The sequence below is a fragment of the Saccostrea cucullata genome, unplaced genomic scaffold (assembly GCF_032062105.1).
Source record: "Saccostrea cucullata isolate Sc308-1 unplaced genomic scaffold, CSIRO_AGI_Scuc_v1 ctg1095, whole genome shotgun sequence".
Classification (NCBI taxonomy): domain Eukaryota; kingdom Metazoa; phylum Mollusca; class Bivalvia; order Ostreida; family Ostreidae; genus Saccostrea; species Saccostrea cuccullata.
In genome coordinates, this window is record NW_026941581.1 from 37769 (window position 1) to 109857 (window position 72089).

The following is a 72089-nucleotide window of genomic DNA, read 5'->3' on the forward strand; positions in this document are numbered from 1 at the left end:
TTTAAGACATCCCCTTGGATGAAAAGAATGGACATGCTACATACCGTTGGATAAGGAAGCTGGGCCATATATTAGATTCCCGTAAGTGTCAAGATAGCAGTCTATGGATCCTTTATTTTGGAGACTTTGTTGTTCTTATCATGAGAGTAATAACTTCCTCTCCACCGAATTTCTGGAACATAATCAAGGGGGAGCATGAATTTTGGTGTTTTGATGCTATTTCCTTGAAAGCCTCATCTCTCTCGGAAAGAAAAATCGTTATAAACATTTAAAAGACACTTACAAATGATAAAATATTTAGATCTATGGAACTGCATATTTTTTACATAGATAATAAACACAATTTGAGGTAATTTTATCTATGGAGCTGCATGATATTTTTTACATTGATAATAAACACAACAAGCAAATTCAAAGAATTGTGGTCCCCCGCTTTCGGTGTCTTTGTGGGTGAGATGTTATCTTTATGACATATTGTGTGTAATATGAACATCCTATCATATGTCATTTATTTAGAAAGTAACATTGAAGTTGATATTTTTTAATGATGACCCTAATCCTGACCATTAAAAAGTTATGGCCAAAGAAAAAAGATTTTTAAAAGTAGGTCAACTCCAAGGTCAAGATCAAAGGGTCAAAATTGTTGATATCCAATGAAAGGTTTTCTCACAAGGATTACATATATGAAGTCTGAAAGCCCTAGCCCTTACTGTTCAAAATTTATGGTCAAGGTTAAAGTTTTTTTCATTAGTACGTAAATCTTTAAGGTCAAGGTCATATGATCAAAGTTGTTGATATCCAATGAAAGGACTTGCCACAAAGAATACATATTTAAAATATAATAGTTCTAGTATTTACTGTTCAAAAGTTGTGTTCAAAGTTGAAGTTTTTTTTAAAAGTAGTTAAAACTCCAATGTCAAGGTCAAAGGGTAAAAGTGGTCGCTATCCAATGAAAGTTATTCTCAAAAGGAAAACATATGTGAAGTACGAAAGCCCTAGCTCCCACTGTTCAAAAGTTATGGTCAAAGTTAAAGATTTTTCATAAGTACGTAAATCTCCAAGGTCAAGGTCAAAAGGTCAAGGTTGTTGATATCCAATGAAATGTCTTGCCACAAGGAATACAAATGTAAAATATTAAAGTCCGACTATCTAATGGTTAAATGTTGTGACCAAGGTTAATTTTTAAAGAGTAATTAAAACTCCAAGGTCAAGGTCAAAGGGTAAAAGTTATTGGTATCCAATGAAAGGTCTTCTCACAGGGATTACATATGTAAAGTACTAAAGCCTTGGCCCCCATCGTTCAAATGTTCTGGTCAAGGTTGAAGTTTTTTCATAAGTACGTAAATCTCCAAGGTCAAGGTCAAAAGGTCAAGGTTGTTGCTATCCAATGAAAGATTTTGCCACAAACAATACATATGTGAAATATGAAAGTCCTAGTACCTACTATTCAAAAGTCATGGCCAAAGTAAAAGTTTGAAATTTTTGTGTAAAAGTGGGTCAAACTCCAAGGTCAAGGTCAAAAGGTCAGATTTGGTGATACCCAAAGAAAGGTCTTGTCACAAGGAATACACACGTGAAATATGAAAGTTATAGCTCCACTAAATCAAAAGTTATGGGCAAGGTTAAAGTTTTTGTGACGGACAGACTGACGGACAGACAGACAGACGAATGAGATTTAATGTCCCCACGCTTTCGCGAAAGCGGGGGACAATTAGAGGTAATTTTATCTATGGAACTGCATGTTATCTTTTACTTTGACAATGTGAACAATTTGGGGTACTTTTGTTCCTTTTTTCTTAAACACCAAAGGTAGGATGGAAAAGGTTACCATTATTTGTTGAGCTGCAATTAACACAGAACATTAAAAATAATTATTAATCGAGTTAATCAAATCCATAAGAGGATTTAAATTTTTATCAAATATTTTACAATACACATCCAAGATATTTTGATGGATTTTAAAATGAAAATGAATTGAAATTAAGAGATCTTTACTTTTTTCCTGCCAATTTGCGTGAGATATGTAAGATTGAAGTAGGTGCACATGTGATGAGTACAAAAATTTTCAGACAAATCTAAGCAATAGTCTGTATTAAGAAATCTGCAGAAAATGAACTGTAGCTGGAGTTTACTTTCGATTCCCTACTGGAAAGAAGACTGTATAGTCTGTGTTAAGGCTCGGAGACGGCTAAAGCTAGAGCAGAATGTCTACTGCATTTAGATACTAGAGGAATTGAAGTTGTGCACATCGGTGTTCATTTTTCGATTTCTGGTCTCAAAACGGTGTTAGATAAGGGGTAAAAAATAAGAATGTCTAAAAGCGCAATATTTTACATATATTTCCTTGTGTATCTTTTAAACTAAAATATTTTGTTAAGACATGTTGCACAAAAGTTGTGCATAATTTGAAGATCTATCATTTGACATCAATAATCAAAGTACTGAAGGTACTGATAGACGGAGGCTTGGAATGAACATGATTGTTTGTCTCTTTGGGAATTTTTTATTCATATTCTGACCCCAACATTTGCCTAAGGGTAGTTGGCCATATCTTTTGAAAAGTAGATACCAGGACATTAATACTTCATATATCTTTTTTTTGTGGAAAGACTTTTCATTGGATATTAACAAACTTGACCTTTTGACCTTGACCTTTGATATTCTATACTTATGAAAAAACTTTAACCTTGGCCATGACTTTTGAATGGTAAGGGAGATATAGGGGGGGGGGGGGAGGCGGCAACAGTGTTTCACAAACACATCTTCTTCATTTATGTTACCGTGGTCTAATGTTTAATTATGTAATTTACTGAATTCCTATTTTTCATCAAAAGGACAAACCAATCCAATTGCAATAAACTATATCAATTTCAATTCTTTAGTGACTCGTGGTAAGAGCTTCCTGAAATGTGAGAAAGCCAAAAAGTACTTTAGTATCTCTAACTCTTCAGGACTAAAAGGAGCTGAGATACAAGCATTCAGATATAACAATGCATAGGTCTACATGCACATTCAACTTTTAATTAATAGTTCTGTTGTGTTGGGTATGAACATAAAGAAGATCCAAATATTTCCAACATTTTGAAAAATATCAAACAGAACAAACGCCTGTTTGGGTGCAGATCTTGAAATGTACTAAGCTCTACAGGTATTTGTTGTCCAGTGCGCATTAATCCTGACTTCCAAATTCTTACTTGACTGGTGATACCTTTAGAAACATTTGCATCTAGGTGAAAGTTGACTCCGCAAAATATGCCATCCCATTGTTCAAGTTTTATAAAGTGATTACACCGCCTTGACTAGATATTGTGGATTCAACGATACCCTAATATCCAGTATTATACGCGATTTTACGGATAATACCCATTTTCGTTGAAAATCCTTCCGTTTCAGAGGCGGATCCAGCCACTCTTGAAAGAGGGGTTCCAGGGTTGTACTGTCCATATCCCCCCCCCCCCCATACACACTCTCAAGCAAAGATTCACACACACGTATGGAAGATCTTAGGTTTCGGTAAATAAAACTGTTTACGTCCATTTATTTCTTTGGTCCCCCAGTCCGAATTTAAAGAAAAAATAAAAAAAACTGCTGAAGCCTTAATTAAAATTGAATGGATTTGCAGCATTTCCAAAGAGTACAAAGAATTTTCTTTTGGAGTTTGAAAAAAAAATCCGTGGTGGATGCAGGTTGGGTTTAAAACAAAGAGTTGCATGTTAGTTCCTTCAAATGATATGATTAAAACGGTTCATATAATATAGAACATTAATATGGAAGAAAATTAATGTGTGAGAATCTATCTTTTCAATACATAAGTTAGACGTACAAATATATGTATTTTTATTTATTCTCGGAAAACGTTTCATTCTCTTTCTCTCCACTAGACAGAAAATAAAGTGGGCTTCCAATTCCCGGACCCCCCCTCCCTTGGATCCGCCAATGAACCGTTTACAAGCATTCACCCATCCTTGACACTTTTTCAATATCTCTCCAAGGTTTGGGAAATCTAATAAATTCAACTCCTTGCATATATTTTTTGTGGGCATACTTTGAGTCACTATTGCAGATTCCATGACAACAGTGTTTTATTGCATCCTTTTTTGCACAGGTTAGCCATAATATTACTAAATTTACACCACAAAGTAAGATTCAAGCCACTGTTGTAAACATAGAAACATGTGGGTCAGTTTGTCCCATCTAACTTCTGAAACATGTGATAAGGAATTCTAAAAATAGATGCAGCAGAGCTATAAACAGACAAGCTGCAGCTCTCTGCTGAGTCAGTGAGTGAACATTTAAAATATGTCAGTTTCAATGAAACAATGATGCAGATTTCTTCTATCTAGGTAATGTAGGGTATTAAAGTGATAGAACCTTCGAAAACTAATTAAAATTCCCCAGGTGAGGTGAAAGGTGTGAGATAATTATAGTTCCATGAGAAAAAAAAGAATTATGTTTTGTATGTGGAAAATATTGTGACCGAATTAGATTAATTGCATCAAAAGCAGATGCAGAGAACTGCACTCGGTGATCTGTTTTGGTTTCCCCGACAATTTAAATTCTATGTCAGCGAGAGTTTTTATCAGCCAATGAGCGTGTCAGCAGCGGACTCTAAACATTACTGATCACCTGTCTGTATACAGCACATATCCAATATCAGACAGGCAGGCCAGTTTATCAAAGTTTAGCCTGGTTCCCTGTCCCTGTTTTGCTTCATGTACTCCTGCCTTGGAAAGGATGAGCCGGGGGACCAAGCTAATCAAAGTTAACGTAATTAGCCGCTAGATGGCGATCGCAAATTCCCTTCCGCCGCAGCTGAGCGGTACCAATAGAGCGGAGGCTAAGCCTCCGTCTAAAAAGGGACTAGCCCCTCAAATTAGGGGTCAAGGGCACTTGAAAGTTTTTACTTTATAACTCAAAAGCGGTAAATATTTCGATATTTTATCGATTTGAAATGGATTCCTTAACATCTTATTGAACACATGAAAATGTTTTTTGTTCGGGTCAGGTGTTATTAAATGAGCGGAAAACTTTATAGTCCATGTACAGTTAAGTGATTTTATTCGGCAAGTGTATAAAATTATTTTTGCGTATAACATGTATAACTGAAATAACTGGATAGAAATAATATACATAACTAAATTGAATGTAAACTTTGTTGAAAAAAAGGTTGTTAACTCGTTCTCGAGCTGGATTGATGTCATTTTCAGAGACACTTTTTTTCTACTTTTATTTATTTTTTTAAAGACGGGAGAGATAGAAAAAAAAATACCGATCATATTTCCTTCGTGTATTATTCAATATATAGCATTATTTATAATTTACAAAAGCGTTCAAGCTTATAATAATTCACCGTCTTTTTATCCATCCATAGTGAATTCCTTCCGGACCTTGGGTGCTCCGTGTATTGTTTTCAGTTATGTTACCCACTCATCGATCGCGCATTTACCCCTATATACTTCAGGGAGTTCAATACACAGTGACTGTGTCGTCTGTAAACCAATTTCGACAAAAATTGCGCATGTTGATTTTGTCTTTTCTCCGTTAAATGTTGAAACAAACAAAATAATGTCAATAAAAAAAATAAATAGCATTAAATTGTTCAGACCATTCACTAAACTAGCTTTGGTATTATAGAAATTTCGCACGCTATCATATTTCCTCTGCAACATTTATTTACTGTTTAAAATCAAAGAAATATTTTTTGCGTGAATCGTAAAGAATATTTCTACAAACATACATAAATACGCATTCTATTCTATATGACAAATGGCTAGTGCATGCTGCGATTTCACCTCCTTCTCAGCTGCTAAGGTGAACCTACAAAGTGTATGGGCGAGTTCATCAGCTACATCGAAAAGGTGACACGGGATAGCCTATCCATAAACGTGAACACTTTCCACAATGATCTGCCAATTTGACAGTAATAATTTTAATTGCGCGTACATTAATATTTAAATACTTCCCTTTTGTTATGTATTATTACAGTTTCGATATTTAAAAAAAATTGGGGTTCTCACGCCTGCAACTTGGTTTTTGATTTGTACGACTGATTTTATTATGTAGATCCGTCACTAGAACTTAAAACTTGATAATGATTATTGAATGATTTGAGATAGGACTTTCATATATCTCATTTGCATTATTTGTGACATGTGACTTTCAAATATACTCTGATTTTTGACCCTGTGACCTTCATCTTGGAGTTTGACCTACATAAAAAATAACATTACTTTAAATTGACAAAAACTTTCGAAAGCTTCCATTTTATAAGGGTCCATTACCTGTGAAAAGGCCTTTCAATATTCACTATGGTTTTTGACCTTGAAGTTTGTCCTGCTTTTCAAAAACATTAATAATTGTCATACCTTTTAAACGAGAAGAAACAGGGCTTTTATTTTGTACTTTGGCTCCTTCTGATGAACACTTTTGTGGTAGATTACGACTTCTGTAATCTTCTGACAAGTCTATCACTGTCTCTTTAAATTTAGGAAAGTTCATATCCTTGAACTGATGTAAGTAACGTCTCATCTCTCTTCTCAGACTATCATCACGAATTCCATCAACAATTTTTTCTTTCAACATTGTGTCCTTATCGGTAATCACACTTGAATCCTTGTTGTGGATCTTCTCCATAAGCTTCATCAACGCCAGTGAGTACTTTTGTAGAGTTTCACCCTGTTCTTGGTTGCGCTGGTAAAACTGCTGTTGTAGTGCTGCAATATTTTAGTAATTAGTAAACACTGAACATACAATGTTAAATATTTTTTTCTGGAGTATCTCTTTCGTTCTCTGGTCGTAAGCGTATTTCGTCCTTACATTGTCCACCAATGTGAAAAGATAATTCAAACAATTCAAATCATTTATAACGAAGGATTTTCTCTACACACTTTACATTTCTGATTTTTAATTTTTTTATTTTAATATTTCCAGTTTGTTTATCATTCAGTTCTATTTTTATTTTATGTTTTGTATAATCTTCGAAGTAAAAAAAAGGCTTTCAGAACTTCCTTGTATACATTTATAATAATTTTTTTTTAACCGATTTGATTTTTTCTTACAAAAGTTATTTTATTGGACTTCAGATTCTACTGAATCATCGACACTAAAAATTAAAAGATCAACTACAGAATTGTTGGACACATCTTTTTTTACGACCCTTTTAAGGATGACGACTTACAAACATACGACTGACAAGACTACATTTACTATCAACACAAGCACGGTCCATAATATAACTCCAATCACACATAATTCTACAAACATTTCTCAGACTTCAACAACATTTTCACCTAACACTGATAATTCTGCTGACACTACTAAAATACATCACATTTATACTTCGACTATCAACAATGTGTCTGAAAACATGAATCGACGAATGACGCCAATTGCCAGACATGATTAATCGATCAGATCGGTAATCGATCACAAATCGATTGTAATCGAACACTAATCGATTGATTACTTATGGTCATCGATCATTAATCGATCAAACTCCTCAGGAAGTTTGATCGATTAGTGATCGATTACTTTTTGATCGATAATTAATCGATAACTCTTTTAATACTATAAATTGTAATTATGACCATACATGAGGAACACAAGATTTACAGTTGTTGACTTGTATTGAATTCATATTTGATTAAATACATTCATTTTACTCACATCTACTGATTATCATAGTTGTCAAACACAACGCAAAATAAGATTATGCATTTTAACATAGACATATGGGTTTAACATCAGCTATACTGTCCAGATTTCTGATTGCAACCCATTTAACATGACATTTAATTACTATATTCCAAAGCATTAAAAATACAAATTGCAAAAACAAGGACAGGGCAAGGATCACACCAAAAAGCTGAACACCAAATACCACCAATAAAATTTGCAGCATGTGCATAAACAATGTATACAAGAAATGCTTGCTTAAATCAAATGGAAGAGAAAAATAACTGTAAAATATTGTTCTTTTTAAGACAATTTTCAAGAGTTTCTTTGTTTTCTTTAAATGTCCCTTGGCCTGGCTGGTGATGTAAATGGAATCAGTATTTCCACCTATTAGAATAGAAATAAAGTACATATTATAATACTGGTATTAAACCATTTTCAACTGTCAGATATATATAGTGACAAAAAAATAATATGCACATTCAGAGAAGAAATTTCAGCCTGTTCCTCTAATTTCATTTTATTTCCATGTACAAGTTAAGTTAAAAAAATTGTTTAAAAATCAGTTTGTACCTCTTTTTCTCATAACTTTTTCCTTGACAAGTCTCACCAGGTCAGCTTTCTTGTCTTTACTCGTGTATTTAACCCCATGCTCCTTCAGAACAGTTTTTAAGATTTCCACTGCAATAAATGTGAGTTCCTTATTAACCATACATGCATTCCCCCCGGGGAGGGGGGGGAGTCAATCATAATCGCTAAAATTAAATCTGAGCTTAAGTTTATAAAAAAAAGTTTATTCAATTATTTTTGTGTATCACAGGTTAATTAATTATACACGGATGTAATAAGCAAATAGAGACATGATGACTGTACCACAGATTAATTCTGGAAAACTGTGATAGGCCTAATCATTATGGAATTACATGTACTGTACTGATGAAGATCTATACCTGTCATTTTTTTCAGGAGGGCCAGACTTTTTTTCCTCAATTCTCCTCTTCTTTATTTCCCTTTTCCTTGAATCCTCTTCTTCATCATTTTTTTGCAAATGTGGTAAAGCTAAATAAATATTAAGGCATGCTCACAATGTATTTATTATGAATTTGTAAAGAAAAAAAAACATCGGGTTTGGATTTCATAAAATCCAAAACGCAAGTAGGTCGAAGATAGAATTCACGAGGCTGATGAGAAGATTTTTCAATGGTTTATCATCAAACAATGAAATGGTGAGTTATTTTTCATGTTTCTACTCAAATATTAATTATATTACAAATATTATAATTTAAATTTCCTTGAGAAAAACAATCTATTTAAAAAAATGTTCTACATTGAACAGTTCAGCTGTTCAGTGTTGTTTTAGTTCAGCAGCTGAATGTTTACATAAAATGTTAGACAATCTAATTTTATATTCTATGAGTATAATTACCTTCAATAAGTTGTTGTCTGCATGTTGGATCAATGGTGTACACCCCCTGTCTTTCTTCAAGTTTTAACTTGTTTACAAATTCTTTAGATGAAACCCATTTAAAGATATTGCTATTCTGCAAAGTTTCTGGAACAATTCCCAAATTCTCTCTTTTCTCTAATAAACGTAAAGCAAAGTCAACTGGATTGTTGTTCTCCTTTTTCCAGTGAAAAATAGGATATGCAGACTTTCCTTTGGCTGATGGTTTTACAATTCTGACAATTTGACCGAAATAGTATGAACTTTTAACCCAAACAGCTATAAAATTATCCGTGGACAACACCATGTCACAAGAAGATGGACTTTGCGGCAAAAATTTATCAAAAATAATATAGTTGGAATAAAACCTGGTTAAACGAGACTGTTTTGGCATGTAAAATTTCCCCTGTTCCCATGATATGAATTTGTTTATGTGATACCAGTTTCCTTTATAGTACACATGGGTATTCTTCTTTGGATTTTGACTAGATTCTGAAAACTGATCATTTTGTTCTTCTGCAGGTAATGCTGGGAGATGTTCGTTAAGAATGATGGTAGGACTGTGATCTAAGACTGAACCACTCTGGGTGGGAATATTGGCACTGCTCTGGTCACTTATGGCTGCCGAATCACCAGGAGATGGGTGAATCTTTTCCACTGCATTTTGGCTATCCTCCATGTCACATGCCATATCTACAAGATCTGCGCTATGGAGTAAATCGGGATCATTTGCAAATGTGGTAAGTAAAATTTCTTCATTATTTAAGCTTTCAATTTCATCCTGGCTTAGATCCTCTAATTCATCTTTCTCTTCTGTATAAAATATTTGTTTTTTGTTGTTCCAGGTATTGTGTTTAATATTGTTGTCCTCCCCAAGTAAGCCATGTTTAATCAGATCTTCTTTCATCTTGGTCCTTTCTAAAAGTTTGCATGTCTTTTTGTCTGCATTTTCCATTTCTTCTTTTATGACTGTCAGGATGTCTTCAATCTCGGAATTAGTTCTGGTTGATTCTCGGTATTTCTTGTGTAGTTTATTTTCAGTTTCTGTAACTTTTTGGATGCGTCTGCATATGTCAAGAAATTCAGCATAGCAAAAATTATTTTTTGTTCGCACAAAACACATGCATTTTAAAAAAACATCCTCACAAGCATTTGATCCCCATGTCCATGGTTCAAATGGTTGGTCTGCATAGTGCAAAAAATGAAGTTTTGTCATCAGAATAAATGAATGGCCAGTAATAATGACATCATGATATGTTTGATCACTTATGAAGGTTTTGTCAGTGTCATAATTTAATAATTTAATCCAACTTCTCCAAAGCCTTGTAAACTGTACAAGTGTCCATGCATTCTGTATTCGTTGGTTTATTGATAGTTCTCTATTGAAGAAAAGATCATGCATTAAACTTCCAATATATAAATATGTAATAGTTCCAGAGTATTTCTCACCTCCAAAGTGTTCTAAATGAGTTTGCACATTTGGCTGGAATAAACGTATTGCAGCATTGACATTTTGCTTATCATTTACTCTTATATCGGTTTTCCAAAGTCCTAGTGTGTGTTTATAACTTTCACAATCAGCTAGTTTCATTAAGTGCTCCAGCTGAACAGAGTATCCACCCATAATTAAAAGTCGTCGTACATTTAGAATTTGGTTTCTCCATTTCTTCAATAAATGCCTGGGATCTGGAAAAGGACAATCCATACACATTGCACCACTTACAGGAAGTCCAAATGTAAAATCAGCTCGGTCGATAGTATATAGATTGTTAATTTCATCAGTTTTTGAATATCTGCTTAGGTAAAAAGACCTAACTTTTGAATCTCCGTCTGCCCCTAAGCCAAGAATATTTAGCCCATGGAGTTCTCCCCACTGCTTGGACATAGACAGCCAGGTTGAAACAGTTCTGTGACTTTCACCTTTAGTCACTGGTGGTGCTGCCAGAATATAATAAGGAATGTCTGAACGCATAGGAACTAACACTATAACATAAGTTTGTTGTGCTCGAGTCAAGTCCTTATTTTTAAAAGCTTGGATAATGTCATCTGCTGAGTAAACTGTTATTCTGGAATTGGTTGCAAATCCTAGAAGCTCATTTCCTTTGGCTCTTAGTAGCGGTAAAACAGGGGTTGCATCAACTGCTACAGTAAATATTATAGATTTCAATTCTAAATCTTTCAAAATGCTTTGATAAAACTTTGATGCTGATTTAAATGACAATTCTGTTAATGCTGTTTCTATTGGAATTGTTTGCCTAGCCTTTACATAAACGTGAGATAAGCTTGGTCCTCCAAGATTGCTTTTCATCAAATTGACAGTTGCTGGTCCTCCGTAATTAAGTAATAAACTAAACAAGTTCAATGTTGCCTCACTCCAAACTGGTTTTCTCTTTTCCAGATTTTTAAGTAAATCACCCATAAAATTTGCTAATGTGGACTTTTGTTCCAGCAGTAAAGAAAATTTGATGTAGGAATCTTTATCAATGGCTCTGTTGTCAGTGAATAAAGTCTTCTCCAGTGAATGCATGATTTGATCAGTAGTATAAGTTGGCTGAAAATATTGTTGACGATTAAGAATTGAAGACATTGCTTGAAGTTTTTCATGAAGGTAGACCTCAAGTAATTTCTGATTTGTTGCTTGTACTTTTTCAGAATTTTCAATAGCTGATTCCATTAAGTAACTTGCATGTTGATTTTTAAAGCACCACACTTGGTCAGAAGCAGATTCTTTTTCATCAATTTTATCAATGATTGTTTTAGATGACCAACAAATGTGTCTTTCAATATTTGATGCAACAGATTCAAAATAAATTCTGTTCTGATTATTGATGTGCCCAGTGTTTTGATAAAATTCTCTAGTCTCTCTCTGAATATTCTTACACATATGATCTGCTTTGTACTGATTTATGCCGTCTTGTTGAAGGGAAAGTTCTTCTTTGTACTTTAGTTCCTTTAGTCTAATTTTAGACTCTTCTCCTGTGGTTTTTCCATGTGAGACAATATTCCCAGGTTTTGCAGGTGTAAAGTCCTTTGGCTGTTTTGTGGTCTTCAGGAAAAAGGAATCCAATGTTGTTTTTTGCTTAAGGGAAGTTACCTTTAATGTTTTATCAGCCTGTTCAGTTAGAATCCATTTAGCACAAAATTTATGATTATCGGACACAAAATGGCGCATTACATTGCTAAGATGATTGTTTTTTTTTAGGGATATTGTAACTTTGCAAGCACTGCAGTAGACTGAATCTTCTGTAAATTGGACCTGATGGTATAATTCAGAAGTTTTGATTATAGATTTTACAACATCAATTTTTGTACAAGATCCCTCCAAGAATATGCATAGTAAAAGGAATGCTGTTAACACAGAAATTATTATTCTTGTAAAAGCAGGCATGATAAAAATAATCATTGACAATCACTCAAAAGTTAAATTCCATATAGAATATCTCCTCATTCAGTCATTGGCATAGTTTTGTGCACACTGCATTACTTGCAGTAAATCAAATGGTAGGTGAAGAGAGTAAAGCTGATCCATTCATTGCCATTTTGTGTCAGTGTGCTAATTGATTTTTAATTTGTTGAACTAGAGAAACCTTAGGGTGTCTCTTTGGTGCTTCCAAGTAACTGCTTCCCTGTCTCTTTGAATCTGTTTCATTTCCTTTCACATCTCAGTGTCAAAGACAAACGATTTAGAATATCATCTGTATTGAAACTTAGTTGATCTAGTAACTGTAAAGTAATCCATTTGTGTTTGATAACAGTAACATTTGTCATTCAATGACATTTTTCAACATTTGACTCATTTTGTGTGTTCTCCTCAGATGAAATACCCAACCTATTCCTGTAGACTGAACAGAAAACACCTGTCATCAAAGCACTATATCACAGTAAGTGTCAAATTGCATTGAATGTCATACTTTAATTGAATTAGGGGGAGGAAGGTTTGAGGGGGCATTTATTTTTTTTTTATTTCTGCCCACGGGTTCGAAACGGTTTAGTTTATTTGTTAAATATTCATAAATATGTCTGAAGAAGAGATTTTAGATGTTCTTGAATGTTCCGAAGAGTTCAATATTCTGAGCAGTGATAGCGAGGCATCGAATGATGATGCATTACCATCGTTATTTCCTCCAAGAAAGAGACTCAGGCCAATATCAGATGAGGAAAGTACTCAAGACTCTGAGCCTTCTAGCCCTGATTCAAATTATCAAGCAAATGAATCTAAGGATAATTCGGATAATTCCAGTGTCGACATTTCTGGACCCTCCGACTTGCGCGAAGAAAATAATGATGTACAAGGATCAGAGCAGGGTATGGAAGATCCAACCGTTTCCTCAGAAACAGATCCCTTTCATTTTAGTAGTGAAGGAGAGGATGAAGAAGAAGAAGAGGAGCCAGAGACTGAAGAGGAATGAGATGAATATGCTCCAAAATCGTGTGAAGATTCTGAGTTCAGATGAGGAGGACCATATTGACATTTAAACAGTGTCCAATCTGTTTAAGAAGAAGTTAAAGAAGTTTGGAATATCGCAAAGAATGGCAGCTAAACACATTTTAAGGTGCTCACAATCTAACTTAAGTGATCTCTTTTCCAAGGCTGCGGGACCAAAAACTTCCAAAGACTTGACCCACAGAGGAAAACAGCTGTACTTTGAGACGCAGAAGTGGCTGTCTTCTGAGGACCGACAAAGCGAAACAAAACGGAAATGTACCCAACAAAGAGGTATGAAGTTTTTGATTTTATTGAACTAAATATTTCATTTTAGACAAGCATATTTATTTAACTATTTACAAATATGATTTTTTCCTAAGTATTGCTCATAGTGGTAAAGTAACACACAGGGTTGTAAGGTTAATTTTGATTGACAGTTCAATACTACAGATATACAGTTGCTTAACTTGCATTTGATTATTTGGTCTAGACAACACATGCTGAGGCTTAACTACACAATAAAATGCCATTAGTCAAAGGTGGCTCATCATCTGAGCAAACTGTTAATGTTCTGGTTAGAGGAAACAGGGATGGTTAATAGAAATTTATCCTAGTATTTATTAGATAATGACCCGCATTCTTAACAATGATAACCTCAAACAGGGTTTCAAGCACAACTATATAAAATTGATTTCAATCCATGGATTGATGTCATAATTTTTTTTTTCAGCTTATGGGTGTAGAAGATCAGAGAAATCAAGGGGGAAAGGGAAAACAGCCACAAGATTTTCACCCGTTCAGCTTGCTGTGCTTGTAAGATTGTACAAAAAAGACAATAGACCATCAGCAAAAAAACAGCAGCTCATAGCAGAAACCCTTAATGTAGACACTATTCAAGTAAGGACGTGGTTTAACAACCAAAGAGCCAGGAATTTCCCGGCTGGAAAGGAGAAATCTGTGGATTCTAGTATACCTGATGATTTGGACAGCTTCGTAAATAATTATTAGATATTGAAATGGAACATTTGAACAATTCATTCAATACTCACAACAAAAGTATCCAAATTTTCTTTTTTAAATTGTTATGATTATTTGTATTTTTACAACCAGTTCTAGCATTTTTTCTTAATTATTTAGAAAGTCTGTTAATATTATTAACAATATTATTTAAAAAAAACACTAGAATTCTATTTTTTTCCTTCAGAATAAGTGTTAGATGTTTTTGTTGCTTTTTTTTTTAATTCATAAACTAGTAATGCTGTTGAGATTGAAATTGTACTACAATAGTATAGATTGAAATTGTACTACAATAGTAATCTTATAATGTATAATTGGTAAGAACCATGTTTAATAATTGTTTGTTTTAAATCTAGTCAACATACTTTCAAAAATTTGAATTACATGCTACACCCGTAACTGTATATACATGTAAATATGCAAAGGGCTTTTTTGTATGCACATTCTTTGTTCTCCATTATGTATTGTTTGGCCAATATATGCTTAATGGCCAAAGTAATTGTGAATGCAAGTACATGCTGATGTAAATATGTTGTGAGAAAGGGAGATTGTCAGAGGTTTGCTGTTTCTAGATTTTATGTTTAAATGCCAATTATTTAGAGAGCCTCTGTAAAAAGAGGATGCAGAATAAACCGATTTACTTGATTTATGGTGTTACAGTTGTGTCACATAGGTGATAAAGTTGGTGGTGGCACTGAGATCATGCTTGATGGAAGTATTTGAAGTTAACAATGTCAGAAGTAAGCAGCAAAAAAATTAAAGTTCTCATTCCATCTTCAGTAAAAGGAAGACATGCCAGTAAATTAAGTGTTAGAATGGATTACATGAAAGTGTGCCCAGAAACAAACAATCCCTATGATAAGAAGGCATTCAAGGTTATTGTGAATGAAAATATTTATGGGAGAGTGCCACAGATAGTTAAGGATATTTTTCACACAGTGGAAATATTATCTGTCCAAAACAAGCTTTATTATGAGATTTTATGGTATGTATCTCATATTTTTCAATCTACGACAAAGTATTCTGTTGTGAAAGTTTTTATCTGTTACCTAATTAGTAAAATCTTTCTTTCAAGGTAGCAATTAATTTTCTATAGTCTATACATTTTTCAAATAAAAAAAAAAGTAAGGAGGATTATATCCTCTAAGTATTTTATTGTCATTCTGTTAAAATATACTGTATAATATACTTTCAACTCTAATTTCTTCAGTGAAGGATCATAAACTTCCTTTTACTCATTTTATTAATTAAGGTAGTAATAAAAACTTGGTCATCCATTCTATGCTAGAGAAAAAAAGAGTGTTTTGGGGAAAAAGGTGGCTGAGTTGATTTTTAAATAGAATACAGCAAAACTCGGTTATAACGAAGTCATTGGGACCCATGAAATTACTTCGCTATATCAGTAATTCGTTATAACCGTATAAGAAATTTAATAAGTTTATATAGCTTGGGATCCAAGATGACTTCACTATATCTGCGAATTCGCAATATCCGTGTTTGTACTAACCATAAGCTTTACTGTATGGTCACAGAACCCACATGCAGTTAAAACTTTGACCTCCATCCCCCCTTCCTCCCCAAAAAGTACTCAATAAACTAAATACATTTACATGTGTCCTTTTACATACTAGTATGATATAATCAACAGCTGCCCTATAATTATTGATAGAATTTATAAAAAATGTCACACTGCAAATTAGATGTTTATTTCAAGCAGGTAAAAATTTCTAATGCATTGATGAATTAATATCCCAAAAATGCTTTGAAAAATTCTTGAGTGAGAGAAAAAAAGTGGTGGAATCAGTGGAAGGAGGGCATAAACATGATAAACACTAATATTAGACTACCAATAAATTGAAAGAAGCACAGATAAATAAAACAGAAAATATAGTTGCATAAGGATATTCTAATTAAAAAAACATTTTGTTTTGAAACATTATTCATGAAATTATCAGCACACTTAAAGTTTAAAGGGTAAACATGTTTGTAAATTTTGAAGATATTTGAAAGATCAGTGAAGTTGCAAATACAGTAAAATATTTTAATATAAATAATAAGAATTCTATTTTTAAAAATCTACAATGAAAGGGCACAGAACTTTTAACAAGCACTTCAATGGAAATAAATCCTACTGATTTTTAAACAACACACCAGAAAAAGAAATTCCCAAGTGTGATAGTTATAAAGCACTTAAGTCAAACTTCACATATCTTTACTTATTAGGCATGATTCATTGAGCAAACCAACAGTACTGGAGGATGTACAATGTGAGGGTGGTAGGTGGTAGGCGGAGAAGAGGGGGAGGCCTAGAGCAGCCATGTATTTATGAGGTCCATGCGGCTGCACCTGCTCTTGAAAGATTGGTGAAAGAGCGGAGTGAGCAAAATGTTCCCTATAAGGTAATAATAATCACACCTCTGCATTTTGATTAATGAAATCCAATTGATTTTATCATCAAATACAATAATTAATTCTTTATATGTCAAAGGTAATTTTGAAATAAGCATTTTTAATTCTCTTTACTAAAGATATTATAAAACTCAATATCACTTTATTTATATTTCAGACAGAAACTATCTAAATGCCAAGTGGACATGGAACCGGAAAGAAATGTGCAAACTAAAACTTCAATAAATATTAAATTGAATTGATTGGATATTTGAACTTATTTGAATTGCAATCTAAATGTGGCAATGACATGCAATTAGTATATTTTATTTCAACTTCTCTAATTATGTGGTAGAAGTAGACATAAAATGCATTTTGAGTATATCAATTCTATTTATTTTAATTCACATTATGTTTAATAAATCTAATATTTAACTCAAGAACTTATATAAATGGATAAATACACACAGTCATGTATTTTGCTGATAGAGTGACTGTGTGACACTGTGTGGAAACATAAAGCATTCAAAAAAACCATAAAAATTGATGAAAGGTTAAACCTTGACTGCCAAGGAAATGCAACGTCATAAGCAAAATTCAGAATTCTTACTCACACTGAACAAAAGCTATTACAATAGATCATCCATTTATAATTTTAACCTACCCGAAAAAAGACAACACAGGGATTTTAAAATATAAATCACATTTGCAGTCAAGGCGAGTAGTAAAAAAAAAATTATTAATATTGGCATTTGATAATTTTTTTTAAAAATAGTCTAGATACTGTAATGGTGTGTTTAAACTTGATTATGGTTTAATCACATACTATACTACCATGACTACCAAGAATTTACTAGACTTGGTCACTTACGAGGTACTATATTTTATAAAAGCACCCATAACTAATTTTCCAAAGTCACTATACTTCAATAATTCTTTGAAATCAGAATGCAGCAAACATTAATTTTTGTGGCATTATGGTTCAGTGAAACCTTTCTAATCTGACATGAAGTGGGAGACAAATTATGTGCATGTCAAAAGCCATGACAAAAATCACAGGGCTTCAGAGTGCAAAATATCAAGACCACGAGAGAAAAAAAAAATGAAATAAGGGCCGGGACTCGCATAAAATTAAATATATTGTGCAAGTGTCAGATCAGATAGTTTTTATTGTATTTATGTTTTGTTAATGAATTTATCGATCAATTATCGATCAAAAAGTAATCGATCAAACTTCCTGAGGAGTTTGATCGATTAATGATCGATGACCATAAGTAATCAATCGATTAGTGTTCGATTACAATCGATTTGTGATCGATTACCGATCTGATCGATTAATCATGTCTGGAAATTGGAACTTCAGGCGAGGATGACTCGGATTTCACCGACGCATTGGGTATATTGCACGATGATACAAATTTATGGAATATTTAATATTCTTGTCTTATATTTCGTGTAAGCATGTATTTAATTGAAAGGAAATTCATACAATAGATGACTAATATGATTTTAGTAACAATAATGACACATCAAAAATAAATCGTAAAAAAATTATATCGAAAAACATGTTTTTAATATATGAGAAAAAAAAACAATTATTTTTAATGTAATATCATCTTGTGATTCATTTTCTTAATCAAATAATATATTATGAATGTTATCAATTTTATGAATGAAATAAAAAAAAACTAATAAATATTTATCGTTTTTATTAAGTAATATAAAATTTAATTCGTAATTTAAACCTATTTTTCTTATATCTCCAGTTACTGATGCTTACGACATCGCAGTTTGCGGAGGAAGGAGCCCCCCCCCCCCGGAGTCCGGCCCGATACCGATGACGGTGAGGAAGCGGCTGGCACCTTCACCCCCACGCACCCCCGCTCCGCCGCGCCCGGAGCCTCCACGTCAGCCAATTTTCTTGACACCTCCAACCTCCTTTGAGTCCAGTGCATGCGATTGTAGTAGGATGGAAACCACCATGACCGTGACAGCTCAGGCCACCCCCCCACCCCCCGTCTCCTCCACACCTAAGGAGTAAGGGACCTGTGAAATAATTGTAGAGCATTGTGTCTAAATTAAAGTCATCTCCGATCCCATTTTGTGTATTATTTTTATTATTATTATTTTTTTTATTAATGAGATTATAGATAAGATTTATTGATATCAGTTTGAAGTCCTTCAGGGCAATCAAGAAATGATAAAAACATACAAGAAGAAAATCAAACTGGAAGTAGCAACTAACAGAAGATCGAAGATGATGATACAGATTATATATGAAATGATTTATTGTTTAAAATTTCCTTGAATTCAACATAAAAAAAAAGATACACAAAAAGGAACATTTCTGTTGGTTATTTTTCGTTAAAGATGAATGCAAACTGAAATTTGCAATTTATACAGGTTCAAAGAGAGAGTGCAGAAATCAAGAAGTGATAAAAATCATTATAACTTTTTTTTTTTATATTAAAGGTGTAAGAATTGAGTGAATAAATGTGAAAGTGTGATTAGTCAAGTAATGTACTCTGTACATAAAATTCATACTAAGGTGATATTTGGCAGATATTTTTTGTTAAAAAAAAAAGGTCTCTTTGTAAAATAATTCAAAACATTAAATTTAAAATGAACATGGTTTGAATTTAAGGTGAATGAATGAACAATGAAAAGGTGATCATTAAAAATTTATGAATTGCAAAATGAAGAATCATGAAATCGATAAAATTATTTAATTTATAATGGATATTCTTGTAACTTTTGAAGAAGATGTTTGTCCTACATTGTCAGAGGCAGCCAATGAAAAAAAAATAGGCTCGTATTAAAATGTTAGATGTTAATATTAAATTCAGTATCATAGTTCCATGATGTGATCTTAACACTGAAGACTATTTTGCTTGGCCCCTAATATATTCATGCTCCTAAATGTTGGCGTTACGTTGACCCAATGTCGCCCAAAGATGATTATAATGTTGGTCCAATGTAGGCCCCATGTCAACCTTTTCATGCAATGACAACAAATTTTATTAAATGTAGATACAATGTACAACAACTTTATTAAAGCTATCCATTATTAATTTCATTATTTTTTTGTGTAACATAATTTGGATCATTTGATTGATTGTATATTATTTAACGTCTCTCTCGAGAATTTTTCATTCATATGGAGACGCTACCACTTGCCGGTGAAGGGCTACAAATTTTGTCCTATGCTCGGCACTCAGGGCCTTTGAGCAATGAGGGATCTTTTTGTGCCAGCACAAAATGCGACACGGGGCCTCAGTTTATACGGTCTCATCCGAAGGACCGGTCTCCATGTCCCACTGTGGGATTCGAACCCGCGACGTAAGGATTGACACCTTACTTCTCGACTCTAGAACAGACGCTCTAACCACTGCGCCACGCGGGCGACTGGATCATTTGAAAGAAATATAAGAATGTTTTAATGAAGAAAGAAATAAAGGAATACAGAATTAAAAATATAAAGAAATACATTTGCATAAGAATAAATGTATGAAAATAAAAAAAAAACAATGAAAAGCCAATTGCCAATGATTATAGATAATACAGTTATTTAGGAATCATCACGTTGGTCCTCTTCAGCCTGCTCCAACTCTCTTGCTGCCGTCTTCTTCCTTTCCTCTTCCTGCCCCCCCTCCCTATCTGTCGCATATCGAAATCATTCTTTTGTAATCTGGCGTACTTCAGCCTCTCTGGCCGAAGAGCATAATCTGTTCCTACGAACACCTTCTGAAAAAATAAAGGTAAAATGTATCTAGTGTTAAACTTAAATCTGTCTTTCATCGTACATATACATAAGCACTGTTTTATAAGAGTATTGTCTCTTCATAATAATCAAACACGCCGTTTGTGTACTTACTTATCAGAATTCCTTTAAGTTTTAAGGAGGAGAAGGCGAGTTTCCCCCCTTTTCCCATCCAACTAATCTGCTTTGCGAGATCGTTTTCAATCATATATTTCAAAAGCCTTCTCACAGTTGATTTCAAACTGTCCCCACCAATACCACCCAGGACTTTGACCTGTTAATAAAAGTTAATATACATATTGAATTTAGGGGAAATAGGCATAATGAATTAAAATATAATAACATTCACAATCAAAATATTTTAAAGAAGGAAAGCCTTCCAATTTAGTCCAGAGTCAATACCATGATATATACGACGATTTTAATAAAGTGTAAAACGAAAAGAAACCAAATTTTAGCTTAAAAATCATATATAATACTTCTGCTACAATTTCACAGTGATGATAAGTTTTATGTTATATTTCAAAATGATCAATGTATAGAATGTGCCTTAATGTCCATATCAAATCTTATTTACATTTTACTTATGGCATGAGCATGACATAGATAAGACCAGTTGTATAATTACATTAAGTGATTTATGTAGGCCATAGGGTTTTTTCAATCAAATTGAGAAGATTTTAAAGAAATTTAAGTTACATTTTTTCAATATTTGAATAACAAGGAACAGAAAAATTTTTTTTTTAGCAAAAAAAAAAAATGATGAAAATAAATAAAAAAAATAAGTACTATTCTAGAACTTCTAAGCTGAAACAGTGCTGAAAATCAACAAAGGCCCCCTATTACCAAAATTCGAAATTATGAGATTTTTCTCCAAGTTTAAAACTGTTTTGGCATACTAGGTTATAGCTAACACCCCTTATTTAAACATCAAATGAGATTACTGAGCAATCCCAAGTCAATTTTAAAATAAAATTGTGTTGTTATCCAAATGATATTATGTGAACATTGAAACAAGATTATCAAATGCAATCACTCAGAAAGAATGAAAATTAAGAATTTAACTGTACATGTATTCTGATGAGAATTTGTTTACAAAAACTTACAAAAAAAAAATAATAAAAGACACGATCAGTAAGTCACTAAGTGCCATGCATCTTTTAAAGCATTTCAATTTCTTGGGTCTTAAATTTAAAACTCTTGTAGAAGTTGTACATTATTTATCTTTATAAATACATGCATAAACAAATACATACTTATGACAATGTGCACATACTCACATCGTCGTATCTAGGAATTATGTTTTAGAATTTTTAGATGATCAACTTATTTCTTAAGTTTTCAAAAAGATTATATTCATAGATAGCCTTATTATTTGCATTGTCAGATTCAATCTTACAGAGAGATTGTGGTACTGACAGTCTTCCCTAGCACTTACAGTCCTGATTTTTCTTACAGATAATATTAGAAACTTAATTAAATATGTCTTCACATTTGTAAAACAGCAAAATATACATTGCAATACTTTCTACACATTATTTGGGGCTTTAAACCTAATTGAAGAGTCTAATTTAGCCACGGAGATTTACAAACGAATTTCCTCTGTCCTAACTTTCGGTTAATGGTACATTAGATTATCGAATATTTTAAAATATATTACGTGGGTTTACTTTAATGATAGCTTTAGTTTATACAATAACCTTATGGAATATCACCACTTTTTTCGCGTATTCGATCGTTAAATCTGAAAAGGGCAGTTAACAAAAATTCAATTGCGCTTACTAACAATGCCTCTTGAGATTTTCCCGATACATGTAAGATATTGAAATACACTTAGTTCAAGGTCATAACTTTAAGAATATCCACCAATCAAAACATCAGAGAAGGCATGGAAGGTGTCAAGATGCGTAATATAACATGATGTTCATCGGGGTCGAAATTCTTCGTGTTTACAAAATCACGCGCGCGCAACGCCACCTATATCTTTGGCATTGCTACTTAAGGTGGCTCTATACCACTTTCGGAATGCCACATCAGCTTTTTATTTTATAGATCTCTGAGTCAACCTTCTTAAACTGGATTAGCTCTTCATTTTTTTCTTTTTTTGGTATTTTTTCAAAGAAAATATAAAAAAAAACATTTATATTAACATCAAAAAAAAAATTGCTGTAAATAAATGCATCACATGAAAACCTATTAAATACTTAAAGATAAGTCGAATTGATATAAAATTAAAATTCATCATTTGTTAATATTTTGTGGTTGAAATTTTCTAAAAAAAAAAAACAGCAACACCTTGTAAGAAATATTTGTTAATCATACATTAAATGTCCATGCACTTATTTTTCAACTTGTTAAAACATTGAATTTACTCAGATATTTAAAATGCATGTGTACATGTATCCGTGCAACACAAAAAGCCAATCAATCCTCAAACAAAGAAGAAATATGACAGAGTTATAATTTGTAACTGAGTAAACTCTTTGTAATCTGAAAAAATTAGTCTTCATATCAACATCTGGTTATGTCAATTTAAACCAAGGAAAACATCATAATCATACATAGCACTTCCTGTTATTCAATCCGTAACAGCCAATTTCAATGCATTTGCTATACTCATCGTGTTTATCTCTTCTGGACTGCAACTACAATTATATATACATTTACTAACTATAAAGCAATATTTCATTGTAATGCAAGACATTCGTAACTTTTCGGTTAATAATCTTCTAATCTATCCTTAAACGATCAGGAATAAGCTCTGAACATATGTACATACAAACAGCTATGAAAAGATATATATGCTTATATGTTTTATTTTTTTTTATTTTACACTTTGAAATCTTGATAGAATGCAAAATACTCTGGTCTTATATAATTAATGTTTTCTCTTGCAAAATACTGTTCATTAAAATCCCCTTTTCACTTAAAAATATCTTAACCTTGTCTCTTTGTTTTCATAATTACTAATCAAGACACTGACAGGGAAGCCTCACTCGCCCACAAGCAACAGCAACAGGATCGGTCAGAGACACCACCTTTTTTTTACTAGGGTATCAAGATCTGCAACTTACTACCAGCAAAGCTCTTTCAGAATGCCCTTGCATTATGTCTTACTTATTTTCTTCTCATTAATAATGTTCATGCACTAAATAATAAATCAAACTTGAACACACATAGTACAAATCGAGATTAAAAGTGCCTGTTCATGCTCATTACATAATATTCAGTTTCTTCACACAAAAAAAATATCACAAGAGAACACTTTTACCGTAAAAAATTATACAACACTTGTATTTCCTTTTTTTGTTCAAATGTGGATTTGTTAAAAATACATCAAATTTATTTAACACAAATTAAAACATGAGTATTTAACCACTGATATTTAATTAATCCCTATTGCCCATTTCTGCTCGGCTGTAACTTCAACAGACTTATCTCTTCTGGATTCTCTGTTTGACCGAATTCTTCTCATACTCTGTCTTTTCGATATTTTCCTTTTTAAAGTAGCAGCTTTTGTGTCCAACTCTTTAAACGCCTTGAGGCACTCGTCGGACCGCCAACTTAGGTTGGCAATTTCCTAGATGGTGTCATCATCTGAGGTGTTTTCATATTCTGATATGAAATCAACATGCAGGACTTCCTCTACCTTCTTTTTCTTTTCTTCATCCCAAGTTGATTTCTGTTTTAAGACAGAACGCCTAGCCTCTAATTTCTACAACATATACACAATCATATAGTATATAACACATATGGGAAATATCAACAAAAATTTAAGAAACTTTAAGTTTATAAAATTCTCCAGGATATGTGCTCTTAGATCTGAATTTGTACATATATAAAGTTAACTAGTACATCAAAATTTGAGTCAATTAAATTAAACTAAATAAAGAAGTGAAGTAGGAGTAACACATAATTAAGTATCGACAACTGACATAATTTTGAACCATTTTGATTAATTTTTTTCCGACTACAAGTTTTCAAAATTTTTGCAACTATCGTCTCCATCAATTAGACGTATGCCCTTTCACACACATCGAAGCGGTTTGATGATCAAAACTCATTTTCACTGTTTACTTTATAAATTTCCCGGGCGACAATTGATGGTTACATCAATGTTTTCTTGTTTCTTTATTAAAGAAGATCCCGGACACAAGCGTAAGATTAAGCTCCACGTCTCCAGAGAAGGAACTATTATGCACAAGAAGATCATCAAGCGGCGGCAATTGAAAGGAACAGCAAGAGTAGAAATGTAGAAAAGGGTAGAAAAAAATATGGAGTATCCAATATATACTATGGATACATTTACTCCTTATCTGATATTGAGATGCAAGCTGGCAATCTGACCAATGCCCAAAGCAAACTATCTTCGCTAGCCTAGCGTCCGATTCGTTTCTCTCATCTCCCCCTTGGCAGACGTCTTTTCTTTCATAATAGAAACAAGTGCTGTTACAACTTAGATAGTAGCATCCGGGCAACTGAGAGGTAAACTCTTGTATATCATTTACTTCCCGCTGCCTGTTTTTAGCCCAACAAAAACATCAGATTGCTTTGATTCTGTGTACTTTGTTTATTGTGGGAATCGGAACGTTAAACTTTTCTTCGGAATCCTGTTTCTTTTGCTCGTTGAACTCTATACTTGTAAACATTAAGAAGTATATTACCCTCCATCTGATTGGCTATCCTTTTTTTCGCCAAGAACGACAACTCTTATTAAATCGCTAGATGGCGGTAATGTATTTAATAAATCTGCCAAGGGTGAGATGAAAGAAACGAACTGGGACACTTGGCTAGCGAAGATGGTAGGTACCACAATTGCAAGAATTGTTAAAAAGTCACTGGTTTAATCATTTGAAACAGAGACTGCAAATATGGCAATCAAGTCCATGGAATATACTTTAAAAGAACAACAAATTGAAATTAAAACCAAGCATCTAAAATTGAAATTAAAACTTAACATCTAAACATCTCTAGACAGTGACCTTTAAAAATGACAGACACCTTTCCATGAATGGAATCTTTTAATTTCGGACTTAAAAAGTGATAAACACCACTGCCTCTGACACAGATCAAGATTCGAGCAGTCCGGATAAGAAAACATAGAATATTACATGATAAGATGACTCCTACCAAAGTCAAGAAATCTGAAACAGACAGGCTTGATAACAGCAAAATATGCAATAAAATCACGTTAAATTTCAAAACAAAAAAAAATTAAGAAAAATTTTGAAGGAAAGATAAGTTTTAGGAACGGATGATAAAACATAAAAATTGGTGATTTGCAGAAACATTACACTACTAATTATACTTTTTTAATTGTGCCAGTCAGAGTTTTTTTTATTTTTTAATTACATACCTTACATATAGTTTTTGTGTCATGAGCAGAGTCTTTTGTTGCAAGGAAAATACAGGCTGTTTTTATATTATTTTTTGTGCCAGGATCTACAGTTTGTCCCAAAGCAGAACTGATTTTTTATACGTGCATCTTGCCATTTTATTTTGAATATTGTTTAACACATGTACAAACTGTCCCACGGTACCAAGGACCACACTTCTCGCCTTATTTCGCTTCCATTTACTGACCAAGGGCAGTGTTCTGGTGTTGTAATACAGTGTGATAAGAGTGCTCATCTCAGATACGTAAAATCTAAAGGGGGCGTGTTTAAAGTAGACCTTATTCTTATTTGATGTCAAAACCATAACAAGCAGCTGATTGTAATTTGTCAAGACCACCGTAATTATTTGGGCATATACTGAGAGAAAACAATGAATTGCGCGTATCTTTTGAACAGTGAAGCTAGGAATGTAGCAGATAGAGAAATAAACAGAAATTGTTCATGTGAAATTTTATTACATGTTCAACGGTCTTGTTCCCCATTGGATCGGGTTCATATGGTTTGTTTTTGTGTATGTACTGAACTAGCTTATACAAATTGGTTTTCACATATCGGAGAACTGTGGTCAATTTATCCAAAGCCATCTATTCTTGCTCTCAGTACTACGTGTACAAAAAATAATTCCAAAAGATCTAGAGTGTCAAAGATCCTACAACTGCAAGCAGACCCCTAAAGTTAGAATTAAAAAAATAAAGAAAACATCAAACTCCTAGTGAAAAGATACAGAACATAATTGAAATGACTTTGGTTAGGATAATTGATGCAATTTTTGATTACTACATTATTACAGAGCTTCCACAGGGTACCGAGGTGCGGATGTTTCAATCCAAGACACCAAAACAAAATTTTTTAATGAACTTTCTGACACAGAAAGCTAAAAAATTGTGCGCTAGTCACACATACATTAGAAATGGAACTAATCATTCATAAAGAAATGGAAGTAATTATTCATACATAATCGAATGTCATACTATATGGTGCTTAAAAAGCGTAGTTGACATTGTGCAGGAAATTTGGAGAGTGGGACGTAATGGGATGCAAGCTGTAGCACTTCTGCCACAAAATTTATATCATCTAAGAACAGTGTAAGGACTTCAACAACAACAGTGTGTAGACGTTTATTAATCATGGCACCATTTCTGTTTGGATGGCTAGGTTCGGTATTGTCAATTAGAACACCGAGTTCACACAAATCATCATCATCATCTGCAGGAAACACCAACCCAACTACAGCCCTGACAGAACTTGCAGGAAGCACCAACCCCATAACGACCCCAACAGAACTTGTAGAAACAACACTTTCATTGTCTACCCCTACAGAACAAACAGGTACTTTTAAATATATCCATGTGTTACTTTTTTTTAAACATTTTGAAAATTTGTATGATCTATACTAATTTTGTAATCAATAGGAAATGACAATGAGGACCTATTTATTGCGCATTTAACTAAATACACTGATTGTCTCAAGAGATATTGAAAAATCATGATTTTTTTTTCTTCAGCTATTTTTTTTTTACAGTATCTGGATTGAATAGAATTAAAAAGTTCCTAGAATCAATGACCACGGAGGATGGGGAGACCATCTTGGAGAAGACCTGGGGTAATTTGGTTCATTACATTACCTTTGGTATATGTACCTTAATTAATTTCTTTGGTTCATTATATTACCTTTGGTATATGTACCTTAATTAATTTCTTTGGTTCATTATATTACCTTTGGTATATGTACCTTAATTAATTTCTTTTTCAATATAAACAATTTGAGGTTTATAATGATTAATAAATGCTTGCCATACCTTTTCCAATACTCTTCTCTTTTTTTTTTCAGAAATCCCAGTTTGAGTTTTTTTTATTCTTGGAGGAAGGGGAGGAGAGAAAGTTTACAACACATACTGGGACTTCATTTACACGAACCTTAACCCCATTGATGAACATGAGAACGGGACGCATAATAGTGGTATCCTCTGATGTTACCTTCTCCAGAAAAAGGGGTGATATCTTTAAGGTGCCATCAGAAGCAGTCATTACGACAAACTTCAATCATCAAATCAAGAGAGGGACCATAGTGAGTACCTTTCCACAATTTGTAGATCCTTTTTATAAATGTTGTAACTGGAAACCCTACAAAACACATAACCAATTACTAAAACATTTTTAAATATAATAAATCATGAGAAAAAGCAGTCCCAAAGCATACATATAAAATCTGCTCTAAACAGCTCATATATTGGAATGAAATAGTTGGTGGACCCTAATTAGGATTTAGTTGAATCAAATTTCAGAGAACGTCTTACTGATTTTGAAAACCGTACAAATTAATTAAAACAAAAAAACCCTAGCTTATCTGAGATTCTTTCGTGATGCTGCTCTTCACTAGATTTTCCACTTTATAATACACATTAAGCCCCCCCCCCCCTTCCACCAAAATGATTTGAACAATTTAGGATAATCACTACACAATAGGGGGACACACCCCAGCTCAAATGGGTAAGAAAAAGCAAATATGAGATCAGAAATGAAAGTTTACGGCGGAAAGATGTGGGGGGGGGCTTAAAGTTTACCCCCTCTATGGGTCATGATTTGAACAAAATAGAATATACACTACCTGAGGATTATTCAATAAAATATCACTAATCAAGGCTTTGGAGTACTTGAAAGATTTTTCTATATATTCTTATGAAAAACTTTGATTGGTCATTTTTGCCCAATCCTACCACGGGGGTCATGATTTGATTAAGTATGAATGTACAATACCTGAGCATGATTCCACATGTCATGAGTTTACTAAACTGGCCCTCTGGTTCTTGAGAAGACGATTTCAAAAGATTTTTTCCTATACATTCCTTTATAAAAATATGACACTCATATTGGCAAAACCCTAGCCCCAGGGATCATGATTTCAACGAATTTGAATTAACACTGCCTGAGCATGATTTCACTTGAGTGTTATATTTCCTGTCTCTATTGTTTTGAGAAAAAGATTTTCTTATAGTATATATTCCTACGTAAAACTACAGGCCTTTTAGGCCTCACCCAACCCCTTGGAGTAATGATTTGAAAAAAAAAACTTGAATCTACACTACTTGAGGATGATACCATATGAATTTAATCTTTCTTGGCCCAGTGGTTCTTAAGAAAAAATTTTTTCTACATATTCCTAAGTAGAATTTCTTATTAATGATAAAGTTCTTCTTAATAATCATAAAAATGCTGATCCACAAAGCAGGGTTTCCCTGCACTCGCTCAAGTTGTTCCCAAACCCTGCCTTTTTTTTTTTACAATTGTTTCAGAAAGGGTAGTTTCCCCAAAACATAAATTTATCCCTGTGATATGCTAAAATAAGATTTTTCAAACTCGATCTACGCGTGGTGCATAGTATTTCAAAAACACATTTTGTTTCCAGCTTAAGAACTTGCGAGATGATGATAAAGGAGTCCTATTCAGCAAATGGGAGGAGGATATCCGAAATTTTTTGGCCCCTCCAGTTACAATCTCTGCTGAGGCTCTGGAAAAGGAGGACGGGAAGCGTGTGTCAATTTGTGGAGTCATTAAGGAAGTAAGTACTCTCAACAATTGTTCACAGCAAATCAAATTTTCTGTCAAAGAAAATGGACGTCAAATTTATTTAGTCAGCAAACTACTTTAAGAAGAAAATAATTGTACCAAATGGCAAAAGAGCGTCTTTGTCTGCTGAATTTAATTAAGAAATATGCAAGTAAGCTGTGCAAAATGAAAATATACAATGACTAAACGCTAAATCTTTTGACTTTTAGTTGCTTTAATTATTTAACACATTATTATCATTTCTTCTTGTTTGATAGGAGGGCAGTCCATTGCAAACAAAATAGAGAGACAGTTGAAAACATTGAACAAGAATATTCATAACGAAATCTTGGCATACAACTCTGTTAACAGATCGTCTAACCTTTCATTTGAAATGGTAAACCTGCCATCTTATTCTGTATTTGCTACTGCGGATGATTTTGACCACTCCATGCCACAACAGTTGTTAATGTAACGGATTCAGTTGTCAGCATGAAGCAAAAGATTGCAGATACAGTTGGCTCACTTTTTGCAACTTTATGATACTAAACAACCAGAAGTCTCTGGCGAGACGGAAGCTTTCCTGGTTTGAACTTATAGCAAAGGAAGAGAAAGTACTTAAGTAGCTGGGATTTTAAACTTTATAAACAGCATTAATAAAATAATGATCGTTGATAAGGTTTCTTTATGTTCTTAGTGTAGTCTACTTGTGTGCCAAGTTATACTGAAATCAGACCAAAACTGAAGGAAGAGTAGCATTTTGAAACAATTTTATAGCCATTTCTATTTTTAGTAACCACGGCAACACTGTTCATCAAAATTCAGTAAACAGAATTATGTATCTTAGAGTATTCTACTTGTGTGCCAAGTTATATTGAAATCAGACAAAAACTGTAGGAGGTGTAGCATTTTGAAACAATTTTACAGATATTTCTATTTTTAGTAACACGACAGCAGCATTCATTGAAGTCAAAAACCGATACATTTTAATATATCTATTGATAATCAGTAGTAAAGATAAAATCAAGAATAAATTTTAAATGAAAATATATGTTTTGTTACTATAATGGAAAAAAAAACAAAAACAACGTAAATCCGTAATTAATAAAATTATAAGAGGTTATACAATATTATTGGAATTTTAGTTTACCAGTAACCATGAATACCAGGAGGAGTTAAAACAGTTTGAGGAGGGCCAGAGACCGCCATTCCCGTTTTCGGGAATGTACTGTCCAGTAGAGCCATGCACTGGGGGAAAATTCTATTCAAGGTATGGACAACTACTGGACCACTGGATAGATATCCACAAAGTGTCCAGACGTCTCTTCAAATGCAAATCCTGTAAGCGATGTTTTAAGGTGATGGCCCAAGCAAGAAGGCATGTTTCCGCGATGCATCGGATAGAAAACCTGGACGGACTTCTAGTGGAGATTGATGTGTGTAACAGGAAGTTCAGGGATCCAGGGGAGGCACTTCTTCCAAGAAGAATGACCACCAGTGAGGAGAGGGATTGCCAGAGAGAGGAGGAAAGGAGGAAGAGGCAAGCTATTCGAGAGGTGAGCGAGAGGAATCCCTTGTTCGATCCAGAAAGGTTAATTCGAACCAATGCCACAATTAATAGAGACGAAGTGAAGGGAACGCCACCCGCTTGCGCCTCTCGTTAAAGAGAAAGATTTGTGAATAGATATATTTGAATTAAAAACAAAAGATGGACAGTAATTGTTAAAACCTATCTCTAATAATTATTTGTTAATTGATAGTTTTGTATATTAGTTTTGTATATTATTATTATCATTGATATTGTGATTATTTTTGTTTTGAATGAGTTTTATGCTTTGTTGATTCATGTGACAAAATAAAAGTAATTTTGTCTTAAGGGGGGAGGAATGTGATAAAAATGTGATAAAACTCATTATTTTATCCCTATTATCATTACATTTCTGCATTAAATAAGGCCTCCCATTGTTATTATTAAGTGTAAGGATATTTAACTTATTTGACACTTAGTCTAGGGACAGTATTTTTCTTAAAGTCAATTGTTTACTTACCTCACGTTTTTAGACATCTTTGTTTACTATAGACGTCCATATTGCCCTTAAATCCATAACTCTATATCTTAAACGTAATCTGATAGGTTTGAAGTCTATTATCTTGTCCAGTAATATGGGTTTTAACAGTTCTCGGTTGGGTGACCATTTCTTTTGTGTACTCACCGTATATAAGGCCGTGTTTCGAGTAGGTCGGCGGACTGCTCTCCAAGCGTCCACTGCTCTGCAGCCTTACCACGGGTAAGCTAATCTTCCCGTATTCTGAGCACTTTGTACTGTTTTCGGTACTTAGTTATTTGAGCACAATTCAAAATTATCCAAAAATATTCTAACATTCAGGTTCGGCGCCATTGTGGTCTACTAGATATTTGCATTTCGATCCCGATCTAAATTCTCATTATCAAAATTACCTTAAGCTAAATCTTAAGCTAAATCTTCTAAATAAATAAAGTTACAATACCTATTGAATTTCAAGATTATTTATAGGGTTATTTCATTAATTCCTCTCATTTTTCATATCTATTTTTCATTGTTTTGTATAACTGGAAGTACCAGTCCATGTCATTTCATTGTTCATTGTAAATAAATAAACATCATATTTTCATCATTATTACCTTTGTCTTATTTTATGATCATCAGGTAGAATTCTCAGGTGAATACTCCCTCGAACCTGACTGTCCCAAGAGCAGAATAATTTATTATTCCCCTCTTGGGGTTGCAGTCATATTACAATATTTTCTGTAAAAGATTGAGATGGCCCAATCCTCAAGTTTTGAAAAATACAAAACTACCCCGGTAAACTTTCATAATCCTGATAACGAAGCAGATTTCAGGAAATGGGGATTTTTTTTTTTACGATTTGATTGCAACATAACCCCATCAAATTGTCTCTTACACTAGTAAACACCGAATAAATTTAGAACGACCAAGGCAACGATTTTATATTAAGTAAAAAGTTAGGTCGTTCACTGTTAGTTCGTACTACCTGTAATTAAACTGAACAATAGGACAAATACCACCAAGTGTTTTCCCATAAACTTTAATACAAATTCCAATCACTATCAGTTATTTATGTAATCAATTTTAAAAAAAATCAGTCACTTTAAAGCAAAGTCCAACGCCTCTTCAAAATTTTACTACGAAAAAATATACACTGCCTCGGCGTTTTTAACTATACTGGTAAGAGAACAGAACAGCTTATGCGATAGTAATGCGCCCGGCGTCCGTCTGTCTGTATACAATTTTTCAAAATGGTACTCCTCCTACAGTTTTATTCTGATTTCAATATTACTTGGCACACAAGTAGACTACATTAAGATACATAGAATAGTGCATCGTTCATTGATTTCGATGAACGGTGTTGCCATGGTTACGAAAAATAGAATTCTCTATGAAATTCCTTTCCTTCACTACTCCTCCTACAATTTTAGTCTGATTTCAATATTACTTGGGTCACAAAAAGACAACACTTATATACATAGAATAGTGCATTGATTTTTGATTTCGATGAACAGTGTTACTATTGTTACTAGAAATAGAAATCTGTGAAATTTCTTTAAAACGCTACTCCTTCTAAAGTTTTAATTTGATTTCAAAATAGGTTTGTATACTACTAGACTACACAATGATACGTAAAATAGTGCAATGGTTTTTGATAAGTACAAACCAGTAGAGCTACAGTCTCGTTTCCAACTGGTGTAGATTCACACTGAATGAAATTCTCCAACAAAATATTACCTCTCATCTCAAGTCGACCTATATCTTATCACACATTCTTATAAGTATCATCTTATTTTCGTCATTTATATTTCACTGTCAAATTCCACTACAAAGAATTTCGGTTAATGACCAATCAGGACTCCTGGCAGCTTTTTTCCTCCGCTCTACTCTGGGTGTCCAAAATGGCGGCCCCCTGTGGCTAGGCAAGTCTGGTGTTTTTCCAACAATGCTCATTACCGACCGCCATTCGGCATAGCGGGGTAACGGACTACGCTATAGTACGATAAAAAAGGTTTTTAATGCAATAAAACTGTTTATTTATGAATGCACAACTTGATTAAACATTATCATAAACTTATACTGCGATATTTGTTTCAAATATTTTTTTAGCGATATTTTGACAAAAAATAACATCCACAAAATCAACTGTAAGAGGAAATGAGAAAAAGCAGCAGACCAGACCGGTATTAAAACCCGGGCCCCCAGAAACACCGGTCAGGTGCTTAACCAACTGCTATCTGACCACCAGCGATCGAACCCGGCCGACCGCCACATTCCTCCCTCCTTAAAGGTCTGGCCTATCAAAGACCCCAGCCCAGGCTCATCCCTGACAGGACTTTAATCTGTCAGTTCCAGGGCATGACACAGCACTAAATGCAATAGGGAAGGAGAAAATGCAGTTGACCAGACCGGATTTCGAATCCGGCCGGGCCCCCTGAAACTCCGTTCAGGTGCTCTACCAACTGAGCTATCAGGATACCAGCGATCGAACACGACCGACCGCCACAAAACGCATTTTAAAGATTACTAATACTAGTACCCCGACCTCGATATATATTTTGTATCAGACTCACTTACTAAAGTCTAACAACTTAATTTTATCTAATTCTAAAGAGCATGCATGTATGAATATTTGAACAATGAGATATTTCAACTTGTTCAAATATAAATAAGATCAGGGTCAAACGATAAAACGTAACCTAAAGTCAATAAATGAATAACTCCTAAAATAAGGAAAATCATACTAATTTTATTCAAAATATATACTCACCAAAAAAAAAAAACACACACACACATATGCAAAACAATATGAAAATCTAAGTTTGCAGTTTAAACCTTTTTCTTTTTAAGCGATTTTAGAGTGTTTTGTGATAAAAATCAAACATGTCCTATGTTGCAAATTGAAAATTCAAGTTGATGTCATTTCCATCGCCCCCAAATTCAAGGGGGCATAACATTACGTACTGTGCGACGTCTCAATGCTAAGTGTGTTTCCAATGTAAGAATATCGTGCAGGAATACCATCTCTTTTCATTCTCTTGCGAACAATTTATGCACTTGTATGCGGATTTTTTCAGCTAGCAATTTAAGCAGCAGTTTTTTTTCAGCAAGTTCTAAACAGCATTAGGTGTTGAAGGAGGGGGGTCTGACGGTCCTGCCTTGTTTTGATTACCTGCAGTTGGCCAAATAATGGTCTTTAGACGTCAGTTTAACGGTTGCAAAGCCCATCGATTTATTCCAAATACAGTTACAACTTCCTGTTGCGTGGCTCCATTTAGTATCATCGTTAGCCTGGTTGTATTCATCTTTGTTTTGGCGTGGCATTGCAGCATCAACACTGCAATCAAATCTTGAATATGGGTTTAATAGGAGTGTTAATAGTTTTTCTAAATCCAAAATATCAACGAAAATAGACATCCAATTTAGAAGAAATCATAAACAACAATACTTTCATAAACATGTTTAATAAGGGGAGGTAATGCAACACTTGGGTTTTTTAAAACCCATGTTAACCTTTAAATTGGTCACAGGTATCCAATGATATCAAAAATAGTTGTTCTATTTACATTTTAAAAATATCGTTGACAATTAAAACAATTTGCGTTTCCTTTTTGATGAGTATATATATTCATTGTGTGAAGTAGTAAAACATACAAATAATAGTTTAATTGCCTAAAATTATAAAATATTACCAGCGTAATTCCTTTAAGTAGGACCGGGCGTAGCAGTTATTTATTACGAAAATTTGAAGTCAGTCGTCGTGCGTTTCTTAGGAGTTAAAACAGTTTAAATGATAAGATGTCAACGGGCCTTATAGGTCACTTGAGTATCATTGAACAACTTTCCAAAAATTGAATATGTGTGGTGTTTTAAACCAGATGCCATGATGAGTTTTAAAAGAGACTTCATTGCTGATCGTCATTAGAATGCTTACTCTAGTTACTTTCTACCCAGAGTTACATCAGAGTAACAAAGAGAAAATGCATTTCAACTTTATAACCAGCCATGCACCCTACAACATAGGAACCACTGACCATTGGGCCATAAATTTCAAAATATTGGAATTATCATCATTAATTTTATTCCATCATAAATGGTTGATTCATTATCTTCAGACTATGTACTGTGTATCAATGAAACATAAAATAAAAAAAATTTGATAGATACACCTCTCTTCGTCATAAATATATATACCAAGATCATTGGCATAATACCTGGGAGCAACGGAAACAGTTTCAAAGAATTTATGCATTTAACTATATATAATCATAAGAGCCCCGCCCTAAAACCAGAACCCCTGACCCCGGGGCCATGAAATACATTTTTAGGTGATACATCTCTTATAACTCTGTACATAGTTTATTGTTAAATATCAAAGAGCAGAGCAAGATTTTCAAAGAAATAATGCACTTTTACTATATGACATATAGAGCCCCACCTTAACACCAGAACCCCTGACCCTGGGGCCATAAAATTCACAGTTTTGGAAGATGCACTCCGGACATGAAAAGGATTTCTTCTGTGTGGCTGAGAAAGAGGAAAAACAGTTTCATCGACGTGGAGTTTGACTTTCTTATGTTTCCCGATCTCATTGAACATTTTGGGTACTTTTGACACAAAGAGGGTGTGTGTATAAGACGGTTGTGTTGATATGTCTTCTTCATGCATTCAAGATTTGGAGACGATGAAACTATACCGCTTCCATACAGTTCGTCTACGGAATGTATTGGGCATCACAGGGCGAAACAAATTCTAAGATCCAGAGGTTGTCCTCCACACGCCTTTTTACACCCATTTTACGTCTTCTAAACTTGCGTCTACATGCGTCAAGTGGTCATCTGGGGATTCCCCTAACCCTACAGAGTGACAGATATTCATCATACAGCACTCAATCAGAAATATCTGTGGGCAGACTTTTCTTCAATTCATACAGATTTTCTAGTTCTGGTCCTGTCCATCTGAGTCTTTTATTGGCGGGATTATGTGCAATAGCTTGAAATGTGACATTCTCCTCGCTAATATCTGCTACTTCGAATGTTCTGCTTAGCAAAACAGATTCGTCAAACAACTTATCTGATGACTCCTCCATCTTTTCGCGTCTCAGGTCCCTGGCAGTGTGTGATGCTTTGGCAATAGTATTTTCAGTTTCACAGGGATGGTGTGGTGCATGCGAAATATTTTCTTCGTACCGATCACGCATTGATATGTGGAGGCCAAAACATCAAGGTCTTTGAGGCGGTGCTGAAGGACAGTTAGAGACAATTCTAGTTTCAGCAGTTCCGGATACGACACATACCACTATGCTTCATCAAGGCCACACATGAACAGAAGGATATAGAAATAACGAGCAGCATTCAATCTCAACGTCCATTAAACAAATATACAAAAATTAGGACAGAGCAAACACGGACCTCCGAAACATCAGAGATGGGATCAGGTGCCATGGAGGAGTGAGCATCCCCTGCCGACCGGTCCCACCCGCCGTGTGCTCGTTGTCATAATCAGGAAATAACGGAAAAAATCCGTGGTCAATTCAGTGTATAAATAATGGACTAACAATTGGTATGAAAAACGTCAGTCAGCATTTCATTCAATGATAAATTGTATTTGTTGACGAGGTCATTGTATCGACCATAGAATTTACGAAATGATGAATTTAAACGAGACTGTTGATTGCTTGACAATAATTTACCTCGTTTAAGCAATTGTTCATACGTAGAGTATGCTCTTGCGTATCGAATCAACTGAGATATAAATGCTCCGTATGCAGGTGATGAAGGTATATTGCTGCATAAGTAAGGGAAGTTGAAGATAGAAAAATTAAAGTCATCATGTGTATCATATAGCTTGGTTGTTAGATTACCATTAGTGTCTTTTTCAAGTAAAATATCCAAGTATTAAAGTATTTGCAAGAAACTGATTTTTACTGTAAAATCTAATGTATTTATGTATTTTAATGAAAACCATTTTTAATTATTTTAATTGAACAGCTTTACATTTTTAATTTTGAGGTCCGTCGGATGGGACGTTAAATGGTGCCCCGTGTCAAGGATTACAACCCCCTTCGCACGCAAAAGATCGTTTCCCTGATTTTCGAAAAAGAGTAGGCTCATTGGGGGCCGTCAGACAAACATAAAACTTTAAAAACTGGTCACATGATTTACTTTTTATCGCCGATATATGGCTGAAATATTGCCAATTCGGCGTAAAAAAATTAATCATTCAATCAATCAAATTGTCCAAGAGTTCTTTAGAATTTTTAAGATTCTTTTGACGTTTCGGAATCCAATATATATAAGGTAGTTTAAATTCATTTTGGCTCTGTGGAATATTAAAAGTATGTAAAACTGACAGGTGATTTTGAAAAATTTCTTCCTTAGAAAGAGAAGTTTATTCATAATTAGGATTACCACTTGTAGAATTAAAACCAAGTTCTTCTAGAATGCAATTTATATAATGAGCCTTACAAACGAAGACAATGTTGTAACCTGCTTTGTCGGCAGGAACCAGTACGTACTGATCGTGTTATCTAATTCTTTGTTCACTTCTGGTTTATTGAACACAGAAGGATAGATGGTTTTTATTTTGCCCCTCAATCTTTTAATACGCGACTTTAACATGGATCTGATACATTTAATCCATTCTGACGAGGTGTCAATGTCTTCTTTTTCATGTCTAGCCCATCGTCTGGCGTGATTTTCAACAGAATCCATAATATTTATGAAATTCCGACGCCAGTTGAAGGATTGGGGTTCCCTATATTTAGGACCTTTTAAAATAAGTGATCTAAGGTCCTCATTACGAACTATTTTTACGTCACCTGTAATAACGTGTCCAGCAGGACTATAGTTATAGGACGAAGAAGAACGAAAGGGGATTATTTTTCAGATAGTCGATATCCAGGCCATGTAAAGTGTTTTCGTAATTGAAAAGTTTGGAAGCAATGGTCGATGTATATTTGCAGGAAATACAAGGCGTAGTCTTTAACTTAAAATATGGTGGAATACAAGACTGGACCCTTTTGTGATTAAGAATATTACTTATATTAACCGCGTCAAATCCTTGGCAATTGGCATATTGAAGTTTAAGGAAAAGGCGGATTGTTGTAGCTGCATTTTCTTCCGTGAAACGTGCGGGTTTAAAAAGCCTATGATGTGCAATATCCATAATCACAGAACCGAGCCTATATTCAGGTGTCGAGGAATCTAAATTTGGATGTTCCTTGGTCTTTTCAAGAAGACTATTTAAAAGTTTCAAAGGGACAGAGTAAAGTTTGGTTCGAATATGATTTAGACCTAACTGTTGATTTACATAAGGTAGTAATGAATCAAAAGAGACGTCGTGTATTGCAGGTTTTATGTACGAACGATGTTCATGAATACGCTTACGTCTTTGAGTATTGTTAAAAAGTCCTATCACATTTACATTTTTACACTGCGGGCTTGTAAAAGCACTTTACTGTCTTTGCTAACTGCTGCCAGCTCAACGTTTTTCAGCTTCTGGAGAATGGGCTTCATCCACGTGAAGGAAAAATTAGGTCTCTTCAGCATGTCCTTCAATTTGCTCTGATGGATAAACCCTCCGGAGACTAGTTTCCGAATAATGACCTTGGTACAGCTTTGGCAGTAGGCGTCATACACTTCAGGATTTGCAGGGCTAAGCTGGATTCTCCATAGATGAAATCCATTCCAGATCAAACAAGGGTCCTTTATGTAATTAACGACCGGACTGCAGGGAAGAATTTAAAGGCACTGTACTTTAAACTTCCTATAACGACTTTGCGGATTTTCCCCGCCTTCCAGCGCCCGTTTAGTTCGTAGTCTGGCCCTGACTCCCCGTGTTCTGGTAGTTAGGCCTGTTATGTCGGTGATATTAATAAACCCGGTGCACAATCCCAATGCTGACTTCTAAGATCAGGACTGAAACTTGGTGGCCTCTCTGAAGGATAGACAGATTGATAAGGTACCCCTGGCACCGATCAGTTGCTCCACGCCGTGCTGCGACCAAACAAACCAATCCCTTGTACTCTATTCAATGTACAGGCAATATGAATAGTCTGATCTTGAACGAGGCTGGAGTCAAGCTGGACTCTTTATCTGTCTCTTTCGCAAAAAACGGAAAAGATAGAGGTAGGGTTTGAACCCGCAGGACTCTTCTACTCTCTAATGGCCTCATTGAGAGATATCAGGATGTCTTCCTGATTACCTGGCAATACATGCATTTTGGCTAAGTCTGAAAGAGCATTTCTGGACAGTTTCTGCAGGCATCTACCTTCCGTCACCATCTAAAGCAGCTGGTCCTTCCATATGGAAATCACCCCATTTAAGTATTCAGCTGATAACAAAAACACATCCTGGGAGGTTAAATAGTGAGACACTGCAACAGGCTGTGTGGAAACAGACAACTATAACACTCCCATCCAAACTCCCAAAAGAGTTGTTTTCCGTGGGTTTTCTGCAGAGTACACAGGGAATCCTTATACGAATGGAGATTGATGTGCTTCTTCAGGGTGGGAAAGACGGGTTTCATTGACCAGAGACTGATTGGCAACAGATTAAGGAACCGAACCGGAAACTGGACTGCTGCCAGTGAGGCAATACCCAGCACAATCCCATCCACATCTGGGACTACGTGCACACTTAGACACATAGACTTGGACATACATGTATTTGTGTTCCTGGTGATGATGGTCTCGTCCCGATGAAGAAACGTTTCAGCGCTACCATGTCGGTGAAATACCCTGCAGAAATTGTAGGTATTCTCTGTGGCTGTAATGAATATTGGTTGTCTGTCTTCATCCAAAAATAATTATCATGATGTGAAAATTTCTTCTTTTTTTAAATTAAGGATTGACACTTACAGTATTTTATTATATACTTAGTAAAAAAAAAGAAAGGACAAGATAGGGTATTTAAGACCAGTATTTGGTCCCTTTTTAGGGGGCCTTTCAGAATAATCCAACAATTTATCCATAGAAACATCTTGTCATCCATACCGCAAAGTAGGTATTGGTTGTAAGACTGTCATGCCCTATATCAGAAATGCTGCTATCTCTGACGTGCAAGTAACACCTACTCTTTTTCCCATTATTTTTCATTGTCAGGGCTATTGATTTCATAACATAGCTTTTGCCAGTGCCAGATGGCACAGGAATAGGAAGGTTGTGGCCCTCTGTCGCTATCTTCATTTTCCCCGTACTTTTTAATTCGAGAGTTATCTACAGAAAGCGACCTATCAGAGCGCAGCTTTTAAATTACTCCGGAAGAACATATGGAAAGAATTGTCGGCAGATCCAAATGTCGAAAAAGTGGTTAGTTATATGACTAACGGTAGGCTTTGATTAGAATTTGACTGAAGAATATCAAAGTTGAATCTATACTCCACTCACTCGTACTTTATTGGCAACTTATGTCGCCCAGTCCGGTCAAAATATGAGGTATGGAGTTTCCTATTTTAGATTCCTCCCTTGTGTATTTTTAGGTCACCTAAGTAAACTCAAGTGACCTATTGCTATCTGTTAAATAAATTATCTAAATTCAATTTTATCACCGAGTTTCAGCTGATGGTAATCACCAAGAGGATGCAGAGTACACTTCGTCTGAAAATGATGTTAACGTAGACATGGAAACAGCTACCTGTGCCAGTGATACCCAGCAAAATACTGTTGGATTTCAAGGTAACAATATTAATCTTGATTCTTTGATTCAAAGTAAGGTTTTACATAATTGACATAAACATCACTCATTTTCTTCAACAACATATTCATTGTATCTATACATGGCTATTTCGTTCAATATTTAATTCTTGTCTTGTAAAAGTAATAAAGTCATAGAATGGAGCACCAGTTATCATAAGTTGACCTTGCACTTGATACCAATGACAATGATTTCTCTTTAGGGTGTACTTTGAACTTGATTTTTTAAGAAAACATCTTGCTTTTCACAAGCCTCATCCATGCTCATATCTCTCACTGAATATGAGCATTTGATTTCAACAATACCAGTTATTGAATTCTCACAAAACTTGGCATCTGGTGTCGCACCAAAAAAGGAAAAAGTGGATTTATGACCAGTCCAATATCATGTATATAATTCCCTAAGCTTTTTATAAACAATTGGTTGGCTGTTTTTCTCATTTGCTTGTCCATATGATGTTGGAGCTGAAGTACAGGATTTTTTTTTATCAATGGTGTTTTTTTTTTAGAAATGCATCAGTTATTTCTTTTTGCCTGTTATCCTTCCCTTTCTCTGGGTAAACCATGCTGGACTTGTTGTTTGTCCTCTTGTTTCCTTTTCAATTTTCATTGCTCTTTCTTGGGAAATCATCAGGTCTTTCCATTGATCATTGCTCACGTGCAGGTCAATACAACGTAATATTTTTCTAACATAGTTGGATGTCATCCAATCAGATAGATGGAAATTATTCAATCATATAATAAAACAAAAAATTTTGGACAATGAATTCATTGATCTAAAATCCCTGCTGCATAATCAGTTTGACGTCCCTGTATCAGTTACCATTGAGTCAGGTTCCATAAACTTTCAACATGGCAACAAGTCAAAATTCCCATTAACAATTTATCAATGGACTTACACCTTCCTTATTTTCTCCTGCATCTTTCTCTTAAAATTCTGCAGTTTTGTTAGAGAGATTTACACATTATCCAACTATGGGGCAACTACTGGCCAAATCATATCCTTTATAAAACACATGCACATATATTTCCAAAGACAATTCAACAATTTGATAAGGTTCATAGCATGTATTTATTCATTAGAATTAAAATCTATTGGATATCATCATCAGCTGATGTCCACACACAAAGGCTGATTTGGCGTAGGGGTTTGCAAGAGTTGTCCTTCCTTTCCCTCGTCTAGAAGTGGATGGTGAGGTCTCTTTGAATTCAGGAGGATGACAGACCTTGTCCGTGCGCATCCTCTTGGTGACTGGAAAAGTTATAAAATAGGTAAACATTTCATATTCATATTTGTGCCACATTCATTACGTAGTTTATTTAAATTTACATTGAAGTAAATATTTACTTTGCATTTTAGGAAAATTATAACAGTTGTAGTATTATACGTGATATTACTTAAAAGCAAAAATAGAAAAAAAATATACAGACATTCATATTTGTATCACATTCAACATGTAATTTATTTTCTTTGAAGGTACTAGTAATATATATATAAAAATAGCATTTTAGGAATGGACATCAACTGTAGAATCAACAATGATACATTTTAATAGCATTTTATATAAAAGAAATTTGTACCTGCTTTTGTTTTCTTGTTTGGAGCTGCAACTGCAGATGTAGTAGACTGTTCTGAAGAAACTGCATTCCCTGCACTGGTGCCTGGAATGTCCTCCTCGGACGATACAACGATTGGTGATTTCCTCGCAAGGGATAGAGATTCTACAAATGGTAATATTCTAAATGTTGTAATTGTTTTTTTTAATTCATTTTTATTAATTTTTTGTGTTCAATATTAAATTCATTTTGATAATTAAATAATGAATTTATCTTGTTTATATTTAACTTATAGTAACTTGTTGCTTACTTTTCCTCTTTGTGTTCCTAGTCTGAACTGTGCTTGTTTCAACTGTGATTTCAACAGTGGTTGTTGCAACTGTTTGCTTACTTCTTTTCAATTTAGCTTTAATAATAATTTTTTTTTAAAAAGTCATACATTATTATAATTGCAATGTATTATATATTGAAATATTTATCACATCTTAACTTTCTAAATTCAAAATGTGAAGTTTGTATAATTTTATTTAAATACTAAGAATATTTCTGCTTATACCTTTCTCAGAGGGTGCATCTTGGGTCCTTCTGCCAGAAGTGCTTTGATTTTGGATTATTACTCGAGCTATGAAGACAAAAATGGTAATAATTATGATCATGCCTCACTACTTAATGTATTTACTTCATGTTTGTAATCCTTTATCGGACCTTCCAGAAAAAAAAGAAAAAAAATGGTTTATTGTAATACCTTCCACATGTACTGGCTTCAGTTGTCTTGCTTCTTCAGGAACTGATGTTGAATCTATAGAATAGAAATTAATAGTTTTAGTAAAAAATACTTTTTAATGTCATTATTTCATTTAGACACTAAGACACAAAAACTTTTTCATGCCTTTTCTTGTAGGGTTTACCTCCTGCAACGGAAAATTATGTTAAGGTTCTGTCTCCGTCAGCCTCAGCCCCAACCCTGCCAACATCTCCTCAAAGACTTTATCCAAAGAGGACTTCTCCATGAGACGTCTCTCCCGCAGCTCAATGGAGGAAAGCTCCCTGTTCGTCATAATATCAGAGCTGGTTTCCTCCACCGTACCTGAAAACAACTCTGCCGAAGGATTCACTATTTGCAACTCGGCCTCACTCTCCGCATCAGTGTTCTCTGATAAAAAGAAATTGAAAAAGTGACTTTGAATGCTGTGAATCTCAAATGACAAATGTATATTAACAGAATACGTATTTAAATATTCTGGATATTTGTACCTGGTCTGATTTCCCAGTCATCAATTTTCGACTGGATTTCAGGAATTCCTTCCCAGGAACTAAACAATGGTGTTGGATAAGTGTACTTAGGTGGACCATCCAATGGATATACGCTTCTCAACAGGTTAAAGAATGCTTCATAGATGTTTCCCCTCTCTGTCTGTCTCCACATGATTTCCACCAAATGACCTTCAAATTGAGGTAACTTTGTTCCAACGAGTTTCCTGAAATGGTCTTTTGCGTGCTTCCAGGCCCCTTCAATTCTGTTCGTATGCACAACTTCGATCTCTTGAGTCCTCGTATTAACGTACGTCTTCTTAAATGAATACTTGTGTAGTACCGTAAAGTGATCCTACCCCGCGTCATTGAGATGGCAATACGCAGACCAGACGTCACTGTATATTGTTGAGCCTTTTTCTACGTGGCGTTCAATGATAGGAAGAAGTGTGTCTTCGGATCTGTCTGACACGGGGTACATCACCAAAGTATTAGTGTCGCGTTCTACCAACCCAAAAATTCAAATCTAAACAGAAAAAAAAATATTTTGTAAAAATTATATTATATTACAAAATTAATATTGTATATAGATATCCTTGTAAATACATAATTTTTTTTTTCATTTCTTTGTTTTCAAACTAATACTACTGTTATGTCTTTCTTGTTAGTGTCCTTAACTTTAACATCACAGTTTGTATTGCATGCAACTACTTGTAAATTTTATATTTCTTTAATTGTACAATTTTTTATTTGCTGAGTTGCTTTTTACCGTTACTTAATAATTTTTGAAGCATGTGAGGCACACATTTCTATAATTTCAATTTGTATTGATTGGTTTATTTTTGTTGTAAACATTTATGATTACTTTTCATTTGGTGAGAAACGCCATCTTAATGTTTGTTTTAACACCTGTCCCCGCAGTCACGCATTTTAACGCATATACCATTTCCTATTTCTAACGCAAAATCACGCATTTACCGTTTCCCCGCAATCACGCATTTTCACGCACTTTAGAAAGTTCATTTAATCTTTAATTTATTGTCAAATTCCAACTATTTTATACTTGCTCAGGTCTCATAAAATAAGAAAAGTTATTTTCTAATAAAAATATTATTTCAGAATATTATTTACGCTAAACTTTAGAGAAATTTGTACCCCGCTATAAAGTGCTTGTGGGGAAATGGTAAAGTAATATTTCTATGATGCGAGGATTAAATGTATGTCGCATAGCAATTCTGTAAGTTGTAAAGAGTTAATACCTTTAGTCCACAATTAGGATTTCTTCTGTAGATTTTAACTCTTCTGCCAAATAGGGATTCATCTATCTCTATGACCACCTGTATTCTGTATTCACCGGAGTTCTTTGTAAAATTACTCTTTGAACAGCTCTCTGGTACACGTAAAACTCCCCCAGTTGACTGCTGGTGACCCATATGCCATTCCTGAAAATTGTGCACATAATGCTAGGCTACTCTTCTCCAGGTATGACTTTATAAAGACCATCATATCTTGCAGCATCAAATTGCTTTTGTCGAGGAAAGAAAACGTCCTGGACGACTTGGTATGGTCCCTGTTCTTGGAACAAGATCCCTGGTTCCGGGCTTGTACTTGGGGGCTGGGGTCGCAGGTCGGGGTGGTACGGGTGCGCCCTCCGATGCTGATTATTCACCTGGAACCTGGCTAAATTGATGGTCATCAGTTGGCGGTTATTGTCCTGTCTCCTAAGGATTAAAACAATCCCGGGTATTAAAAACAAGTCTTCATAGAAGAAAGTTCCACTTGCACTGCCTGACATCTTTCTTCTTCTTTTTCTTTCTTCTTCTTCTTCTTTTCTCTGAAAATGGGCTAAGAGCAGAATGATGCCGAGCGCTCGGAGGGTCAGTATTTATAAACAATTGCAGACGATACTGCAATTGCGGCAAAACATCAACAATCCAATCACGTGATTAAATGTGATTGGCTAAAAGAAAAAATCGCTTTTGGTCATGTGATCAAAAAAAGCCCCATCACAGTGACAAAGCAAAATTGAAGTGGGGAAAGGCCGAACCCGATTGTATATATATGACGTCATAAATTAACATAACACTGATGTAGTTTTTTTTTAAATTTATTTCTTAAAAACTAACAATGCTTCTAACTGTCGAATTCTCCTCCGAAATCGTATTCGATCCGCCACTAACTGCATCCAGGGACTTCTCCGGTTTTCGGGGGGTAATTCGTAGATTTGATTGAGGCTGGTATTGAAAGTCACGGATTTCCTAGCCTGTTTGAAATTTCCAGGTATTTCATTCCGTATTGAATACATACTTTCTTCATTGCATCTATGTCCTGCCACAGTAAAATCACTTTGGCCGCTTGGGGATGGGTCAGGAAACTGTAAGGCTTTCCGAAATAACGGGTCATGTTCAGTCCCTACCATTTCTGGGGCAGAATTATTTTCATATGTCGACATTGAAAATGTATGGAAGCTAGTCTCCCTTTGGTCGTCGCATGATGTGATAAGTTTAGGCATTGTAACCATAAATCCTGAGGGGTTTCCATGATAGTGCTCACTTCCTGAAATACTTGTTCTGCCTCCGGGGGTAGAGATTCTTGGTGGTTTTGTGCCTATCTTACTAAACAATCATACCCATTTAAAATCAGAGAGTGGGTGTGTATCAGGGTTGACATGATAGTCGATTGTGAAGAAAGGATCAGACTTTTCTTCTCATTTATACCGCTCCGTATAAAACGTAGGTAAAAGGTATTTTTTGCACACGCCCTTACAGGTGATGCAACAGGGTGATAAAAAAGATGATGCAACAGATAGGTATATAAAGCGGAGCTGGGATTTGAGGATCATTCTTGCTTGGCATTTCGAACTTGACAGACGGGAAAAAATATAATGGCAGAAGCAATGATGAATACTACAGACAACCCCAGACCCAACTACAAACAAGAGGAAACTATCCCTGATGACCGATAAGGCACAGAAGAAGAAGTAAATTGTCGTATTTTTTCACTTGAATAAAATTGCTGTGTTCTTTGTTGTCCCCCGCTTTCGCGAAAGCGAGGGGACATTAAATCTCATTCGTCTGTCTGCCTGTCCGTCACAAAAACTTTAACCTTGCCCATAACTTTTGATTTAGTGGAGCTATGACTTTCTTATTTAACAAGTGTATTCCTTGTGACATGGCCTTTCTTTGGGTACCACCAAATTTGACCTTTTGACCTTGACCTAGGAGTTTGACCAACTTTCACACAAAAATTCTTAACTTTTACTTTGGCCATAACTTTTGAATAGTAAGAACTAGGACTTTCATATTTCACATATGTATTGTTTGTGACAAAACCTTTCATTGGATAACAACAACCTTGACCTTTTGACCTTGACCTTGGAGATTTACGAACTTATAAAAAAACTTTAACCTTGACCATAACTTTTGAACGGTGAGGACTAAGGCTTTCTTTCTTCACAAATGCAATCCTGGTGAGAAGGCCTTTCATTGGATATCAATATTTTTTACCCTTTGACCTTGACCTTGGAGTTTTAACTACTTAATAAAACTTTAACCTTGGTCACAACTTTTTAACAGTAGATGCTAGGACTTTTATATTTGACATATGTATTGTTTGTGGTGAGACCTTTCATTGGATAACAACAACCTTGACCTTTTGACCTTGACCTTAGAGATTAAAGTACTTATGAGAAAACTTTAACCTTGACCATAACTTTTGAACGGTGTGGACTAAGGCTTTCGTACTTTACATATGTAATCCTTGTGAGAAGACCTTTCATTGGATACAAATAACTATAATAAGCCATGATGCATTATTTCTTTTCCAAACTCTAAAAAACGTTTATATAGCATTAAAAACATAGATATAAAATGTAAAGTTAATGTTTTAATTTTCTTCACGAATTAAATTTTTCTGACAAAGTATTGTTCACTTTGAAAAATAAATATATATATCAAAAACATATAATACGAAAAATAACATACGTGGGTTGTCCGTAAAGTTCGTGGACAAGCTAAGAATTAAATAAAAGTTGCGTCAATGATATTTATTATTAGTATATTTCTAATCCTTTACTAAATGTGAACTGAGAAATGTAAAAATCGGATTCAATTTTCAATGTTTAATTACAATTATGACTAAATAATAAGACTAGGTATGGAGACCCGGAGCAGCGCAAAATTTTTATTAAAAATTTATTTATCACTTTATAGATTTCATTTGTATTTTATAAAATTCTGCAGAAATCTGGATGACTTTTACATTATGAGGTTGACAGAAATTATTGCTTCAAACCGGCAAAATTTGAACAATCAAAGAAGTAAAATGGCTGAGCAATAAAAGTAAGAACATATTAAGACGGATCGGAATTGTTCAAACAACGGGACGTTTTCGGAATAGGTGGAGCAGTGAGCAATGATAAAATTCTGCGTAGACATCGGAGAAACAATAACAGAGACCAACACATTTTATAAAAATTCGGAAAAACATGGTAAAAGAAGCCGTACATTAGTATTTAAGTGGCACATAATATTTTCGGACGGAAGGAACAGTTTACAGTATGACATGCGTGAAGGAAAACCATGATTCCGAGATTGCAATGCTGTAGAAAATGAATTTCGTAACGTGACTTTACCGTATTTCCGTAAATAAAATGAGACAGGGATTTTTAAATATTATTTTACGTGTGAAACCTGAACATTTTGTACACATCCTTATGACTAGTTAAAGCTGACATGAACTCTTAAAAAGGCATCATTTTTCATCTTTGTACGACTTACTACATTCCTGTACGCCTTTGTCCGCCATATTTCTTCGATTCGCCATTTTTGATCGAACATTTTTGGCCACATGTACCTGCTATATATAGCCTTTTAGAACTGTTTCACTTGGGTGATTTTCTATCCTGGCTGTCGACATGTGCACATCTCCGATAGCATAGTTTTAATAAGTCCATAAACTGACCAATACATGTTTGAAAAGTAAAAATTCAACAAAAACTACAACTATACCGAGAATTAAATTATTTTTGAATGCATTTGCTGCAATATAGAAAGTACACTTACACGGAAAATATTCAAGTAGAGCAAAAACTTCAAGCAGGTCAGTCGAGAAAACGCGTCAAACTTAGTGATAGAAATATTTACCTGAATACTGCTATCGTAACAGGGATGTGCACATGTCGAAAGAATTATCCTATTTTACTTTTATTGAAAAATGCATCTCAGATATCATGTAATCCATTGCTAACTCAACAGTAAAAAACTTTGGACACACGTGGTCCATGCCGATCATTTTATTTGGTCAGGGAAAATATCAAAGGTTGAAAGCGCCGTGGGGTTGACTAAAGAAAATTTTTTTTCAAGAATAAACATTATTCTTGTCTGTAAATGGTGTAAATAAAATTTTTGAAACATGGTTTACATCAAATTTATAATAAAGCATGCATTAATTCGAATCATTCACCTTTTGGAGATATGAAGATATTTTCCTGTAAAAGGGGGGGGGGGGGGCTAATAAAACATGCATAACAATCTCATAAAAATATTTAAAGAAAAACCTCTGAAACAAATCGGATTTCTTTATAAATGATCAAATATAATTAAAAAAAAAATACTGTGTATTGGCTTTATTAGACCTAATATATTAATTTGATTTAAAGTTATTTATAATTTTATGCACAATGAAAGATAAAGTGAGCAAATTCACATACCCCACGCTCCCACAAAAGTCGAAGTGCTGAAATTCACAGAAAAAATAAGGGAATCGTAATTTCCTTGTAATATGCACATCTATACACATTGTGTCCTAATTATCTGCTAAGTTTGAAGAACTTGTATGCACCGGTTTATGAGGAATTGTGCTGACAAATTGCTCATCTTTATATTCAAGATATGGCCGAAATCAAAATGTAAAAGTGCGGAAATTCCCGAAAAAGTAAAAATTTCGGAATTTTCTGGTGATGTACAAACACAGACACATTGACTCCTATGAATATCAGCATAGTTCAACAAAACTCTGTGCATTAGTTTGTAAGAAGTTGCGCTGACCAAAAAAAAAGGGCTGACTGATGGGTCCAAAACATTATACCTCACGCAACTTGTTGCGAAGAGTATAATAAATGAGTTTGATTCGGTGGTACAATGATAATGAAAATAGAATTTAATGTGAATTGAATTTCTAGACATAAATAATTAATGATTACTAGAAAAAGCAGAGAAAAAGAGAGAGGACCCCCCCCCCAACCCCGTGAGAATTCCACATTCTACCTACAATTAGCTTTTTGAAAATTCTCTTGTTAAAAATTCTCTTGTTTGTTGTCCAGATTCAGCATTTAGCCATTTAAGTGTCGAAACCGGGGGGGCTTTTTTTTTTTAAATATATACTTTGTATAGACATTGAATATTGCTGCGTAGGTTTGGCCCCCCCCCCCCCCCCTCGCTTTTCACACAAGTCGCAGTATAACTTAAAAAAGAGGAAAGTTTTGGTTTTTGGAGAAAAATGTTGTTACTGAAGTTCAACCCCCCCCCCTTTCCCCAACACGAAATAGGATATTTGTGTTTAGGAAAAGGATATTTCCCCCTTTTTTAAGCTTGTCAGATTTTTTTGAATGTTTGAAAAAAAAATCTTTGCACTTAGCCTCCCCCCTTTCAATTTGCTTCTGACGCCAATGCGTTTGAGAAGGTATTTGAGAAAGTTCCCGATGTACAATTCCTGTGATGTATATTTCACGTTTATTATACCTCCCGCTTGAAAAAGTGGGAGGGTATATAGTAATAGTTATGTCCGTCCGTAGGTCTGCTACGCTTTGGGGTACCCATCTTCTATCCGCAAATCCTCTTATACTACTTTGTGAAATTAAATTAAACTTTCACAGAATCTTTTAGGTATATTACATATTACCATTGTGCACCTCCTATTTTACTTTTTGATCCGAAACGTATTTTGGGTTTTGCGACAACAGCAAAATATGGACTTTGCCATTATAACCATATGGGTAGCGGGGGTATCATTTAATGCGCTTATTGCTCACAATACCTCTAGTTTCTCTTTCAATTTGGCCGTTCGGATTAACTTCTCGTCCAAATTAAAATTATTATTCAATTTATGAAGTTTCGACATCCCGCCTGAAAAAAACCCCTTGATCTGTCCTAGGGCTTAATAAATGGACAGCACAAAGTGCGTAGGATCTTATGGCTATTATTGACCTAAGAGATGGTTACAGTGAGAGAGAGAGGGAGAGAGAGAACAAGCTAATTCAGAGAATTTGTGTCCCCCGCTTAGGGAAAAAGTAAACAATGCACAGTTCGTGGGGAGCGGGGGGGGGGGGGAAGGATCCCCTGACTGAATTTGTAGAATTATTAAATGTATACATGTAAACTGAATCAAATAAAATATGGCAATATGGATATTAAGATTTGATTGCTTATTCTTTAAGATTCTTTTTATATGGAATATTTAACACTCTGTAATGATGATCTTATCAGTTTGTACAAGCCACTCCTCATCATTTCTCATGCTGAATACTATTATTTAGTTAAAAAAAAGTATTTCGTGAAATAAAAATAAATGAGTTGTCGGGGTCTCGAACCCGGGTCCTTTCACATGAGAAGCGAATGACATACCACTAGACCACGGGGTCGCTCGAACGGGATGCAAATTATATGCAATCATAAAGTCACATACATGTATACATTCATGTTCGGTATTGTCAAAATTTTACACAATATACGGTGTTTGTTTTATTTAGCCTTTATTAAACAGTTCTAATAGATTTAATAAGAACATAAAGTCCGCCGAGAACCTGTTTTATACGCAATAACCTCTCCTCATGCCTCTGTGCTAAAAATAGCAACATGTAATACAATAAATACTTATAAAACAAACGGGGCGGGGCACTTTGAGAGGAGTGAGAGAGGTCCTAGGGAGTTTTGGTATAATATTACATAGCAAAAGCTCAAAATCTGTTTGAAATATCGCCCGAAAATGATAGTGTTTCAATCAAACAGAATGTATAAATTTATGACCTTGAACTTTGACCTTTTGACCTCAAGATCAATAGGGGTCTTCCTTAGACCACAGGGAGTTGTTATGTAAAATACCATTGCAAAAGCTCAAAGGGTTCTCGAGATATCGTGTGGAAACGAAAGTGTTTTAACAGACAGAATTTGCTTATTTATTACCTTGACCTTTGACCTTTTGACCTCAAAATCAATAGGGGTCTTCTTTAGTCGATAGGGAGTTGCTATGCAAAATTCCATTGCAAAAGCTCAAAGGGTTCTCGAGATATCGTGTGGAAACGAAAGCGTTACAGACAGACAGAAAGACGGACAGACGGACGGACGGACGGACGGACGGACGGACAGACGGACGGACGGACAAACCCAAATTAATATCCCCCACTTTTCAAGCGGGGGACAAAAAGAGAGTTAGTTCAATATACAATTAGTGAATAAAATTATCCGTATTCAACCAATGTCAAAACTCCCTACCTTAGCTTTTAGAATTTTCTCCCAGATACTCCTACAGAAATTATTTTTAAGTATAAAAAAAGTAGCTAGACTATCAGGCAAGGATACTGAAATCTCGAAAGCCTCTCAAAAACACCATAATTATAAAACATTTACACATACCTCAAATGCACATACATTGTGGTCGGAGTGACACATTTATAATAAAATTTTCGAAATTAAATTCAGAAGAGAAGTCCGTCTTCCAAGAATATTTAGATAACGGTCATGTCAATTATTTTTGCACGCCCCCCCCCCCCCCGCCTATAAAAATAAAATGCCTAAATGTCAATCTGAACAGGGGATGGCATTTCTTCGTGTGTTTGTGTGTTAAAGAACGTATAGATCTATGTACACATAAAAAAAAATATTCTGGTTAATTGCTTTTAAGATCTGAAGTAAATAATTGCCGTACATCAAATTACTTGGTTAAGATTTGATATTAGTACTACAATTATCAGTTATAATTGACAAATGAATTTTGCGACGCAAACCAACTGCAAACTATATACATGACTTTGTATATAATGTATATTAGAGCTACATGTAGATAGACAATTCACAATTATAGCTTATGAACAGCAGTTATAACCCCCCCCCCCTTTTCAGCCGCGCAAATACCAAATAACTTCTCTTTCCACTTGTGATATTTTCCCTGACCAAAATCTGATTAGCACGGACTAGGTGTATCGACGTGCTTGTCTGTACGGAGTAATGACAGTGTGTTTACTATTGAGCTTTTACGGAGTTTATTTCTTTTTTGTGATGCATATTTCAATTAATGGAATTCAGGGTGTATATCACTTGACTTGTGCACATCTTCGAACCGATGCAGTAACCTTATTACCAGGTATGGGTACGTTTACAGCGTTCGAGGCGTTTTCTCGATATGCACCAATTGCGTAGGGTCTGCAAATCAAAGACGTTGGTTGTTTTGCGCCATTCAAATGATACTAATTTCAAAATGTGTTGCAGATTTTACTGCTTTTTATTTCAAATTTATTCTGCATAAATTGGCGCACTGTAAAAATACGTACTCGTGCATCTAAATTTCTCACCAAACTTGCATTTTTTTCTTTTGATTCAAATCAATAATTATTCAGAAATATGCATAATGATTATTATTTTGTTTATTGTGGTTTTGAAATGTCTTGATTTCCTTATGTGTTCTCATATGCTTTACCATCGGAGATGTGCACAAGTCGATACCCAAACCAAAAAATCAATGAACTGTAACGAGCGCATTGGGGTATACATCGTTACAATGAGACAAGGTACCTAAGAGAAATATGGCGGAATACGGCTATGAAACAAGTCGTACATAGATGAAAATGTTGCGTTTTTAAGAATTCATGTCAGCTTTAATGCGACATAAGAAATGTGTTGAGTTAACGGTGACTATATTGAAAAAAAATTACATGTACTTGTGTTATGCTTTTGACATCGGGTAACGTCAAGAATTTTCATTTTAGTGCTCCGGTAATGAGTGTGTGTCTTTTTTAATCTGATAAAATTTTAACTATTTGTGCTCTGTTTTTGTTGAAAACTTGCATGTTAATAAAACGAAACATGAATTTAATGAAAATAATAGTTTCATTTATTTTATCAATGTTTGTCAGAAATTATAAATATTGTCCACGAACTTTCCGGACAACCCTCGTACATCTGAGAGATGGGGCCGATTATTGCCCATGGAGGTTCTTCCTCTTTTGAGAAGGTAACTCATCTAGAAAAGGTGATCAATCGTATATTGACAAAATTATAGTTTAACCAATTTTAAGTCAATTCTTACACCCAACACTGTGTAGGTCTCACAAGGAAAATTGATCGCTAACGAGATGCGGAGTCTTAATTGTTTTCAGTTATTACACCTCTCATCCCTCCCTCCCAAAACAACCGATAAATGGGATATATTGTATATTGTTAAACGTCCCTCTCGAGAATTTGTCACTCATATGGAGACGTCACCGATAGATGGGAAGTATCTTTAATGTTGAAGGCTATGATGTTTTGATTCAAAGTTGTATATGTAGGCGCCTGTACTTTCTAAGAAGTAAAAATACAATAAAACAATGACATTTATTTAAATGAATAAAGAAAAATGCAACAAGAGGAAGATAAATTGGATGTCATTAGAAACGTGAACAAGGAAGATGTGTTTTGTCTTTTAATTGAAGAATTTTTATATCTTTAAAGCTGAACACGTTTCATAAATAGCCACTGTAAGACGGGTATATAAACCGTCCGATTTCGTTACACTCGGTTGCACATTCGAAACTCGTGTCCGACATGTAGTACTCCTTGCGTGGTCTTGGATTTTTTGCGTTTTTTCTTGTTTTTATGTGCATTTTCTGCTTGTAAATAATGTATTGACCTGTATTTTTCATGATACCATTGTCCTTTTTTGCAAAAAATACGTTAAATTTGATAATTTCATCTCGACCGAGTTGCACGGCTGTGTATAATGTACGTCTACACTCGTCGGACCTCTACAGCAAAATACATTGAACTGATAAGCTATTTTCTCCTTGTATATGGGCTGTGGGGAACGCGTTGGACAACAAGAAATATGGCGGCCTATGCCTATTTATGAAGTGTGTTCAGCTTTAACTTTGAATATTATGTTTAAACTAAGCACTTTAAATACAATATCACACTTACTACAGCTATACAAGAATTTGTGGTGGATACAGATTTTTCATTATTGTAGGTTTGGACAACTACATCAGATACATTTACATTTGTCCAATGCCATTTTTTAGGATGCTAGGTCACACCACAGAGAGACTTTGTACTCCCTGCAACATCCTTGATGGTGACCCCTTTGACCTTTGTGTCCCTGCCTTGGATCATCGAAACTATGGCATGTGCCATTTTTTGCGGCTTTTGTATGTCAAGATCCGTCTTCCTTGCAGATGCTGATAATGATCGCCACATTTCCTTATTGACTTTCGGTACCAGAAATATTTCACAATTTTAAGGAGTTTTTAATTTTTCTTTAACTTCTTGTTTCTTCTCTTCATTTTGCTTAAGTTTAATTACGCAAGCTCATCACCGATTGGCAGCTAAACTTATCCTTACCGTCAAATTGTTTAGATAACTTTTCCAAGTTGGAATTTTCAGACTGTTTTGCCGTTTTTTTAGACACTTTCTTCATCTTTTCTGGTGGTTTCCCATCAATCTCGCCAGACAAGAGTCATCTAAACGCTTATCAGTAGCGTTTTATATTGAGGCATTTCAAACTCTTGCATATTTCTTTAGTAGGAGAATTTACAAAGTTATCTTGTGGTCTAATAACACGAACATCAATCTGGACCTGAATGGGGCGTCATTGGATTTGTCCAAGGTACTTATTGCAAACTCCTCAGAAAGGTTTTGTTACACTGACATTGCTCAGATATCCAAAATCAATTAGAAATCACTTCCAATGAAAAATACACTTTTGCTCGATCTGGGAATAAACGCACGACTGACTTGTGAGTAGTACCACGTGACTTGGTGGTGAAGGAAAATAAACATTCGACGCTCATGATACCCCTGATATTTTAAAATTAATAATAAAAACAGTTTCTGGTTCCAGCTCTTTTTATGGGGTCTGCCCACTAGTTCGAAGGTTCATTAGTCCGAAGGCCCACTAGTCCGAAGATTCAATAGTCCGAAGGCCTACAAGTCCGATTGAAAAAAAAGTTACAAACTTTATGTTTATATAGATAAGTTAATTACAAATAAAAAGTTAAAGACTATAAAAATGATTTGTTAACTTCTTGAAGATATTGCCATTCTTCCTTGAGATAGGTAAACTTTCAGTATTTGACAATATAAAAAGAGAAGTTATAAAACCGTGGGTACGACATTTTTTATTGAAAATCTAAATTCTACGTTATATAAATATTTTTTTGATTTGCATATGGATTTAGATATGAATGAAATAAGATGAACAAAAGTATCTTGGGGCCTGGGGTGTTTTTCCGGGAAGGGGGGGGGGGTCTTGTCCACATAAGCACCTACAGCTGAGTTGAGCAAGTGTCTTACCACAAGGCCATCAATGGTATAGAAAAAAAGAAATTGGAACATGGGAATATGCAGAAAATAGGATGGGAGTTTCAAATTTTATTAATAAACTTATGTCGCAGTATTTTGTAGCCTGAATTTCAAAGGAACCTGAGTAGTAACTTGTTAAGGTACAAAGTAGAAAAAAATGCAAAGCAGGCATGTAGCATCTATTTTTAGTAACCACGGCAACACCATTCATCGAAATCAAAAACAGATAAACAGAATTATGTATCTTGGTGTATTCTACTTGATTGCCAAGTTATACTGAAATCAGACCAAAACTGTATGAGGAGTAGCATTTTGAAAGAATTTTACAGAAATTTTTATATTAAGTAACCACGGCAACATCGTTCATCGAAATCAAAAACCGATACACAGAATTTTGTATCTTAGTGTATTCTACTTGTGTGCCAAGTTATACTGAAATCAGACCAAAACTGTAGGAGTAGCATTTTGAAAGAATTTCACAGAAATTTCTATTTTCAGTAACCATGGCAACACCGTTCATCGAAATCAAAACCCGATACACAGAATTATGTATCTTACTGTATTCTACTTGTGTGACAAGTTATATTGAAATTAGAACAAAACTGTAGGAGGAGTAGCATTTTGAAAAAAAAAAACGTTTGCAGACAGACGGACGGAGGCCGGACGCATTACTATTGCATAAGCTTTTCTTGTCTCTGACCAGTAGAGCTAAAAATCAGCTCGGCGTGACCAGCCGCTTGATCAAATCGGGCAAAACTTGACCTCCCGTCTAGATGAATATGGGGCCAAAGTGAACGAATCTACATAGGTTTAATTCTCAAGCCTCATAGGCTTCATGGTGAAGGTTGTCTTGAATTTCTTTCTTATGCACTACATCCAAGTCTCCATGATAGAATCTCTCTCCACTGTCAGGGAAGCCTCTCGCCCATTAAACAATTTCTGCATTCTTTCTCTTTTTGATCCAGGAAACGTATTTCTGATTTCTAGTGTTCAATAAGGTATTTTTTTCAAAATAAGTTAAAGTAGGGAGGAAAAGGCACTAATATATTCAGCATTGAAAAGTTTACACACGGGCTTAAATTTAACATTTTTGAAATGTTTCCATTTCAGTATCCATAAAGGAGTTGCGTTTTTTGAGCAGATTTTTAAATCTTTATTCTAAAGGGTTGGATGTACTCTCCTTGCTTTCAGAACAATATAAAAAATCATAACTTTTCTGTTCTAAAAACAAAATCTTTAGAGCCTTTTCCTTCATATATTTCTATGTGAAACTAAGATCGCCAATTGTTACCCCACCCTACCTAGGAGGTTATCATTTGCACAAACTTCAATCTACACAGTCTTATTAGTAGGTAACACTAAGACTAGATTAATTTCAGTAGTTTGGGAAGGGTAAAACTAAGATTGCATTAAATTGATTGATTTTGTTCCCACTTCTCTGGACCCAGATAGGCAAAGATCATGAAATTCATAATTTTTGTTCCCCTTTGCCTGATGCTTTGTGAACCAAAAACCATTCACAAAAATATAAGGTTCAAGTATTTTTCAATGTAATAGACGGATAATGCCAATAAAAATGGTGAAATAGCATTTGAATACAATATTGTAGTAATTCGTCTATAATCAGAAGTCCTTATCTCTCTTTGGAGATGGCAGGGCAAATATCATGTAATGAAAATTCAAAGAGTTCTAGTGGTTGTTTTCGAACAGTTCGGACGTGACAATTGACCATGGCGGTCATGCTTTGCTAGTGGGAAGAAAAAATAGATCAAAATCGGAGTTAAAAGTGTCAAAGTGACGAAAAAAGGGTCAAAAGTTTATCATTAACATTGAGTGGAGGTCTTGAAGCTTTTTGTGTAAGTATCTGCTTATTTGGAACTTGTGGTAAACTACTGTGCACCACTGTGTATACAATGTCCAATCGTGAGTTGAAATCTTAGAAAAGAAAGCCGGAGTCTAAGTCTAAGGGAACTGAGAAAATGCCGTTCCCCTCCACTAACTTTGGAATTTTAACCCCATTTAGTGTACCGTTTGCTCCTTGCCCTGAGCAAATAGCGGTCGACCCTTTTAAAACTTTAGCAAGTCTATCACAAGCCGTTGGGGATATTAAGGCTGATCTATGGGAACAGAATGGGTTTGAAGACAAGATACAATGCATTGCACAACAACAGGAAGACAATATAACAGAGATAGTCTAAAATCTGTAAATGCATCCCTACGTAAGGATCTTGAAATGTTAAAATCGGTTGTAATCAGACTTGATAGAAAAGTCACAGAACAAGAGAAGGAAATTATTGATTTGAAAGGGAGATCCATGAAAAACAATATCCTTATACATAACCTGGAAGAAGAAGAAGGAGAAGATCTATTCAGCAAAATCCTCCGCCTGCTAATCAGAATTTCCTGGTAATATGCACATCTAAACATTGTGTCCTAAATACCTGCAAAGTTTGATGAAATTCTGTGCAACGGTTTATGAGGAGTTGCGCTGTCAAACTGTTCATCTCTATATACAAGGTATGGCCAAATGCCTAGGTTAAAAAGTGAGGAAATTCCCGGAAAAATAAAGGAATCAGAATTTCCTGGTAATATGCACATCTACACATTGTGTCCTAAATACCTGCAAAGTTTGACGAAAATTCTGTGCTGCGGTTTATGAGGAGTTGCGCTGACAAACTGTTCATCTCTATATTCAAGGTATGGCCAAATGCCGAAGTTAAAAAGTGAGGAAATTTCCCCCAAAAATAATGGAATCAGAATTTCCTGGTAATATGCACATCTACACATTTTGTCCTAAATACCTGCAGAGTTTGAAGAAATTCTGTGCACAGGAGTTCGCGTACCTATCAATTTTACCGAAATTTTCAGTAAATAAAAAAAAATCGTAATACCTATAATAATAACACGTGTTTTTATTATAGGTATTACGATTTTTTTATTTACTGAAAATTTCGGTAAAATTGATAGGTACGCGAACTCCTGTGTTTTGTGCAGCGGTTTATGAGGAGTTGCGCTGACAAAAAAGAGGACTGACTGACGGACTGACTGACTGACGGACGTTAACATTATACCTCCCGCAACTAGTTGCGTGGGGTTTAATAAAATGAAATTATTTTGTATTCATCATGGTGTGTCATGTTGAACCTTTGTAATAGAAATTCATAAAAAATGGCTGACAGGGGAAAAGGAGCATGTTGACGCAATTGTCTGGAGTTCCGATCAAATGGCACATAGAGGGAAAGGTGCTTACTGATTTCACATAAAATATGCTACCAATAATAAAACTAGTGTAAATTTTATTTGTTATGACGTACTTTGTAACTTATAAATATTAAAATAGCTTTGAATTTGATTGTAGATTTTTTCTGCAGGCATAAATTACGTCACATTCGCACTCATTTACAAACTGCGCGGAGTTCCAGAAAGGGATGGATTTAGGGTACTGGCGGATAATGGAGATTTGGCGATACTCAGTAATACAAATACATTGATTGATTGTATACTGTTTAACGTCCCTCTCCAGAATATTTCACTGATATGGAGACGTCACCATTGCCGGTGAAGGGCTGCAAATTTGGGCCTATGCTCGGCACTCATGGCCATTGAGCAGGGAGGGATCTTTATCGTGCCACACCTGCTGTAACACGGGGCCTCGGTTTATACGGTCTCATCCGAAGGACCGCCCCATTTAGTCGCCTTTTACGACAAGCAAGGGGGTACTGAGGACCTATTCTAACCCGGGTCCCCACGGAATGTAAAACAAATACAGAAATAATACAAATACAGAAATACTAACAAAAGAATATTTGACATACAACTATGAATGTATAGAACAGAAAATAATGTGTCGTATATTTTTAAAATCAAGGCGCGGGGGCAATTAAACTTTGATGAGCCCACTCTTGATCTCAATCTTACTTTTTCACTATTACAAGTTAGTAATTCCAAAGTAAAAAGTGAAATTAGGATCAAATGTTAGATCATCACATTTTGTTATACCTTTAAAAATATGTTCCTATACAAATCCTCACAGAAAAAAGTCAAAAGTTAGATCATCACATTTTGTTATACCTTTAAAAATATGTTCCTATACAAATCCTCACAGAAAAAAGTCTAAAATTTTTAATGTTTTTCTGAGCGGGCATAAAAATCGATGTTGGACCGCTGAGTGAGATGTTGGACCGCTCGGAGAGATGTTGGACCGCTTACGTCACAGAATGGGCGGAGCTTTATCTCATTTTCATTCTTATGTGTGAAACAGTGACAAAGCTAATGTAACATTACGGAATATATATTGTACAAAATACATGTATGTCAAAAAATATAAAATAAAATGAAAGGTATAATAAAACATTTATTGACAGAGTTCTCAGGCAGACAGTTCGGTTCTTGGGTCCGACAAAACGCATGTTGCCTGAGAACTCCGTCATTAAATGTATATTATGGCCCCGGAGCTTGAATACAACATTTATCATTGATGCAATTAGCATTTAATACAAAAAAAATCTTCTCTTGTGTTTGATAATTTTTTGCCGTTTTTAAGAAGGCCTATTTAGACAATTTAAAGAAAGGTAATATTGCATTATAAAATTTTGCATCCCAAATAGTGGATTAGGGGATTCATGATTATACTTTAGTGATGGATTTCGTCCAGCAATCAAAATTTATACATGTATAAAACTCGAAGGTTTCAAATATAAGTATCAAATACTTAGCATTTTAATTTTAAAATAATTTAAAAGTTATTTTATGTGAAATTATTTTGCTTTACCTTTTCCACAATTCCTTGGAGGGATACTCTCTCCTTCCTTTTCTTAGTCTACAATATCGACAATGTCAGGGTTTAGAAACTTAGTTATGTCCTCCTAACTTATGTCATCTGTTTTGTCAATTATCTGTTGTTATTGGGAAATGACAAAAAATGAAAGATATTGATAATTGGAAGATGTTTATATCCAGAGGTCTCTGTCAAGACTGAAACTTAACTGGTTTGTATTTATAGCAATGGAAGAGGAAATGAGCAGTTTGAAGTTTAAACTCTCCAACAGGTATAATAAATAGTATAAATATTTTATTATAGTTTGTTTGAATAATTATCGTACTGTAGAGGTATCGGTGAGGGAGATCAGACCATCTTCTTTTTGACTATATTTTCTGACGATAATGGACTTCTGAACAGATTCCTTAAATTTCTGAATTAGTATTTTCTGGTAGGAAAACATCATGAATTTGACTATAGTTTGTTGACTTCGCTAGTACTTCTGTCACTCCGTATATTTCCCCAGTCGATTTAGTGCTGACGTCTGTGTTTTCAAGAATAAAATTTTTTTGCATTGCTCCATTTTTATCCTGTTATGGAAACATATTATTGACTGTTAAAGAGTTATCGAAAAAAGATTTTTAGCCCCTTTTGGCCCCTAATTTGAGTACTCAGCCCCTTTTCCTGGATTTCATTTTGAAGCTCTTAAGATTTAGAACACTTTCTGTTCAACAACTATTCAGAGATTCTTTTTCGTTTTCGAGTTATTCACGAAAGAAATATTTAGGGGCCAACCCTTCAATGGTCTTTAATGGGGACGTTTAGCGAAAAATGAAATGTTGCATATTGTTCAGAACATGATTTCGAAATCTTTTGTTCAATATTACTTATCAAAATATTTCTCAATCTCGAGATATAAAGCATCAATGATTTAGCATTCTGGCCCCTTGTAGCCCCTAATTATGTAATGTACAACATAATTATCATAATATGCAGTTGTAGTATGTTGAGATAAACATTTTTGCTTCAGTAATGTATAACAAAATATGGACTGTTAAAGAGTTATGGATTGAAGACTTTTAGCCCCTCTTGGCCCCTAATTCGATTGCCCAGCCCCTTTTTCGGGATCTCATCTTAAAGATCTTAAGATTTGGAACATTTTTTATTCAACAGCTGTTCAGAAATTCCTTTCGTTTTTGAGATATTAGCAAGAGAAATATTTAGGGGCCAACCCTTCAACTCTTAAATGGGGACGTTTAGCAAAAATGAAAGGTTGCATACTGTTCAAAACATTATTTTGAACATCTTTTGTTCAATATTGCTTACCAAAATATTTCTCACTTTCGAGATATGAAGCATCAAAGAATTAGCATTCTGGCCCCCTGTGGCACCTAATTATGTATCATACGACATGAAAACCATAATATATAGTTTAGATGGTTGAGATAAACATCTCTGCTTCAGTAATGTATTACAAAATATTAACTGATAAAGAGTTATCGAAAAAAGACTTTTGGCCCTTCTTGGCCCCTAGTTTGAGTGCCCAGCCCCTTTTTCGGGATCTAATCTTAAAGACTTCAAGATTTTGAACACTTTTTGTTCTATAACTATTCAGAAATTCTTTTTCGTTTTGAGCTATTAGCAAAAGAAATATTCAGGGGCCAACCCTTCAACTCCTTAATGGGGACGCTTAGCAAAAAATGAAATATTGCATATTGTTCAGAACATGATTTTGAACATCTTTTGTTCAATATTGCTTATCAAGATATTTCTTCCTTTTGAGATATAAAGTATCGAAGATTTAGCATACTAGCCCCTTTTGGCCCCTAATTATGTATCATTCAATATGAATATTATTATATAGTGTTGTAGATTGTTAAGCTAAACATTTTTGCTTCAGTAATGTATATCAAAATATTGATTGTTAAAGAGTTATCGAAAAAAAAATTTTGGCCCCTTTTAATGCTTAATGTGATGAGTCAGCACTTTTTCCTTGATGTCATATTTAAGATCTTGTCATTCTGCACAAATTATGTTCAGTTTGTTTTAACAAAATAATTATACTTTAAAAGATATGATGCAAAATGTTTAAAAAAATCACTCATTAAACGTGTCCTAAATTTTGACCCCTACCGAGCTTCCATACTATGCACTTTCAGAAGATTTGAAAGTATAGGTTTAAAACTACAAAATGTTGTCTATTAGCCCTGAAAATGACAACATCCTTGCTTTTGTCGTTTTTGAGTTTTTGTGTCGACAAAATGGTCACTAAAAATTCGATTAAAGGGCGATAACTTCCGACCGGAAGTGAATTTTTAAGATTTGAACGAAAAAGGATCATCTTCAGATCAAAACACATTATCACTGAAAATTTCATTAAAATAGATCAGTCCGTTTTTGAGATATCGTCTGCACAAAAATTGTAAAGAAAAAGTGGAATAATAATAATAACTAGATACGATCTCGTTGCGAGCAACGAGTGGGTCTTCCGTCAAATTTTTGATGAAATGAGATAAAATTTTGACTTGGATTTTCATTCAGAATAATATTTTTTAGGTAATTGATGTTGATTTGTGTAAATTTGTATTTGGACAGATGGAAAACATAAAACTATATGTTGCAAAATCTCTCAAAGGTCAAATAAATTATCACTTAAACAATTTAAATTTTAATAAAAATCGAGGGCTATATTTGAATTGTGACGAATAGAAATCATCAAACAATGTGTTTTTATATCGCTCAAATGTTAAATAAAAAAATTTTAATTGCTTCCAAATGTAAAATCAAGTATTACATATGTATTGTAACAGATAGAGAACATCATACAATGTGTTTTGAAACCTCTCAGAGGTCAAATATAGTGAGATTTAAACGATTTAAATTATTCAAAAAATCTAAATTGCTTCAAAATGTAAAATCAAGTACTACATATGTATTGTAAAAGATAGAGAACATCATACAATGTGTTTTGAAACCACGCAGAGGTCAAATAGAGTGAGATTTAAACGATTTATATTTTTCGATAAATTTAAATTGCTTCAAAATGTAAAATCAAATACTACATATGTATTGTGACAGAAAGAGAACATCATACAATGTGTTTTGAAACCTCTCAGAGGTCAAATATAGTGAGATTTAAACGATTTAAATTATTCAAAAAATCTAAATTGCTTCAAAATGTAAAATCAAGTACTACATATGTATTGTAAAAGATAGAGAACATCATACAATGTGTTTTGAAACCACTCAGAGGTCAAATAGAGTGAGATTTAAACGATTTAAATTTTTCAAAAAATTTAAATTACTTGCAAACGTAAAATCAAGTACTAAATATGTATTGTGACAGATAGAGAACATTATGCAATGTGTTTTGAAACTTCTCTGAGGTCAAATTGAGTGAGATTTAAACGATTTAAATTTTTCAAAAATTTTAAATTGCTTCCAAATGTAAAATTAAGTACTATTTATGTATTTTGACAAATAGAGAACATCATACAATGTGCTTTGAAACCTCTCAGAGGTCAAATAACGTGAGATTAAAACGATTTAAATTTTTCAAAAAATTTAAATTGCTTTCAAATGTAAAATCAAGTACTATATATGTATTGTGACAGATAGAGAACATCATACAATGTGTTTTGAAACCTTTCAGAGGTAAAATAGAGTGAGATTTAAACGATTTAATTTTTTAAAAAATTTAAATTGCTTCAAAATGTAAAATCAAGTACTACATATGTATTGTAACAGATAGAGAACATCATACAATGTGTTTTGAAACCTCTCAGAGGTCAAATTGAGTGAGATTTAAACGATTTATATTTTTCTAAAAATTTAAATTGCTTCAAAATGTAAAATCAAGTACTATATATGCATTGTGACAGATAGAGAACATCATACAATGTGTTTTGAAACTTCTCAGAGGTCAAATGGAGTGAGATAAACAATTTAAATTTTTCGAAAAAATTTAAATTGCTTCCAAATGTAAATCAATTACTAAATATGTATAATGACAGATAGAGAACATCACACAATGTGTTTTGAAACCTCTCAGAGGTCAAATTAAGTAAGATTTAAACGATTTAAATTATTCAAAAAATCTAAATTGCTTCAAAATGTAAAATCAAGTACTACATATGTATTGTAAAAGATAGAGAACATCATACAATGTGTTTTGAAACCACTCAGAGGTCAAATAGAGTGAGATTTAAACGATTTAAATTTTTCAAAAAATTTAAATTGCTTCCAAATGTAAAATCAAGTACTATATATGCATTGTGACTGATAGAGAACATCATACAATGTGTTTTGAAACTTCTCAGAGGTCAAATAGAGTGAGATTTAAACAATTTAAATTTTTCGATAAATTTAAATTGCTTCAAAATGTAAAATCAAGTACTACATATGTATTGTGACAGAAAGAGAACATCATACAATGTGTTTTGAAACCTTTCAGAGATCAAATTGAGTAAGATTTAAACGATTTAAATTTTTCAAAAAATTTAAATTGCTTCCAAATGAAAAATCAAGTACTATATATGTATTGTGACAGATAGAGAACATCATACAATGTGTTTTGAAACCTTTCAGAGGAAAAATAGTGAGATTTAAACGATTTAAATTTTTCAAAAAATTTAAATTGCTTCCAAATGAAAAATCAAGTACTATATATGTATTGTGACAGATAGAGAACATCATACAATGTGTTTTGAAAACTTTCAGAGGAAAAATAGTGAGATTTAAACGATTTAAATTTTTCAAAAAATTTAAATTACTTCCAAACGTAAAATCAAGTACTAAATATGTATTGTGACAGATAGAGAACATTATGCAATGTGTTTTGAAACTTTATCTGAGGTCAAATTGAGTGAGATTTAAACGATTTAAATTTTTCAAAAATTTTAAATTGCTTCCAAATGTAAAATTAAGTACTATTTATGTATTTTGACAAATAGAGAACATCATACAATGTGCTTTGAAACCTCTCAGAGGTCAAATAACGTGAGATTAAAACGATTTAAATTTTTCAAAAAATTTAAATTGCTTCCAAATGTAAAATCAAGTACTATATATGTATTGTGACAGATAGAGAACATCATACAATGTGTTTTGAAACCTTTCAGAGGTAAAATAGAGTGAGATTTAAACGATTTAATTTTTTAAAAAATTTAAATTGCTTCAAAATGTAAAATCAAGTACTACATATGTATTGTAACAGATAGAGAACATCATACAATGTGTTTTGAAACCTCTCAGAGGTCAAATTGAGTGAGATTTAAACGATTTATATTTTTCTAAAAATTTAAATTGCTTCAAAATGTAAAATAGCCCAGATAAAGATCTTTCAATTAGTGTAATTTTATTAAAACAAATTGATGTTTTAGTGTATGATTAAAACTAAATTAGTATAGTATAATATAATTATAAGTAATTATACATGTGTTCATTGAAAAAAAAAAATCACATTTCAATTTTTATGTATATGCAACAAATTGCAGTCATGTCTCACTTAGAATTTTAAAGTCTAAAAAATAATGTATTTTTGATTTTTTGTTAGACTGTAGCATTTCCATTATTCCAGAAAATTATGCAATTAACATTTTAAAGCTGCAGATGGATATTTGTTAAGTTCTAACACAGCCAGTTTAGAATTATATGATATATTATTTGTTATAATTAATCCCGACACTGTAAGTCTCTTAAAGATGTCAATATATGTACAATATTTTAAACATGATAAGAAATTGAAATTAGATCATTGAAATCTGTGTCAATCTGTTAATCAAGGTTATCTGATTTTTTTTTTTGCACCTTTACCAATTTATGATTATTGAACAATATATTTGACGGGCGTATCATGCTGTGGCGGGGCACTTTATTATAATAGGTGCTACCATATTTCATTACCAACTTTGCTCGTTTATTTATCAAACAGTATTATTTTTCTTCATTTTGCATTCTTTTAGTTTTACTTCACTGTCTCCTATCGATATATTTAACATTTGTTCTTTTACAACTTCATGTCATTTTCCGATATAACAAATATAGAGATTCTATACTTGACTGTACGCATATGTGTACGTTATCATTATGTTGGTTTATCATGATACAAGTATTTTTCATTGCAATAAAACATATCATGTACATTATTAATAACACCATTCTAGGCAACTGCCCGGATGTAAGTTTTCAGGTTATATCTAGCGAGTAACGTGACGAGACTTTTCGACCCTATTGTAAAAATTTACAAAGTTGACATGTGCTGTTCACATACAAGAGGATCAAATTTTCGTTAGAATCTTTAAAAGCTGTCTTGAATATCAGCTTGCAGAAAAAAGGTTTTAACAACAGAAATGCACAGAATGTAGTCCCTGGTTCGTGGAGAGACTTTCTAGAAGAGGTGGAAGGTAATCCGTTATATTCATTTACTTATGACTACATGTATTTTCATGACAGCATGTACTTTCATGTTTACTTTTTTTAGGCGATACATCATTGACTTTTTCAAAGATCGTTCATTTTCCGACAGGAGCCAAGAAGCCCCCACCACTTGGGTGTAATCCGAACCATCCATTTGCTTTTTGCAAGATAAACTGTCCAAAACAATAACATGTACAAATACTCTCCATCTACCAACCCGGAATTCCACCTACAAAGATTTTTAAAAATAGCATGGAATTTGAAGATTTGAAATGGACTTAATTCATAAATAACATCAACGCTTTAGGAAACAGCACTTATTGCTTTCTCAAAAGAAACATTACCACAATTAAAACATCAAGGAGAAAGCATACAAATTATTAGAAAGACCTGCTGTTGAGTATGTCAGTGCGGAAAATGTCATGCACAGGGAAAGGACAATAGTACATGTATGATGATTTTAAGGTCAATAGGAAGTGAGGTAAAAGCTATAAACAATTATACTGATAAAGTACCAGGTTGTAAAATTTGCAGAATTTTACACGAAAACATCTGAACTATGGAATGTCGCTTTTCGAGACCACAAAGAAAACCAACCAACCTGTAAGGGTTCTCTGGCCTGGGACTACTCTCTAGAGCAGAAGAGGGGTCTTGTCTGGATATCCTCTCGACAGTGCTCCACCTGTGGCTACCAAAGTCACCATCAGAAAGAAACATCTAACCGACCAGGAATGAAGGCTGCTCGCCTCAAGTAGCCATGACCCATGGGCGTATGGGTACCAGCCTTATTACCGAGGGGATGCGAGGAATGCTTCTGACAGCCAATATCCACCAAGCGTTAGCAAGCTCCACCCAGGACACTGCTAATAAAGTGGGGGGAAAAATATTAGTTCTGTGAACAAAGAGTATGACCAATATAAGGAAATCTTTGAAAGAAAAAAAATCTCTGAATGCTCACTTCCTGGTAATTTATCAATTCGAGCAGATGGGGAGGCCAGAAACAACAACTCTACATTTACTGCACTAGGGAAAACACCTTTCCAAGCAGGTACACATACTAGACTTATACTATGTGTGAAAATGTTAATAGTGAGAAAAAGATTATTTTAGTGTTTTGTGGAGACAAGTTTTGCAAGAAGGGAGACTTTTTGAGAGGAGAAGGCAAACAAGTTACCTGACCCAGGCACACATGATGCACTGCTAATCTTACACAACAGACAAACATTGGTAATGAAAAACAGTGGGCAGATGAATGTATAGAAGAACTGGACAAGGATGAAGACCCTCTTACAACATCACACCTAACAACAGACGAGGAAAGGGCGGCATCCCAGAGTGCATCCATAAAACAGGGAAAAACAATCGAAAACCTGAAGGACCTGAGGCACTTCTTCGAGTCCCAGAGGAAGGAAACTAGGAAAGCCCCCTTTAGTGAGCGCATGTTTCCGCGTTATTCCGGAAAAGACCATGTTTCCTGACTTAGTTTTGAGGTTTTCAACAAAACATAGCACGTGTTGAATGCTGTTTTTTTAATCACTTCAATACAAAGAAATTCTGATTCCAATGTTTTAACTTATTCTGGTGTCAGGCATTCCCTGTATACCATTATAATAAAAGGCGGGACTAGTGTTCTATAACACTAAACAGACTTGATTTGTTCAGAAATATCGAAATCTTATGGGTTTGAACAATTTTCCTGTGGTAATTATTCTGTTCTAATAAACTTTGTTGAAGGCTTTAATGGGAGTAAATCACTGTATTTTTTATATTATATGTTTGTTAGAATTATGTCCTTCATAATTATCTTGCTTATAAAAACCATTCACTTCATCCCTTTTGATCCCCCTCTTATACATAGGAAGTGTGTCCATTACTACTTTGGTTATTGAAAATAAACTCTCGCAATCTGTCAAGTTAAATATTTAAATCAATTTTTTTTATATCACAAAAACGGGGTTTTCTTGGTTTGTAGAAGTGATGAAGTTGGGAAGTGTTTTTTTTTAAAAAAAAATGCTATGACATGCAAATATAAATTGTTTGATCCACAACAAAATGTCATTTCAGCGAATTAAAACTCAAATGTTTAAAATAAGCCTTCTCTTTTTCAAAACTGGGATTTGAATTTTATCACTATTTCTATCCAATCCTGCTCTTTAAAGATCAAATGTTAGAAACTTACTAATCCTATAAAGACCTTAAATCTACATACATTGTCAACTTTTGTGTATTGAAGGGTTGTTAGCAAACTTTATACCCAAGTATGCAAAAGATTATTTCTCGTTGATAGTTATTTAGACTTAGTTGATTTAAGACTATCACAGATAAAACTACCCGGAAGTACTTTGAGATAACCCAGGTCCATTTTATAGCATTTTAAATTTTGGGAAACTTCAGAGTTGCCTTGCTCAGGGTGCTGTACTACTAATTACTAGTGTTGCATGATTTTATGCATTATATTTAGTTTCCCGATTCAAAAGAACTATTTTAAGTTAAAGTTTCTTGAATTTTTATCTTTGAAGGTTACTTTTATAAATAAGACCTTAAAAACCTAGGCCCCGTGTCAGCGGCAGGCGTTGGCACGATAAAGATCCCTCACTGCTCAATGGCCCTGAGTGCCGAGTAAAGGTCAAAATTTGAAGCCCTTCACCGACATACGGTGACGTCTCCATATGAGTGAAAAATTCTCGAGAGGGACGTTAAACAATATACAATCAATCTATAAATAAGTTATTGTATTCTATTATTTCAATTGTACAATTCAATTGTACAAATCATAAATTTTTTTTTCAGAAACTAGAATGATTAATTGATTTTATTTTGTTTATCATCCCTTTAACTATGTCTTTCCCTGTCAATGGGAATCTTGGCAGGAACACATATTAAATGCCAAAGACATATCAGTCTCCTTTGGTATCCACCAACATGTTGCTGACATGGCAGAGCAGTACCTTGACAGGCTCATGGACGTAGTAACACACCAGCGTTGTGCAGCCATTGGGGAGGTTGGCATTGATCTCACCACCAACTGCAGATGTAACCCCTGTGTGAGGCCAGAGGCATGTAGGGAGCATTTGCTGCAGGCCCAACATGACTTTTTAGCAGATGCCCTTAACTTGGCAAGAGATGTCGGTAAGCCTGTAATTCTACACTGCATGGATGATGGATCCGGTGAGGCAGCAAAATGCACCTTGGACATGATCCGTATGATGGACATGACACACCATGATTTCCATCAACATTGCTTCGCAGGTTCTGTGGAGGAGCTACGCCAGTGGGAGATGAAATTCCCTGCAGTGAATTTTGGCGTCACAATGAGATCAGCGCAGGACCCAAATCTGGTGGCCAGGATCCCAGTTGAGCGCTTGTTGTTGCTCCATATTTATTACCAGCTCCTGGATGCAAGATGAACCGCCCCTAGAACCTAGCATCTCTTGCTGCACAAGTTGCTCCAGTCTGCAACACACCAGTTTCATTATACCCCCGCAAATGAAGTTTGGGGGGGTATATAGGAATCACCTTGTCCGTCTATCTGTCTGTTTGTGCAATCGTGTCCGGTTCATATCTTTCTTACATAGGGACATTACAATCTACTACTCCACACTAAGATTGCCCATGACCTAAGGGTGTGTCTTGACCTTGACCCAAGGTCATTTGGGGAAGTTCAAGGTCACTGGAAGAAAAATTTCATAATTCGTGTCCGGTCCATATCTTTCTTATGGATAAACTTGGTAGGTTCTCATTTCACACAAAGATTGCCCATGAACCAAGGGTGTGTCATGACCTTGACCCAAGGTCTTTTTGGGGAAATTCAAGGTGGAAGAAAAATTTCATAATTAAAGTCAGGTCCAAATCTTTCTTATGGATAAATTTGGTAGGGTTCTCATTTCACTGAAAGATTGCCCATGACCCAAGGATGTGTCATGACCTTGACCCAAGGTTATTTTGGGAAGTTCAAGGTCACTGGAATAAAAATTTCATAATTCGTGTTTGATACATACATGTATCTTTATTATGGAAAAACTTGCTTCTGAAAAACCCAGCGGGGGGTATTTTGTCCCGTTTGGACAGTTCTAGTTTATCCTGGAAACATGCAACAACAACGCCAGGAAGTTCTACATATTATAATTTTTTTTTTCTCATTATGTTCATCAGTTTTATAGTGTA

At 34.4% G+C, this 72089-nt stretch overlaps 1 protein-coding gene, 1 long non-coding RNA gene and 1 pseudogene across 2 annotated transcripts; 1 reads left to right on the forward strand and 2 right to left on the reverse strand.

Moving 5' to 3' along the window:
• The first annotated feature begins 13134 nt into the window (after window positions 1-13134).
• LOC134258097 (acidic leucine-rich nuclear phosphoprotein 32 family member B-like) lies at window positions 13135-13527 on the forward strand. The gene has a single exon (XM_062740659.1). The coding sequence runs from the start codon at window positions 13135-13137 to the stop codon at window positions 13525-13527; it is 393 nt and encodes a 130-aa protein (XP_062596643.1).
• A 28998-nt stretch (window positions 13528-42525) lies between these two features.
• LOC134258098 (uncharacterized) lies at window positions 42526-44065 on the reverse strand. Its single transcript, XR_009990073.1, has 3 exons — window positions 43859-44065; window positions 42975-43132; window positions 42526-42645 (listed from the first exon to the last, which is right to left on the reverse strand). It is a non-coding gene; the product is annotated as an uncharacterized LOC134258098 (long non-coding RNA).
• A 116-nt stretch (window positions 44066-44181) lies between these two features.
• LOC134258100 (uncharacterized) lies at window positions 44182-45634 on the reverse strand (annotated as a pseudogene).
• Between the last annotated feature and the right edge of the window lie 26455 nt (window positions 45635-72089).

Bases quoted from the DNA above. Each gene is read 5' to 3' on its own strand.
- LOC134258097 (XM_062740659.1), top strand. From the start codon at position 13,135: ATGTCTGAAGAAGAGATTTTAGATGTTCTTGAATGTTCCGAAGAGTTC.